The sequence below is a fragment of the Bufo gargarizans genome, chromosome 10 (assembly GCF_014858855.1).
Source record: "Bufo gargarizans isolate SCDJY-AF-19 chromosome 10, ASM1485885v1, whole genome shotgun sequence".
Classification (NCBI taxonomy): Eukaryota; Metazoa; Chordata; class Amphibia; order Anura; family Bufonidae; genus Bufo; species Bufo gargarizans.
The window spans coordinates 34,206,380-34,278,468 of NC_058089.1; the positions used below are offsets into that span (position 1 = coordinate 34,206,380).

Consider the following 72,089-nt stretch of genomic DNA (forward strand, 5'->3'; position numbering starts at 1 on the left):
CTCGCCAACTATGATTTCTCTGTAAAATATCGCGCTGGACGTACTAACGACAATGCTGATGCTTTATCCAGACTTCCCACAGAGACAGCTCCTGATGATGTGCGAGATGCTTGGGAAGATGTAGAAATGCCGGCCTTCTACCATAAATTTGCTCAACAGGATCAGGCTCGGGCTACCAGTAACAGAGCTGCAGTTCCTTCACCCTCCAGTAGGCCGGAACTCAAAGAAGAAAGGTGGGTGAAACTACAGTCTGAAAGTAGAGTGCTGGGTGAATTGTTGGACTTCATTACCAGTGGCAGAACCCCTGAGAGGATTCGGCGTAAGAGTACAGATCCTGAGCTCATCAAACTGTGGAGACAGCGCCATCAACTCTTCATACAAAAGGGCCTGTTGCTACGGAGAAGCCTAGACCCAGTGTCCAACGAAAGAGTGCATCAAATTCTCATACCCCGACGAGATGCAGGTATGGTGTTGGAGATGTACCACAATCAATCCGGTCACTTTGGGGTCCAAAAGACCGAGGCAAATATCCGCCAGCGGTTTTACTGGGTGGGCATGAGAGAAGACATGGAGAAGTGGTGTCGGGAGTGTGTAGCCTGTGCCTTGAAACGAGGTGAACACCATGATCAGAGGGCACCACTGAGACCCATTGTAAGTACTCGTCCTCTTGAACTTGTCGCCATTGACCATGTGAAACTGGAGCCTAGTCGCTCAGGGTATGTGTACGCTATGACTATTATTGACCATTTCACTAAGTTTGTTGTAGCGGTGCCTGTGAGAGACCAGACGGCCAAGACTACAGCCGAACTGTTCTGGAAACACTTCCTCCTGCCCTACGGTTGTCCAGAAAAGATCCTCACCGATCAAGGTCCTGCTTTTGAGTCCCACCTGTTCCATGAACTGTGCCGCCTGCACAACTGTAAGAAGATCCGGACGACGGCCTACCATCCGCAAGGTAATGGATTATGTGAAAAAATGAATCAGACCTTGATAGAGATGCTGAGGACCGTGCCTCCTGAAACCAGGGGAGATTGGCCTAATCTGTTGCCACAGCTCATGTTCACATACAATCATACCATACACTGTTCCACCGGGTATACCCCCTTTTATTTGATGTTTGGGCGCCAAGGGTTATTGCCTGCTGACCACTCCTTGGATGTACTCGTACCTGATTGCATCAACCCATTCCCTAATACCGACTGGGTTGCTGAACACCAAAGGCGATTGAATACGGCCCAAGCTATTGTTCAGGAACGTATGGACTATGCTAGAGACCGGCAGCAGAGAGACTATGACCAAGCAGCCCATGCAGAACCCTTGACAATAGGGGCTGTGGTATGGTTAAAAAATAACCGCCGTACCAGTAAACTGGACAGTAAATGGGAGCAAAGTCCTTATGTTGTCACTGCAATCCCAAATGTTGGAACTCACACTTATGAGATCACCCGGGAGGGCAGGGGATCCCAAATTGTACACCGAAACCGGTTAAAGCTCTGCCTGACACCAGGACCCAGTGCCGAGAGTTCTATATCTGAAACCCCTGTGTCAGAGTCATCGATACAGCCCGAGGATCCTATGCAGGCTGTCCGAAATCTAAGGTATGACGCTGATCCCATGCATTGGCTTCTGACACCATGGTTGAACTTGTTGGTGCCCGCTCCGGCACCTACTGTACCTTTACTTCCAGAAGAGCCGGTTCAAGATGCCCCGGATCCAGTTCCCCCTCTAGTGGATCCTGTTGTTCCTGACCAAGGTCTCACGGATGGAGATCCTCCTGTTGCTCCTCTCTCTTCTACCTCGGTGCTAAGGGAAGAGGAAACCCCTGTGTTGAGAAGGTCCACCCGGATGACCAGGGGACGTCCGCCAGTCCATTTAAGAGACTTTGACTATGCTGGTGGTGTCTCCTCCCGAACAGTTACTATCGGAAATAGCCTGCTTGATGTTTGTGCGCAAGAATGGACTCCTCCACGTGAGCCCTTGCCTGTTCTACACCCACGGGGAAACCCTGTGTAGTTCCCTATTATACTTCAGTCAAGAAAAATAGACTAACCTGGTTCACCTTAAGTCCGCTGTGCCAGGTCAGCGGCCGTGCCTAAGAAGAAAGAAGACGCCCCTTTTTCTTGCGTCATTTGTTGCAAATGTTATATTTTTTGTGTGAAATAGTTGTTTATCATATTTATAATGTCATGTTTAAATTACGCATCAGCTTATGTTGGTTCAGGCATGTGTGTGAGTACGAGGCCTTACTCACGTTAAAGTCTGGGGGTGTGCAGCATACGGGTAGGCTACCCGACACTGCTAAGATTTGAGTGCGTAGTTCCCTTTAAGCCAGTCAGGCCGGTTACCGGCAATCCTTATCACAGCCAGCAGAGGGAGCCCCCAGTTCAGTATAAATAGGCTAGGGCCTAGCTCAGGAAGGGAGAAGTTTCCAGACTCAGTGCAGAGAGGGTTCCCTCCTGAGTCCGTATGCATAGAAGTCAGAAGGGCATAGCTAATCAGCCTGAAGACACAGAATACCACAGAGGCCGATCAGACAAAGCAAGAGGTACTCAAGACAGCAGAGGAGGTACTAGATAAGGACAGCTTCAAGGGTACGCCAGATAAAGGGCATTAGACCTTGGAGAGAAAGTCACATGTAGCAGGACCGGTCAGGAATAGTGTGCAAGCCGCCTGTACTGCATCTCCTGTAATCAACACTCTGTATAATGCCTTGCTAAGACCGGCCATTCTGTACTCCCAAGAACCAGCTGTATTCACTGATATTCAGTAAAAGTTCCAGTTTTTGTTGGCTATCCTATGCTTGCTTCATTCTTCTACAATACCATACACGGCGTGTCACCGTTTAATTGACACTGGCGTCACGAACTGTTAAATACCTGCCTGTTCCAGTATTTGCCCCAATTGAAGACGACAGTGGATCCCAGGTTAGTGGTCAATCTGCACTACAAAGCCCAGCATACACTACTGACCCCCTGGGACACTGCACTAGCCCCACAGAAGTGGATGGAATTGTGGACTGACATGCATACTACCGCTCCATTCAGAGAGGGGACACCCCCCCCCCCCCTCGACCCTTTATTAATCACCTATGCTGTGAACACGCAATACATAATATTCATGGGATGACCCCTTTAAGAACAGATACGGGGTCTTCTCCATTTTTAATCCACTCACTGCACGTGACTGCACCTTCAGGGTTTGTTGGCTATAAGTGACTTCACATTCCTAGTAAGCCAAGCAAATCTATTCCAGCAATCATCATCATCTATCTGTTAGGATGAGATAACTCTACATGATAATTGGAGTGAAATATTAGTCAGCCATTTCCTGGATGTGTTATTCCAAGCACAGGGTGAGCTCATCGTTATGGGAAATATCATCCGTTATCTCCTTTGACTTTATAAGAATTGCTGACTGGTAAAGACGATTAGAAAAACATGGCTGCTTACGTCCGAAAACAGTGCCACACTTGTACACAGGTTTTGTGTGGTACTGCAGCGCAGCTCCATTCACGGTAATAGCAAACATAAGTCATAGGCAGGTATAACTTTTTTTTTTTTTTTTTTTTTTTAAAGCAGCCATTATTCCTAGTCTTGTACAACCCCTTTAATTACACTTTAGGGAGTGTTACCCCATATATTGTGAATCCTTCCTGACTTGCCTCAATACAATTATTTTACCGTTCTTTGAACATTGTAAAGTGAGTCAAGAAAATAAGAAGAAACGCAGCCGGCACTGCTACAGGTGTCTGTATGATCACTGAAATCACAGTATCGCACTGACTCCGTGGTCTCAAGGTGGTGCTCTGCTGGTTTTATAGTCCATATAATGAAGTATGAAAGTAGAAAAAAGTACCGCAGCACTCGCCATCAATCTGGAACTGCAGTTTTATTTCATTGTGACAAAAAGGTGGTGGACATCGCCAACAGCTGTTTCGCGCTAATCCGCGCTTTGTCAAGCCGGCTGTTGGCGATTTACACACTCGTGCATTGTTCTATGTCCACCACCTTTTTGTCACAATGAAATAAAACTGCAGTTCCAGATTGATGGCGAGCGCCGCGGTACTTTTTTTTTCTACTTTCATACTTCATTGTAAAGTGAGTGTATTCATGAAATGGCACTAGGAAACCAATTTTTCCCCATCATGACCAGCCAAGCAATCACCCTTACATTGTCCCTGTAGCATCCCTATTGTATTCTCTCCTTTTACAATGGGGGCTCAAAAGCTCATTTTTAATTTTATAAAGTGTGACCAATGTGCGGTATGCCAGAATAGGGTGCTTGCAAAATTGTTTGTTATATGTAATATTCTCTTGTATTGTGCCTGTATAGTTTTGTATGGATAAGTCAGGGGGCGAGGTGATGGACCCCTGTCTGCCCCTGGTACTGAGAGGAGCTACATGTGCTAACTCTTTGGTGAAAGTCTCAGGCTCGAGTCTCAGAGAATGGGCTCCTGCACACGATCGTTGGGTATCCTCACCGATCCCCTACAGCTCCCTGTAACTACACTCACTGGGTCCCTGCCTGGTCTATAAAAGGTTTTTCCAAGATTTTATAACTGATGACCTATCCTTTGAATAGGTCATCAGTATCTGATCAGTGGGGGTCCAACACCCAGGACCCCCAACAATCAGCTGTTTGATAAGGTACCCACGCTCCTGTGAGCACCTGCTACCTTCTCTCTGCTGCACCAAGCACAGCGCCGTACATTGTATAGTGCTTGGGGCTGAGCTGCGCCTAGGCCACGTGACCGATGAAGGTGATGTCACTCGGCCTAGGGAAAGCTGGAGAAGGCCACGGCGATACTGAGAGCACTGCAGTATTCTCGAAGAGCTGATCAGCGGGGGTCCCGAGTGTCTGACCCCCACCGGTCAGATAATGATGGCCTATCCTCTGGACACACAGGAAATGCACCCTCAGCCAGTCTCTGGATGAGGTGGGTCACTGCTGCGGCAGAAAACATGTCATGTGTGAGATGGGAGCGGGAAGTAGAGACCAGCAGCAATCTGGTAAGCATAGGAACGACGAGGGATTGGCGACGTATTTTAACCCACTCTGAGCCCTTCACAAAAAAGTTTAAAAAATTACCTTTTAAACATAATCGGAGTCACACAGTGAGGCAATAGTCAGTGGGTAGTCTGGTACCACTGTAGTCAGATCGACCTCATGCATATTAGAAAAGGAAAGGATCATTTTAGCACAGAAATGCCCCTAAACCCAATTGTGCAACACAGATTCTGGTATTCAGATGCAAGTTGGGCCAGAGTGACATGACAGCCCCTAGGAATTAAAGGGGTTATGCCATGAATGAGGTAAGAAATGAAAATCAGATGTCATATAGCACATGGCGATCTCTTTCTAAGAGCTCATACACACAGGCGGGCACCAGCCGTGTGCACTCCGTATCACAGATGCGGACCCATTGACTTGAATGGGTCCGCAATCCTCAAGATACAGAGCGGAGGCACGGATCAGAAGCCCATGGAAGCACTACAACGCGCTTCCGTGGGATTTCGATCCGTGTCTCTGCACCGCCCAAAAATTTAACATGTCCTATTTATTTGTGGTGCGGACTCTTCAAGTCAGTGGGTCCTCGCGCGCACACGGACGGTGCCCGTGCATTGCAGACCGCTATTTGTGGTCCGCAGCCCAGGCTCAGACACACACACACACACACACACACACACACACACTCGTGTACATGAGCCCTAACAAAGCTAGAAGCAGCCCTGTACCTCTTCATTGCTCTGCTAGATTGTCTTCAGGCTGGCAGCTCAAGGGGAGTATCCTTCCTCAGGGGGGCATGTCCTTTTTGCTGCATCCCCCTCTATCACAGCTAAAGAAGCTGCCGCTCTTTCTCTGTAACTTACAGCGTCTAACAGTGGATACGGCTGATGGATGAAACCGAGCATGTGCGACCAATGTGGTAGTTGAACGTGCACATTCGTATACAGATTAAGCACTAGGTGGCACCATCATAATGAAGTAAAGAGAGTATCTCACAACTGGAGCATTTTTGTAACAGAAAGTAAAATTACAAAAGTACGTTTTTCCTTGTGAATTATATTAAAAACATTTAACGGTGGCACAAGCCCTTTAACAACTTTCGTCGCAGTAACGCCATGCTTTTACCGGTAATCACAGCAGGTGCAGTGTTGCTTTGGAGCCCTAGTTTTCTGCATGACCACTCATGCATAGGATAGGTTAGTGTCCTTTAGGTATGTAAATCCGCATTTTATGGACTAAATATTCTATACACAGCAGGATTGTATTGTACTTTTTTTTTTATTACTGAAATAAAGATCCACAGATATATGAAAAGTGTTCTAACTGGAGGTGGCAAAGTTTTAGATTTTTTTTTTTTTTCACATTTTTAATATCCAAACGTGTTCCCCACCTTCTCTATTACATGTAGTACCGGTATATTTTCATATTAAAGCGCTGGGGATATTTCTTTATACACATCTGTATCAAAAGAAATGTATAATACATAAAAATATAAACAATTAGATATATACACATAATATATAGATAGATATATTTCTGACATAATGTAATTCCATATATAGATATAACTTTTTAACAAAGTGAGATAGATTCTGGTAGTAGTTTAGATGATATCCTTCAAGTCCATGAGGTATCCCGTGAGGGTAAAGCTGTAAGAGATGCAGAAACAGAAGATTAATGGGGAAAACATGATATGAGATTTCGCCGTGTAGCCATACCCTTTTGTGTCACATGACTTTTCTCACCAATTACAGTGCCGTACAATGTATAGCGGCTGTGCTTGGTAACGCGCTCAGCCCCATTAATGTGAATGGCGTTGAGCTGCCCCTAGGCCATGTGACCGATGAACGTAATGTCACTGGACTAGGAAAAGCAGAGAGAAGGCTGAGGTGCTACTGCCGATTGGTAGGGGTGCCAGGTGTCGGAACACCCAACGATCACATATTGATGACCTTGAAAAAATAAAAATATTGAGGATAGGTCATCAATATAAAATGTGGACAACCCCATTAAGAATGTAACGAGTCATTGAAGAAAAGAAAACTAGAAAGACTGAGGCTTGTGAAAAGAATTAGGATTTGGAAAAGTTTAAAGGGGTTCTCAGCCTTGCAGCTGAAACCCTGTGCCCTTCTAAACATATAAACCCCACTTGTCCGCGGTCCCACCTCGGCTCTGCTCCCCCAAGACGAGAAAGTGGCTTGATCCCATGAACACTGCAGCCAATCACTGTCCTCAGCGGTCACAATGGCTCGAATGGCACATCACTGCTATGACAAAGTCAAAGCCAGTGTTACCGCATAGACATGTGACTGGCTGCAGTCATGGGACCAAGCAGCTTCCCAGTCATTTCCGGTCCCCGCAGGACCAGGAACAGAGCAGCAGAGGGTCCGGAGACGAGTGGGTTTTTTTCTTTTATGTTCAGAGGAGAACTGCAGGGGCAACCCCTTTAAGTGAGTGACATCACACAGGAGATCCAGGAGGCTTCGATAGTAAAGGGATTGTCCCAAGATTTGAACTGATCTATATTAAACCTATCCACAAAAAGGTGCCAATTGTCTGACCACTGGGATTCCCACCGATCCCCAGAACAGGGGTTCTGTATCCCCCTGTATTACTGGAATGGTGGTCGATCACGTGCCCCTGTATGATTGGAGAGTGCTGTACTAAGCTATCTCCAGCAGTCTAATAGAAATGAATGGATCGGTGGTCACGTCTGCGCACTACTGGTTCATACTGATAGGGGACCCCGTTCTTGTGATCGGTGGGGGCCCCAGCAATCATACATTTTTCAGCTGTAATGTAGATAAGTGGCAAATGCTTCTCATGGGCCAATCACTTTATTAATTCTATGATGAAAGGTCAATTCCTCAGTTTTCAAAATGGACTGAATGTAACATTCCTACATTCAAAAGCTAAAGTCCTGCTCACAGTGCTGCATGGCTCGTTACAGGGTATCGGCACCGAGACCGATATTCAGCCACTGAATGCAAACAATGAATGTCTCTATTCACCGACAGCAAGCAGAGGCCTTAGCATATTGAGGAATTAACACGCCAAGTTTTTATTACACAATAAATAAGCTTTGATTACATAAAAATGGAAAACTCATTTAGCAAGCAACATACAATAACTCGGATTACATTATAAAAATTAAAAAGAATCATCACCAAACACAGCCCCAGGATGAGAGATGCCATCTATATTCTACCAGATTGACCTGATGTTGGCTAATATGTACACAAAGTGCAGAACTGCTTCTTAAAGCGAGTCTGTCAGCAGTTTAGACCATGCTAAACTGCTGACAACACAAGTTAGGCGTCGCTGAGAGCAGTACAAACATCTTTTGTGGAGTTTTTATTATCAATAGTGCGAATATGAAGTTTTATTCTGCCAGATTCTGCTCCTGCAAGTGTCCTGGAGGTGGAGCTTCACCATGAAGTGCTCTCTAAATTGAGCTGCTTTCCCCCCCCCCCCCCCCCCCACACTCTTACAAGTGTCCTGTAGGTGGAGCTTCAGTGTGAAGTGCCCTCTATATTGAGCTGCTTTACGGCCCCTCCCCCTTTGCTCTGACAGCTGCAGCATCCACCTAGGAGACCAGTACAGCTGTCACGCAGAGGGGAGGGGCCGTAAAGCAGCTCCTGGGGACTTGCAGGAGCAGAATCTAGCAGAATAAAACTTCCTATTCACATACATCCTGATAACAAAATCTCCACCAAATGTCTGTCATACTGCTCTTTCCTGTCCCTACCTAGTGCAGCCAACAGTTTAGAAAGGTCAAAACTGCTGACAGACTCCCTTTAAAAACACAGATGTACATATTTTTTTAAAGTTTTTGTAAAAACATGTTTCCTTCATGTGCATTTAGTTCTTTCTGAGGCTGTGCAAGAAAAAAAAAATATAATAATTAACATGCAGAAAGCACCCACCACCAAGAGAGGAAGAAGCATTGTGCAGAGAGCGAGGGGGGTCACACATACACACCCTCAGGGTTCCGGGTAGAGAGAAGAGCGTTCTGCAAGTTACGGGGATGACCTGTTAAATGATTGGGAGTGGTCCGCGCAAGAGACTCTGTGCGACCTAGAAAGAAACCAAGATGTGATCATTCTACCCTTAGAGGACACCAACATTTATTTCTTTTTTTTTGTATGTTTTTATTACAGTTTTACAGGTAAAAGTAGCATGAAGAAAAACACATTACAACTCTCTGATAATGGCAAAATTAAGAAACCGGTTTACTTGTCAAACGGAAACTAGCAAAAACAGAATGGCGCATGTGTGGGATCTCAGGCGCATTGCATTTGCATTTGCCACACAGGGAGAATTAAGTTTTTTTGGCAAATATTCTCATCGGATGAAATAGGCAAAGACATCATTGAGACATGATGACTAGAGCTGTTGGTTAGGGGTGGGGGCATTATCATACTTACCAACGTTTAGGTTGGAAAAATCGCGGCGTTCAAAACTCCGCCCCCTTATAAGCAGGGTTATCGTTAGCCCACCTATTTTTGCCAGGACTGTCTCTGAAAATTAGAGACAGAACCTGCAAATTTGGGACATTTGATATCTATGCATTATGGTGGTGGCCACCAGATGAGGACGGATGCAGGACAAGTCAGGTCCTCGGATTTGCGTCGCAGTATGTTGCATGTTGCAGTGCGACACCATAGACTGCCATTAGACGTAGCCTTAGAGACACTCTTTGTAACGGCTCTCCATTAGGAGGTGGAACAGGGGACCCCTTTCCGTGAACCCCCATATGGGGTGTATGGAAAGGAGATTTCTAAATTAGATAATCCTTAAAATCGTCACTTTAGAGTTGAAAAATATAATAAAAATTAACGATCGGGTTGCTATGGGTTACAGAACATTCCGCCAGTTCCGAGCGGCTCCTCTTTCATATTAGCCTATGTATTCTATGGGGCTCATTTATCAAAACTGCCTAATAGTAAAACTGTAGTTGCCCATAGCATAGCAACCAATCAGAGCTCAGCTTTCATTTTATCAGAGCCCTTTAGGAAATGTAAGCTAAGCTCCGATTGGTTGCTTTGGGCAACTAAGAGTTTTACTGTTAGATAGTCTTGATAAATGTGGCCCTATATGTACGCCTTTGGCTTTAACTAATGGACATTGATACATACCATGAATTTCCATTAATAAGCCGTGTACATGCAGACACAATGATTACTACCACAGGATCATGAACACACAGACTGCCTTTATACCTCTACTTCTGTGCTGTCCTTCCCATTGTGCGCTACTTTGATCAGAAATAGACTCTTCGTCCAGTCGTACTTGGCCGTTTGTGACTGTAGAACCGGTCTGTAGGATGAATTGCTGGAGGTTGCACTGTCTGAGGTCCTTATTGAGCTCCTCCACCTCCTGATTTCTTGCCTGGTGAGAGAATTAACATGAAATCCGGTTGTTTCGGTATAAATCGCTGTACCACTTAAAATTTCAACTAAATGGCAGTGAATGGCAATACCTGACACAACCAGCGAACAAGGGTGGCGCTGTTTTTTGCAAAAACAGTAATCAGTTTTTCGCGACTAAGGCTCTGTTTACAGCATATCTGAGCCTGCCGTCAGAGGTATACATACGGAGCGATTTACATAATATAACTTCAACGTAGTGCTGTATGGCCATATAGTGTCCTATGTCGCCCACTGTTGTTAAAATGACATATACTAATTACATGTTAGCTGTGCTGCCCTAGTAAAAGAGAAAAATAAAAAAAGGCATGCCAGCGCATACTAGCCCAAAAAACACTCTTGGCATATGATCCGGTGCACAAGTCGATGTTAACAAATGCGAACGGAGCCTAGCCAGGTGTAAACCCACGATATACGGTGGTTGCGCCTGCGCAGTCAGGCAGCCTCGGGAGCTGTGTCTCTGTGCCAGAGGCCGTCTGATTGCGCAGGTGCAACCTGCAAACATTGTGGGTTGAAACCAAGCTTAGGATCAAGTGCCCAGTGTACAGATCTCAGATGCACTTGCCCCAAAAAATAATAATTGCTATTCTTGTAAGACTTGTCACTGTGGGTGAGATGAGATAAAAACATTTTTTATTAAATAACCATATAACCCCTTCAATTCTCCCATGTAATTATCATAAGGGGGTTACCCAGGACTTAGAAACGGAAGGCACATGACCCAGCAGCGATGTACTGCTTGGAGACACATCACCACTGAGGCCAGTCTTTGGCTGCAGCAGCGCACCTGACTCCTCCCATGAAGGAAGTCTACAGGTGGAGATGGAAATTGGGAGAAGACAGCCCAGGAGCCTTACTTGAGCGGCGGAGGGTAGCAAAGTATAGCTTTTTCCATTCGTCCCACTGGGTGAAAAGGAGGGGGGGGGGGGGGTTATAAAAAAACAACCCTAGGTGCTCATCGGAGTGAAGCAGTCCCTTCAAAAAGCTCATTAGCAAGGGTGCCAAGAGTCGAAACTGGCTCCCAATGATTTGGAAATTTCTAATCATTCCAGGAAGATTAAAAAATATTATGGCCAGTAACTGGCTGAGCCACCTCTTTTGGCATTTCTGGTGTGTCAAGCTGGGAGCAGGAGGTAAAGAGTAGTGGAGACCGAAGTAGCATCAGAGCAACATAGGGTTATGGTAATGAGTAATTCTTTTTTTTTTTATACCAGTTCTGACCTGTATTCTTAAAAAAAAAAAAAAATTCCTTGGAAAACCCCTTTAAGGGTACCATGAAAGCCAACAATGTCATCTTATTGCAGCCATGGCATTGGATTCTAACATTGGGTGGGTGGTTCTCCTGTTGGCCCCTTCATTCAATGGATCACACATGCTAGCAACTGTCACACACATGCAAAAAAAGTTTTCCTGTACACACCACAAAGTGAACATTAAAATCACGCTAACGTCTATTTCATACTGAATGGCCAAAGGTATGTGGACATCCTTCCGATTGGTGGGCTTGACCATTTCAGATACATAAAACAGAGCATACAACCACGCAATTTCCAAAGACAGACCTCAGTAGACTGGGTTATCCTGAAATGCCCGTTCGGGTTCCGTCTCTTATCTCCTACCCACAAGCCTGAAATCGCCAATGGCTGGAGTGGTGTAATGCACACTTCCATGGGACTTTTCTTGGAGTGATGAACTATGTGTCACCATTTGGTTAAAGGACACAATTGGATGGGCAAACTGCGGCTCTCAAGCTGTTGTAAAACTACAAATTCCATCATGCCCTGCTGTAGGCCTACTGGGAGTTGTAGTTTTACAACAGCAGGAGAGCTGCAGTTTGCCCATCCCTGCTCTATGGCAATGTTGTCCCCCTTAGATACTTCACCATAGAATAAAGTACAGCAGCCTCTATCCATGTTTATCCTTGTCCGACCTGTTACCGGAAGCCAATGTCATTCGATCGTCTGTTGTGTCAAGAACTAGAGGCAAACACACTGTGCAAGTGCGACACTTTATACTGTGTCAATTTTAAAAGAGACCACAAGAGGGCGCTATTGGGTCAATAAAAACATAAGGTGCCCTTCATTTTTTTTTTTATTTCTCACCAGCCTATATTACCAAGAGCAAATAATACTGCGATTATATTGTAACATCAAAAGGCATATCTCTAACTAAACGTACCACTTCAATTGTGAAAGGCTAATAAGGAGAGAAAATCGTTACCCCAACAACACAATGAAAAAGTATCGTGAAATAATCTGATAAGCTTTAAAAATATTCTTTTATTCAGAGGGCAAACACTAAATAGTGAGTCATGCTGGTGAAACACTGACACGAATGTCAGGTTTTACGGTATTAGCCAGATTGAGTGTAAACTGCGCAGGAGCAGATACCAAATTTATGTCGAACAAAAATAAAATTTAAATAAAAAAAAAAATTAAAACAAAACACACGTTTTGCCTTATAACATTTAAAGTGGTTGCCAGCTTTTTGCATACATTTCAGAAGTGCCATATACTGACATACACTGGAATGAGGAACCAGGGCTTATCTTAGCTCCTCCTGGAGCCTATGGGTACGAACCTAAACAAGTTGCAGCGTCCATCGCTTCCCAAGATGGCAACTGTGTTCTCTACTGTGCAGGTGCTGAAAGTGTTTAGCGCAAGTGCAGATGCAAGGATGCCATATACGTCTTGTATGTGCACCTATGCTGAGGTTTTAGGGCTGTTGCAGAAATTACGCTCCGTGTGTTAGACCCGAGATCTGCAGCCCCGGCGGGGGAGCGATGGAGCTAGAACCCAGCGGCAGTTACAGTGATGGAGCGGGGGGTCTGCAGCAAAGGTACCCAGGGATGAACAACCTCATTAAGAGCCTGTGCATTAGAGGACACAGCTGCCATCTTGGAAAGCTATGGATGCCACAACAGTGCTACCCATGAGCAGTATGGGCTAAGCTAAGCCCTGAAACACTGTAGCGGCGTATGGCATTTCTGAAATGTATGTGGAAAGTTGACAACCACTTTAAGGAGTCTTAGCTTGAGATAATAAAATGACTCAGCTTCCATATTTGGAAAAGAAAAAGTACTACCAACTACCTAGCATATTCAAACATATTTACAATAGCGCTTTTATTACTGGAAATATTCATCTCATTCTCATGGCAAACACAGCGGTCCATCCTATACATTCTTCATACGCCCTTATGAAAATTGCTGTAGCATCGTTTGAGCAGTCATCCTTAGCCAAAATACAATATTGGTCCATATGCAGGGAATAGCCTTGAAGCAAGAACATGTCGCAATTTTACATGCATAAGCCAAGCCTAGTTTTGCTGCAGGTGAGCAGTAAGCCTACCTCTAGGTTTCTTCTGGCCTCCTCACAAGCTTTTTCCACATTAGACAGATTACTTTCCAGTTCGTGGGTGTGTACAATCTTTGCTTCCAATTCCTTTTTCATTTTTGTTACCATTTCCTCAATATCAGCTGGACTGGGCACCCCCGAAAGTCTTTTCGAGGTCTCCTTCTGGATTTCCTGTTCTAAAGCCTCAGTCCTTTCACTCAGTTCTTTAATTTTAAGGGTGTAATCCTCCATTGTAGCTCTTAATTGTCTCATTTTATCTTGTCTTTTTTGCTCATCTGTCCTTTCTCTTTCTAGTTCATCCAACCAAAACATCTCCTCTGTTAGCTCAGCATCATTTCGGCGAATAAGTCGTTCCAAATAAGCAACCTCATCATCCTCCTCGTGAGGTCCGCCAGCTCTGCCTCTTTCCCATGTCTGAAGGTCCTTTCCTATAGAACCATTTTGCATTCCTAGGGCTTTAAGCTGCTCTTGTTGTTGTAGCACCAGCTTGAAGATTTCCTCTTTGGTGGGTTGTCTATGGGAAGTGTCTTTACTAGCTGTGCAATTTTGGTATTTCTGTCTATGCTTAAGCAACATATCATTAGAACTCGTGGGTCCCAAATTAAAAGTCAAAGATTTTTTAGGCTCTTTTGACCTTGTAACTTCTGTACCAAGTGCCCGAGGATTAAGAGGCAAGCTAGACCTGACCACGGTTCTTTCTGGAGGAAGAGGAACACTGTCCGAAGAGGGGCGTTCAGCCAAGCTGGGTCCTGTGCGTTTTAATACAAAGTGGACATCATTGGCGTATTGTCCACTTTTGGCCAAGAATTCCAAAGGTCTCTCATGAGGCAAGAGCTGTCTTTCTTTGTCACGTAGAGTCTGGATAAGTACATATCGTCCTGTCTGACCTGTAAGATAATATGAGTAAAGTCTGAATATAGAACAAAAATGTTGACAGACTAAGACCTTCAGAGAAATGACTATAAAAAGTTTATCTTCTGTTTACCCTTAGGTTATGTTCACAAAAAAATTACTGGGGAAATAAGTGAGTTGTCACTTATTATGGATTGGAAACGCCTCAGATTAGCTTCATTGAATAATAACGTGGCTAATCCTCATGTGAATCCACCACACTCCAGCAGCAGAAATCTGACGATGCAGCCTTGGATTTCTGGTGCAGAAATAGAAGTTAAGTTTTAAACTGACCCAAGACAGAAGTGTAGGAAGCAGTTATCTCCAGCCACATTTATGAAACAACCGGTCAACTTTTCAAGAGTATTTAAAAGAGCATCTATCAGCAGATTTGTCCCTATGACACTGGCTGACCTGTTACATGTGCACTTGGCAGCTGAAGGCATCTGTGTTGGTCTCATGTTCATATGTGCCCGCATTGCTGCCAAGCGCACATGCAGCAGGTCAGCCAGTTTCATCGGTACAAATCTGCTGACAGATACCCTATCATATATAGCATAACTTCAATACCTTAAATCCGGTAGAAAATATTAATTGGATGGCTCATCTTGCACATTCATAGCACATCCAAAAAATATGCCATAACAACACGATGGGTGTGGTGCCCACCCCTGAGGATCTGCACCTATTGGGAGAACAGGGGTGATGCACCCCAATTCAGCTGCCCTCCATAAAATTCACTGCTCTTTCTGAAATTCAGAGATTTCAATGGAGAAGGCCATGTACAAACACCTTCATTGTGCAGAACCCTTGTTGTCTTAATAGGTGAGGGTCAGAGAGGTGGAACCATCAACCATGTATGGCATATGCCAAAAACGTGGAAATACTTCCAATCGTAATTGTAGCCTCTTTACTGTAAGTTCATTGGTTGTGGGATGATAGGTCTTATCATGAGGATAATGAGAGTGAGATTGCTCAATCACAACATACTAAACACTGACAGTGGTGAATCAATTTTAATTATAGGCTTTATGTCACAATGGTGAGTCTGCCGCTGAAGGATCTACAATTTTCTCCGAATATCAACTTACAATCTAGAGTGTACTCTGAATAAACACCATGTACACAACATGCATAATAGTCACCGAGCACATACTGTGCCGATAACCCTCCATCATGTGATCAGGTAAGGGCAAATATTCTGCTTGAGCACTGATCAAAAATACAGTGTGACAATCGCCGCCCATTTGGTACATTTCACTACGAGGATGAGCGATCATTAGTACAATCATTCGTTCACATACAGTTTCACTGCACCACATCCCTGTTTACAAGGTGTAATATGCTACCAACAAATGATGACAACTACGCCCGCGGGAAAAAATGCGATCAATGACAAATGATCTCATTAGCTGGCTGATCAGCAGAAATGATTGGGATGGCAGTTTTAGGCCCATGTATAAGAACATTAGGTTTGACTTTTACACCATTCCTGTTTAACTAGGTCCCATGATCTTTATGACCTGAGGGTCTACAATGGACTATGATCAATGAAGATTGTCAGACACTAGAACCCAGCGCTCACCTATGGCCTGGGCCAGGGCGATGACCACATCCTGGCAAGATGTCTGCTCTGTTACCCCGCAGACGACTCTTTGGACCCCATCTACCCAGACTTTCAATTCCATGCTGTAGACGAGCGATTTGGAGCAGGAAAGAAGAGTGGGCAAGATGGATGACGGTCAGTTTAGTATCTCATCACCGTTCACAAGAGGTATACCTGAGAAGAAGAAAAAGAAAAAAAAGTTACACCATGTAATACACATTCACTGACATATATAGCTGTAAGCACACCATCTGAAGGTAGGACAAGAGGCAGCTGAGAGAGATGCCTCCATAGGGGGCGTCATTTCTCTCAATAAGAGTCATAAAAACGTTCTGATTAAAGTCAATTAATTAGATGCTGCATATAACACAACATATTTTAAATTCTCATCAAGGGATGGTCATCTACTGACCAAAATACAATCAGGCAATTGTATTAAGAAATGTGCTCACTGGTGAGTGAAATGGGGGGGGGGGGGGGGGGAGAGAAGGTACAGAGAATAGGAAGTTAGGGATCCTCGGGAGTCTGCTTGTCCCACTCAACGGTCCTTTATGAATAACAGATCTACTGTAATGTTTATGTGCTTCCTTGCAGATGTAAGAAGCCCATCAAAACTTTGCCTAGAAAAACATCAACGATCATTTGCATTCTTATGAACAGATTCTTCAAATTCTCTCTGCTCCAGTAGGGAGAAAACTATCTCTTGTGCCACCTATAGGTAGCTACCTTGTAAGTCAATGTCCGACCCAGGTTTGTGGAAAAATAAAAAGGAGGACTTCTATGGAAGCAAGAGGCCATCGGTATTACATCCAACTCTTGTTCTTTTATTAGTACACACTTAGAAACAACGCGTTTTTGAGGCGAATTGCATCCTTCATCAGGTCAGTGATTGAAACATGACTAGGGATATTAGCCAATCGAGGCCTTCTTCTTGTTTTGGGGTTTGTGCTTCTCATCGTACAAAGTAGGGTGCTGGTTGGCAAGATCAGATCCTTTTGATGCAGCTCGGGGGGGTTACTGTGCAAATTAGCATCACCATAAAAGGAAGAAAACTGTGTCTCTAGGGCCAACTATAGGTAGCTCCCCTGTAAATCAACGTCCAACCCACAAGAGTCTTGAAACATCGAGACCCCTAGTGATAGTCAGTAACCCTATGAAAAGATTAGGCATTTTTGCCTTCACTATAGGAAGTTACTCTGTGCGATACAGAAGACCATGTACACACCCCGCTGGTGGATGTAGCTATAGGTGCACCGCAATGTGTTTATAATTAGAAAATCCTTGGAGAACACGGTGGAAAGAAAGATAGGAGCAACTCCTCAAAACAGGAGGAGACCGTGAGTCATCCTAGAAAAATCCTAAGACAACGACATGCAAATCAGGTGCAGGTATATTTATATCCACACATGTACAGAACACCGTGCCTCATTGTATCGAGTCATTAAAGGACAAAACAGAAGTCACTTAGTGACCACCATGGACTGCAGAACAGGTTCTATCACAGGGCAGAATATACATTACTATGTCCTAGGAAGAAGGCGTGTATGAAGTGGGGCCTGATTAATAAGCTCAATAATACATCAATGGATAATGCTGGTCTCATGGTGCAGCCACATATTAGTGTCTCAAGGGCTAGGGGATATGTTTCTGATCGGTGGGGATCTGACTGCTGGGACACCCACAATCCCCAAACTCATAGAATCGGCAGGATCTAAGATGCTGTGATCATCGGTCAGTTAAACCCACAAATGGGTCATGACACACGTGTGATTACAACGAATACTATGTCCTAGAATATATTTGTGCTCGCCATCATACAGTCAAACAAAAGGTTCATCAAGTGAAACCTACCCTACCTATCCTGATTCAGCAGCATCCCAGCAACCATGTCACTTTTCAAGAACCGTCACTAGGTGTCTGATGCATATCAATCAGTGAAATGCTTGTGTAACTGGCTCCTATTGTACCTGGTAACAATGGTTTGCCCACAGCCATGTTTTTCCATTAGTTTAATGGTGGCTTTACACTGCCCGATGATCAGGGACGATCGTTTCTACCAAAGCTCGTTCCTGATAATCTGCCAGTCTAAAGGGGACGCAAATCACCCGACCGATGAAGAGTGAAACGTTCATTCATTGGGTGAAAGTCGTTCATGTGGGCACCTAAACTGTCACTTCTGGCAGCAGATCGCGCGGTCTAAACAGCGATCTACTGCCCAGAAACAAAGTTGTATGAGGACGGGTGATAACTGCAGTCATCGCTTGTCCTCATACTGTGGAGTTGATCGTTGCGATCAAGCACACAATTGTCGGGAAAGAAACATACCTTCCCGATAATTGCCTGCTCACTAACATGCAGTGATCACCTCCATAGCTACTGCTATCGCTTGTCCTCATATAGTTTCATTGTTTCTGGGCAGCAGAGTGCGATCTGCTGCCTACAAACGATAATTTGTGCCCGCATGAACGATTGTTTTGCCCGATGAACCAGCGTTTCACTCATTCGACGGCACCTCTAGATGGCCAGATTATCGGGAACGATTGTTTGTAGGAATGTTCATCCTCGATAATCTGCCCAACAATCCGGCAGTGTAAACCGCCATATGTCTTCTTCGTATCTGATCCTAATATTTTGGAAAGGACACTATGAGCATAAATCATCCACAATACTGAATGGGTTAAAATGTTTAAAACAACATATAAACATATTAATGGAGCGATTTGCATTTGGACATGCAAAAACAATGTGAAGTATGCAGACACAACAGGTTGAGGTAATGGACTGCATGAGGTCATCACAGAAAAAAACTGCAATAGTAGCAACCAAACCCTTAGGAAACATAATTGATATGATGCAATTAGCATAATAATCTGCTCCAAATATAAATAAGAATATATTTATAGCGCGTGTTCTCCTTACAGCAGCACTTACAGTGCGTCGATGACTTTACACACTGATTCCAAGTTATGGCCTATAGTCCACAGATGCATTAAAGAGGACCATGCAGTGCAATCTGAAAGCAGGAGAAGTTGAGCAGATTGTGGGAAAAGATTGAGTAAGGGTACTTTCACACTTGCGGCAGAGGATTCCGGCAGGCAGTTCCGTCGCCGGGAACTGCCTGCTGAATCCGGCAATCCGGACGCAAACAGATGCACTTGGGAGACAAATCCAGATGCGGATCCGTCTGACAAATGCATTGCAATACCAGATCAGCGTTTCCGGTTGTCATCCGGAAAAACGGATCCGGTATTTTTTATTTTTAAAAGGTCTGCGCATGCGCAGATCGGGAAACCAGATCCGGTTTTCCGGAAAGCTTAGTACCGGATCCGGCATTAATACATTTCAATGGCAATTGTTCAGGATTTTTGGCCGGAGAGAAAACTGCAGCGTGCTGCGGTATTTTCTCCGGCCAAAAAACGTAAGAGGGACTGAACTGATGCACCCTGAACGGAATGCTCTCCATTCAGAATGTATTAGGATAAAACTGATCAGAGTTCCTGTAATACCGGAAAAGAAAAACGCTAGAGTGAAAGTACCCTAAAACTTGTAATTTATACATTTATATCTTTCTTTCTCTGCCTCCTGTGAAAAGCTATTGGTACAGGACGGGGGTCACCAGTGACTGATGGCTCTCTATACACACAATGCTGTCACCTCTTCCCTGTACCGATAGCTGCTCGCAGGAGGTGGAAAAAGCAAAAGATATAAATGTATAAATTATGGCTAGACTTTGTCAACTGCAAGTCTTTTTCTTGTATTTTTTTTACTGTGCTTCTTCCTACAGTGTCGTGAATTTACCACGTTGTCTTTTGGGCCACAAGCAGTCATTGTGTGACTCTAGTCTTATTGTATCAAATGGTAAAAAAAAAAATTTTTAGCTGTCACTGGAATTGCTGTCATTTTGTCTACTTAAAAATGGATCCTTTGAGTCTTGTTTTTTTTCCCATGATCAGAGATGTTGTCCAGGATTTTAATAATTTCCAAAAACAGCACCTCACCTGTCCTCCTCTGGAATTGCATCTTGACGTAAATAGGGCCAAGCTGCAATACTTCACACAACCTGTGGACAGGGGTGGCGCTGTTTTGTGGAAAGAAAGCAGCTACATTTTTCTAATCTTGAACAATCCCTTTAATAGACAAAACGATTGCGGAGCCAAGGCACAAAATGACAGTGCCGTCTAAAGACGTACAGAAAAGCCGGCACATGTTCTAATACAAGGGCTAATCTACCATTACTGATAATCCGCTGTGGATTATAGAATGAGACTTTGGTTAATAATTATACAGGAAACAATTACTTTAAAATTGGTTACTGAAAACTATTACACCAGCGTACTTTGTATATACATACCTCAATGAGCGCAGATTCCTCAGATATTTCTTATGGGTGAGTCACCTGTTTTACGAGAACTGTCCGGCTACACGTAGTTTCGTAGATTTCCACATTTACCATTCTTGATGTAAATTTTCTACAAGCAACTGCACACTAAAGCTGAATTCACCAAGAACATATCCATCGCCATTGACATGAAGTCCCCAGGAGCTACAGGTCAAGATGATGCCTGCTGCTGTCCTGCCTGTAAATGGATCTAAAGGTCCCGTTGAAAAGCCAGATTTTTATTAAGCCCCCACCCTCTGCTCTTCCCCCTCCCCAGTTTCAGAGTAAATGGGAGTGGCAGCTGGACCTGTAGAACCAGCCGGAGAGAATATAGTAAAGCTATTATTATCCATGTGCTACTAGTGGACAGCTCAAATTGGTTTTATGTCAGGGTGGATTTGCAGGTTCATGCACAATATGGCAGAAGCTTACTGACCACGTAATAACCACCATCTCAGGGAACACAGAAGTGCAAAATCAGTGAAAGGGAATTTTTTTGCATGGCAAAGACTGAAATCCGCAGAAAGAAGTCCGCGTGCATTCCGTTTTTTGTGAACGGAACAGCTGGCCCCTGATAGAACAGCACTATCCTTGTCCGTTATGCGGATAATAATAGGACATGTTTTATCTTTTAACGGAACAGAAATACGGAAACGGAAGGCATACGGAGTACCTTCTGTTTTTTTTTACAGATTCATTAAAATGAATGGTTACGTATACGGAACGCAAAAAACAGAACGTAAACGGAATTACCACACCAAATCTGCACGTTACTTGCGTATTTTGGCATGAATTTGCCAGTGCAAAATGGTGAAATCTGCAATGAAAAAATCAGCACAAATGATGTTGCGGTTCAATTTCCATACTCAAAAAAAAAAACTCACCCGTGTACACGATATTAGGAAATCTCATAACTTTGCTGGTATTGTATTAACCAGCAGATTGCGGAACATCCATCCGTAATGCACACCATGTGCATGTGTCCAATCTGAAGACTTGGATCCTCTCCTACATAACCCCCCTCCCTTTACTCTTCCCTCCTTGCTTTGGCTTCAAAAACTGCATCAAACTAGCTTTTGAGAAGACAACCTGAGTAAGAATACTTGTCAGAACTTCGTCTTAACTTTAGACTAATTGAGATTATCCAAAACAATGTCAGCCAAACACGCCAACTATCTAATGTGTATGGGTTGTCCCAACTGTCCCAGATAACCGATTTTGTGAGAAAGACGGATCAAACTCAAGTGCTTCATCAAGAGTTATTTAATGTGTATTGCCAACCTAAGGGCAAGACCACGCATGGCGCCCGCGACTGGGTGTCGCAGCAATCAAAACCCACACCAACATGCAGTTCTACCACAAATCGGAACAGTTTTCAGATGCTTGTTAAATGTTGGAACCAACTAAACTGCAGTTTGTAGATCTACTTTAATACTCCTAAATCACACCGACCTTCAAAACACTACCAGGTAGAACACTACATGAAAAGAACACATAAATACTATACATTAATCCCCCATGAAAGAAACCATCTCTAATGAATGGCCTCCTCCTTCATAGTTGTGTAAACAGGGTCCACCCGTAAACTTTATTATCCAGTAATAACTTGCTGGGGTGGACCGTTTCAATGCTCATCGAGGGTAGACGACACCTTGGAACAGCGACATACAGACGAAGGTAAGGCTTAAATTGTTGATCTGTTCCATAGTGTTGGGTACTTTGGACTTGTTCATTGGACCCACATGATGGTTGGCAGGGAACGTATCCCTATGGCCAGTTTGTGTCCCCATGACAGCTGCCAGGGAACGCATGCCTATGGCCAGCTTTAGACAATGGAAGAAGACACTGCTCGACTGTATACAAGCAGAACTGGTGTCTAACCAAGGTCGCCAACTTTCACCTCCTCCCATGTATTCACTCCCTTCTATACATAACAATAGAGGTTAAAGCCTCTCGAGTATCATTCTGCAGGTGCATCTCCAAAGACAGTATCTCTCAAAAGAATGGTTTCATGTAGAACAATAAGTGTATTATATCTTCATGTAAATTAATGTATCACCTGTTCTTCAGCTTTCTAGGTCTGGGTGTGATGGAGCATTGTTATCATTGAGAAACATGAATAATACTGTAGATTTACAGTAAGATAAAAAGAGACATATACAAAACATTATTACACCATCCATCTCTGCAACCATGGGAATGAATCTTATACATCTCGGGACGCGGGCTAATCAAAGAGAACCCAGAGATGCACATAAGAGCCTACCATACATGATCCAGCCAAGTTCTCCCGATTCTCTCTAGACTCCTTTTAGGCCATCTGCACACAGGATCCGGGTAGACTGGCAGAAATTCAGCACAAATTCTGTGCGTTTCCGCACCAAATCCACATCTCTTTCTTGAGCATTTTGTTGCAGATTGAACGTGATTTTGCCACAAATCTCACCGTATGTGTCAAAAATCGCAATTGACATTCTGCAGATTTCCAACTTTGCACGGAAGAAAGAATGCAGCGTGTATTTCAGATTTGTCCAATCTCATACACTTTGCTGGTACTGTATTTCACGCTGTGGTTTTTCCACACAAGAAACCACGTGGAATAACAGAGCATAATCCATAAGATGTGCAGGAAGCCCTTACAGGGGCAAAGTTCTGCCCACAACAAGCAGTCAATCAACAGTATAGCAGGTTGGTAGACACTTGTTTTAAGATCTTTTACATGGCCGAATGACTGCCCAAAGGAACGGCCACAAGAACGAATGCTCATGGCTTAGGATCCTTTGTGTGCTTGTTCTTTTGCATCATTCACAACTGTTATTTTCATGAGGCTGCCGACAAAGAACGAACTGGCCAATCTACGAGTGTGTGCTCATTTTTTAGATGACTGCTGGGCACTTTTACATGGGGCAATGGGGCTGAAAAAAGTCATCAATTATCTGTAAAAGGCCCTTTTGGTCAATTGCTAGCAGATCACAGGTGAACATGATGGGACCCAATCCCTTCTCCTCTGCTCTGAATGATTATTGTAGAGCCCAGTCAGGGGAATCCTAGCGCTGGGGGATGGGGGGATAGGATTTATCGGTCATGCAACCTGCATTACCACTTAAGAGGGCTCATGCACACAAACTTATTTTTTTCCATGTCTGTTCTGTTTTTTTTGTCGTGGCCTGTTTGCGGAACCAGTCAGTCACTTCAATGAGGCCACAAAAAAGGAAAAAAAAAAAAATGGAAATGTGTGCCCTTATGTTCACATGTCCGTTCCGCAAAAAAAAATAGAACAGGTCCTATTATTGTCCGCATTACGACTGCAAAACATCCAACGGTCATGTGCATGAGCTCTAACTCAGAGTTCCCTATTGGCATACTTGAACATTGATTTTCTAAACGAGACAACCCCTCTCCAAGGAAGATGTCATGTAAAGGCCCCACACACATTAGGCCACTGTCAAGCCAGTCATTTTCTGCAGGATTGGTGGACAGTCTAAGTGTCCATTCACACGTCCGCAAATGGGTCCGCATCCGTTCCGCAATTTTGCGGAACGAGTGCGGACCCATTTTCTATGGGGACGGAATGGATGCGGACAGCACACAGTGTGCTGTCCGCATCCGCATTTGCGGAGCGCGGCCCCGATCTTCGTGTTCGCAGCTCCGCAAAAGATAGAACATGTCCTATTGTCCGCAGCTGCGGACAAGAATAGGCATTTCTATAGGGGTGCCGGGCGGGTGTGTTGCGGATCTGCAATTTGCGGGGCCGCAACACACCACAGACGTGTGAATGGAGCCTAAGGCCTCTTTCACACGACCATATGGCTTCTTCTGTGTTTTGCGGTCCGTTTTTCACGGATCCGTTTTTCTGTACGGCATATACAGTAATTACATAGAAAAAAATTGGGCTGGGCATAACATTTTGAATAGATGGTTCTGCAAAAACGGAACGGATACGGAAGACATTCGGATGCATTTCTGTATGTGTTCCGTTTTTTTTTTTTTGTGGACCCGTTGACTTGAATGGAGCCACGGAACGGGATTTGCAGGCAATAATAGGACATGTTCTATCTTTCAACGGAAATACGGAAACGGAATGCATATGGAGTACATTCCGTTTTTTTGCAGAACCATTGAAATGAATGGTTCGGTATACGGAACGCAAAAAACCGCCCGTAAACGGAAGAAAAAAAAAACGGTCGTGTGAAAGAGGCCTAATAAGCATCGGGAGCTCCCAATAGTCTCGACAGAAGAATAGGGTTCGAATTTCAACACCCGATCATTTTTCTCATGGGAGATAAGCTGCTACCAGAGGCAGCGGTCTTCTCCTCTCTCCCTATTGAAAGCGCATAGCCAGATGTATTGGGGAGTCAGGAGACGGCTGGTACTGATGTATGGGTCTCTATAGATCAATTCGCTTGCAGAAAAGATGACTATTTCTATACATGTGAAATAATTATCCAACCCAATAAGCCATTAACGACTCCCCGATAGTTAACCCAACAGTAATACAATGGCTTGTGGTCCTTGGCTTAAAACAAATTGTATTTAAATGCAACTATCGATCAGATAAACTATTTAATGAGCAAATACGTACAAAAGCCTAAAGTTTATCATGTGGATACAAAGGTAATGTGGAGCTGTTTGCTAAAGCTTAGGGATGTATCCTATAAAGAGGTCACTTTCCTGGGAGATGCCATCTTCTACAACAATGCCGTGTACTAGATCTTTGTCTTCATATCCACCTTATCATCTCCCTAAATGAAAGTAAACACCAAAGGAAAAAATCCATTTCCCTTCTATTATTGGCCGTTAATTACAAGATTAATTAGGTCTAATTTGCCTCAATGCCACTAGCTCAGCACACAGCTTCTTTGTCTCTCATATTGAAAACAATTCCGCTAATGAGGTCGCATCTGTGAATTATTCCTCACTCAGCAAATACCATGTAGGAAAATCATGAGAACGATCTGGAGAACATTGGGCCTCGTGGAGAACTTGGCATGGACAAAAGGGAGGAGAAAAAAAAACTTTCCCCATGGTGACCACTGGTTTACAATTTTATATTTTCTAATTTGTGTGAGAAACGTTGAAGCCGCCATCTGACCTCGGTCTACGAACAACTTCTTCAAATACGTATTTTCACTGTTTTTCATACATATATGTCCTAAGTTACCTTTCCTCTGGACACCAGATATCCTGAGATGAGTGGAACTAGATGACCAGCTTTAAAAAAAAAAAAAAAGCTTGTGTTATAATGCTTCATTTTTTTTTTTTCCAATGAGAATCCAAACTATAATTCAAGGAAACTCTGTTCCTACTGTGGAAACCATGGGGGGTCTCCAAAAGCAGACTAGCCTCCTTGAATGGGGCTACATGCACGAGTGACTCTGCGGCAGCAAACCAAGGGTCAGCCTTGACTTTCTTGCAACGGATTTGGTGTCTGATTTTTTCTGGTAGAAAACTCTTCCAAGTGAACATACCCCAGCACAAAAGTTTGGATTATCTCAAGCCAAGAGGAAAGGTCACTATGTACATGAGCCACATAGGATATTATTTACAAAAACTAGGCCTATGGCCTCATGCACAGGACCACGTCCTTACTGCGAAGAGGATCAGTTGTATCATTTTTGGAATGGCCACATAAATCCATAAAAAATCCGAATGCGTGCGTGACTCCATAGATATGAATGGGTCAGTGTGCTATCCGCAAAAAAAACTTGGACAGCCCATGGATATAAAATACAGTCATAGAGGCCTAATCCTGAAAACTGAAACCCCTTCACATTGCGACTTATTGATTAACCTCTTCATGACCAGCGTCGTACATGTATGCCACTGGTTGGGTCTTTAAAGATGGTGTCAGCTACGCTCTCAGATATTAGCCCCAGGTGACTACTGTTTTAAACAGCACCTGGGGCTAACGTCTGCGATTGGCGATAATGCAGATCACAGACACTTAGGTCCCTTTCACACAGGCGAGATTTCCGCGCGGGTGCAATGCGTGATGTGAACACATTGCACCCGCACTGAATCTGGACCCATTCATTTCTATGGGGCTGTGCACACGAGCAGTGATTTTCACGCATCACTTGTGCGTTGCGTGAAAATCACAGCATGTTCAATATTGTGCGTCTTCCACGCAACGCAGGCCCCATAGAAGTGAATAGGGCTGCGTGAAAATCGCAAGCAAGTGCGGATGCGGTGCGATTTTCACACACGGTTGCTAGGAGACGATCGGGATGGAGACCCGATCATTTTATTATTTTCCCTTATAACATGGTTATAAGGGAAAATAGCATTCTGAATACAGAATGCATAGTACAATAGCGCTGGAGGGGTTAAAAATAAATAAATAATTTAACTCTCCTTAATCAACTTGCTCACGCAGCCGGCATCTTTTCTGTCTTTCTTTGCTGATTGCAGTCAAAGGACCTGTGGTGACGTCACTCCGGTCATCACATGATCCATCACCATGGTGACGGACCATGTGATGACCGGAGTGACTGCAGTCAAAGGACCTGTGGTGACGTCACTCCGGTCATCACATGGTCCGTCACCATGGTGATGGATCATGTGATGACCGGAGTGACGTCACCACAGGTCCTTTGACTGCAATCAGCAAAGAAAGACAGAAAAGATGCCGGCTGCGTGAGCAAGTTGATTAAGGCGAGTTAAATTATTATTATAATTTTTTTAACCCCTCCAGCGCTATTGTACTAAGCATTCTATATTTAGAATGCTATTTTCCTTTTTAACCATGTTATAAGAGAAAATAATACAATCTACAGAACCCCGATCTCAAACCTGAACTTCTGTGAAGAAGTTCGGGTTTGGGTACCAAACACGCGTGATTTTTCTTGCGCGCGTGCAAAACGCATTACAATGTTTTGCACTTGTGTGGAAAAATTGCGCATATTCCCGCAACGCCCGTGTGAAACCAGCCTTAAAACGGTTATCCGCTTTTGACTATATCAGGTCAGTGGAGGTCCGACTCCCGGCACCCCTGCCAATCAGCTGTTTGAAGAAAAGGCAGTGCTCATACAAGAGCTGCCTTCTCTACTCTGTTTACTTGCTCACCGCAGCAATTGCAACAGTGAACAGGTGTAATTACAAGTATGTCATCCCCATTCACTACTATAAGACGGCCCCATCCTATTCACTTGAACAGACAGAGCCGTCCCATAGAACCATAGAAGTGAATGGGGACACCACACTTGTAATTACACAGGCTCACCACTGCAACTGCTGCGGCGAGCAGGTAAACAGCAGAGAAGGTATGAGCACTGCCTTCTCCTCAAACAGCTGATCGGCAGGGGTGTCGGGAGTCAGACCCCCGCCGACATGATATTGATGACCTATCCTGAAGATAGGTCATCAATAGTCAGAAGCGGACAACCCCTTTAAAGGAAACCTGTCACCAGGATTTTGCGCATAGAGCTGGGGACATGGGCTGCTAGATGGCCACTAGCACATCTGCAGTACCCAGGTCCCATAGCTCTCTGCGCTTTTATTGTGTTAAAAAAACGTTTTGAGTGATATGCAAATTTCCTGATATGTGCCCTGTATCCGGAGAGGAGTCAAGCGGAAAGGAGCCCAGCACCGCCTCGCGTCCTTCGAATCTCCTCCTTGCCGGATGACGTCACAGAGCTGGAGCGCCGAAATCTTGCAATGCGCGAGCTAGCGCATGCGCAGTGTCGGCATCATGTTCATTCCCTGTACTGGCATCAGCACAGGGAACGAACTACGCATGCGCTAGCTCACGCATCACGAGATTTCGGCGCTCCAGCTCTGTGACGTCAGCCAGCAAGGAGGAGATTCGGAGCAAGGAGCTTGACTCATCTCCGGCTACAGGACTCATATCAGGTCATTTGCATATCAATCAAAACGTTTTTTTAACACAATAAAAGCACACAGAGCTATGGGGACTGGGGACTGCAGATGTGCTAGTGGCCATCTAGCAGCCCATGTCCCCAGCTCTATGCGCAAAATCCTGGTGACAGGTTTCCTTTAAGTGTCTGTGATCAGACCTTTTGGCTTCTCTTTGTCCAGTATGAAATGGGGTTTACATGTTAGAATGGTCCCCAGACAATAAGCAATTTATTGGGTGCCCCACCACTGGGATCACCAACGATCAGTTGTAATCTAGTAAACTTGGCAATAAGTGCTCAATTTCCCTGCTGTGCCCCCTCAGGGCAAAGTAAACATTATCTACTACCCATTCAAATCAAAGACCTGCCTGTGTACTGCAGCATAGGACAAAACCTCCAGAGCGAGAGGCTTTGGAAACTGTTTGTATATACCAGGGATCAGCAACCTCTGGCACTCCAGCTGTTGTGAAACTACAATTCCCAGCATGCTCCATTCATTTTGATTAGAGTTCTTAGAAAAGCAGTATATAAGGGCTTCATTCACCGGACCTATGCCAAAAGTAGTCCCATAGTATACATTGGCATCCTTTTTTTTTTTTTGCAGTATGGAGCAGTGTAGCATTCTATCCCATGCACTGGCATACAGTAAAAAGTCTATATTATGGGTATTTACTTATTAGCGACATAGACATAGAATGGGATATATACATCCCCATGTATTTCTCCGATATAGGCTCCGGGCATAATGTGAATAGAGCCTATTATTCAGCTCTCTGATCAAGATTTATTTTCTCTCAAAACGTGTGCAGAACACTACAACTGGCCTTGTATTATAGGACGTACACTGTAGGGTTAATGAAGGCCGTGGACTAATTTACTGGACCTGGTCATACTGGTTTGACCACGGACAACCCGAGTTGTGACTGACAGCACTGGACAGCATGTTGTGGGACCGGGACCACTGGAAATACCACGGCTTTCAGCCATTAGACTGTAATTTATCTTGGGAAAATGCTAACACTCACTTTGAGAGTTCACCTGAGGTAATCCTCATACTTGAGTCTTACAAGTTTGGACGTTCTCCATGATCTATACAGAGGAATGCTGGCACTTACCAACTATCTTCAATCAAATGCGTCTCAGTCCACAGCCGACATCGAGAGAAAACTTCATGCAGTGATGGACTGGACATAGGCCGATGATCAGGAAGATTATCGGGAATGAAGTGGACATTCCCAATAACTGCATGATCGTCAACGAAGGTGAGGACTGCATCCACATGCAGTCATCTCCACTGTATGGGGACAAGCGAACAACACAGAGATCACTTGTCCCCATAGAGAACCATTATGCCTACACAGCAGATCTCCTGCACAGGAGCGATAATGAATGAGCGTACGATTCTTCATCGGGTGATTGCCGGCACTTTTTACCGAGGCCAGTTATCGGGAACGAGTGTTTATACAAATGGTCATCCCCAATTATCTGCCATGTGAAAGGACCCCTACTTTAGCCAAGAAATGCCAAAATTCCTGTAAAACCTCCTTTAGTTTGTATTACAATAGTAATAATATTCAAGAGTGATGGCGAATATGGAAAATTGCTCTAAATAACCGGTACAGCAGGGGGCGTAAATAGAAAAGGCTGGGCTCCATAACACATTTTGAAACAAACTTTTTTTTAAATTGCCTATATGGATGAGGAGTGTGTACACTAGGCCCTTCTTCTATGAAATAAAGGGTGACGTTTTACTGCTCCCGGTGAACCCCATTTAACATTAAACATTGAATATTAGAGATAGTGGGGGTCGTTTACAAAGACCAACTAATTCCTAATGAGGCACAGGCGTAGATTTGCCGGATCTGAAGACCTGACATCGCTACTCAAGAGTAAAAAAAAAAAAAAAGCCATGTGTGACAAAATATTGTTGCACAATCGTTTAAAAAGTCGCCTTGTGACTTTGTTATGCCCAAAAAATGCCATAAAAATGTTTGTAAATGACCCCCAACGTCTGCTAATTTGGGACTGCTGTCAACTATGTTATCCAACCTGCATCACCGGTTGCAGTATGGTAACCTGCGCGGTGCCTCGGGACCATGCTGCTCCCCAAAAACATCACTATCATTTACAATGTGACTTCTAATACAGCCAAACCTTGTACCATCTGTAACCGCTCAGGTACGCAGTGTTTTTCAATTGCTGCTGGACTGATAACATCTGTAACTGCTGGAAACTCTCCAGGTTGTCGAAACTTCCTGTTGGTCATGTGACCGCGGCGACATTATGATTCCTATAATTATTTGTATAGCCAGAACACAGTAAGAGGAAAACTATCCAGACACGCTGGTCACAGTGCATGGCACCGAGCGTGTACTCACTGTGAGGTCACCTGTAGGGGGCGTGTTCTCCTGTGCTTTATGGTTAGTTGTAATCGACTGCATCCATTTTACACATAAAATGGTCATGTGTATTGGGTTACATTCAGATGGCTGTAATCTGCACATTTACTGGGGTTTTATAATGCTGTCCCTAGATTACAAATTGCAGCAAGCGCCAAATTTTATCAAGGTATGGATAGGGCCCTTTTTCCAAAGTCACACCCCTATCTTGGAAGACCCTTCCCCGATTTGTGATGCGTCACATATCTTTAGAGCACATATGGGGGCCGGGACTGTGCCTAATGATGCCGCATCCTGAAGGCACATACAGTTAGAGGTCATAGAGGGCCACTTTCCAGGAGAAAGCAGCCCTCCATGAGCTGGGCAGGAGCTTTACCAGCTCCTCCGGGAATCGGGGAGGTCATGCCTTTTTCTGGACATTCTGGGAGGGTTGGCATGTACGGTATATGGTAATTTATAATAATTCACATTCACTTAATGTTCTTAGAACAAAAAATAAATAATCTAAAAGCTATGCTGATGTCAGCCACTTCATGCAGGACAGAAGCTGACTATAATGTTCTTTAAGAGGATCAGAGATAGTCCAGAACAGTTTCTCCTGCCATGACACTTGCATTATCTCCAGTTCTGTAGGCCACACATCTAGGTATGGACACGTATTCATACTTTAGTTTGTAATGTGCTAGATAATCTATTAGGGTATTAAAGAGATCAACCTTCGTCCCTTACCCATCTAGAAGCTCAAACAATTGTCATAACTGCCTTGCCCCTTGGTCAAGACCTTATCTGATGGACTCCGCTAACTGTACAAACAGTGGTGGTGGGTTGAGACCTAGAAGTACTTACGAAACATTCGTGTTTGTGTGCCAAGTTCAGGTGCAGCAGCGTGTACAAAGAGGAAAGCTAACATGTCCACCAATCTGAGTAAATATACGCAACACTTGGTGACAGCCGAGGGCACTTCGGCAGTTACTCGAGTGTCCCATCTACACTCAGCGCTAGGTGACAAATGAACACACAAGACCCACATCTTCTACTCCAAGACTCTAGGTCACAATCTTGCATCAGGAGAGCCTGAAAGCAGCTGATCTGAGGTTACAATGAGAGTTCACTTCTGTAATCACAGCCCTCAGTCACCGCGCCGCTAAGCCTGTCAAACAGGTTGTGCAGAGTGCGCTGTGCTAGACCGCCGTTATCTGTACTCTTCCTCCTTGTGCACACACTTTGAAAATCACCTCCACCCAAAAATTCTTTGAAATTTGAAAAATCACATGTTCCAGGTCAGCGAAAACCTGTGAATTAGTTTCCACATACACAAAAATAAATCGACTTTTGTTGGATTAGACTTTACAGCACAGGCTGCCAAGAAGTGAAGGAAGCAGTTTTCGCACGATGACAGGTTAAGTCAAATAAACCTATATACGTGTATGTTTACATGTGGAGTTAAAAGGACACATCCACCTTTGAACACCTTGTAAAATATATATATATATATATATATATATATATATATATATATATATATATATATATATATATATATAATGAACTTAAATCTCAAGTCAAAGCCTGTATTGTACTCCAGAGCTGCATTCATAGTTCTTCCGATTGTTACTGGAAAGAGTCGACCCCTCTACAAGCAGAGTTATGGTCTCATTACATGGGACGACGATCTAGCAGATTGTTGGGAAGGAAGCGTTCCTTCCCGACAATCTGCCGATCGCTAGCAGAAGAGACCGGTTGCATTTACATGCAGCGAGCTCCTCCACAGTATGGGGAGGAGCAATACCTAATGCCATAACTCTTCCCCATACTGTCTCGTTTCCTGGGAGCAGATCCAGTTTACACAGAACGATCTGCTACTGGGAATCGATGATCTTTTGTGCTGCACACAAGATACAATTACCCAAAGAATGAGCGTTTTGCTAGTTCATTGGGTAAGCGGCAGTGCATTTACACCGCCAGATCATCGCTAACCAGAGTTAAGCTTCATTCACACATCCGTGCTCAAATCTGTGAGCAGGGGGTCAGTGATGCATCTGTGAAGGATCTGCGTTGGGTCCGTGTGTCCATTTTTTGCCGTCCGTGTTGCATCTGTGTTTCACCGACACTGAACAGCTGAAAAATAATTTCCAAAGCATCTCTTCCTAATGATCCGTGAAACATGGATGCAACAAGGATGGCATCTGTGGTTTTCACGGACCCATAGACTATAATGGACGTGATGGATCCGTGAACATGGACAAAATAGGGCATGCATCCGTGCTAAAAAAGCAAATCCACGGACCGTGCTAAAACACTGATGTCTGAATACACACATTAAAATGAATGGGGACGCGTGCTGTCCGTGGAGAACACGTACAGCACACGTCCGTACAACACCGACGTGTGAATGAGGCTTTACTAGTTAGCGATGGTCCGTTCAATTGTCGGCCCGTGTAAAGGGCCCATTGGTCTATAATACACTTCCTTTATTCCCTTATCCGATTAGGCTACAAAGATGGTGGAAAATGTGAGAAAGTCTGTAAATGTTAAACTGGCCTCACACATTCTAGAAGTGCTGGCCGAACGATGGTTTGGCTGACAGCTCTCGCTTCCGACTTCCCCATACACGTACAGGGTCACTTCGGCCGCGCGTGTATGTGCATTCAGTGGTGACAGAGCAGAAAGCCGCTGGCAGACACTTCTGTCAGCAGTTTATCCCCTCAGAACAAAAAGATTAAGCAAAAAATAATAATTTCGTGCTCGATCCTTCCAGATGGTGCGGGGCCTTTACATGGTCCTGCATTGCCATCAAACTGGTGCATCTTACGCCTCATTTCTAATCCTCTTATGGGCAGAAAGGTCTCAAATTGTTGCAGACAATTAAGCCGGCTTACGTGGTGGCGTGTTGTGTAAAAAGTAGCATTTATGAAAAGTGAAACCAACTCGTTGTGGGAACAAGTGTTAGGTAAGTGTACTTTCACACTTGCGGCAGAGGATTCCGGCAGGCAGTTCCGTCGCCAGAAACTGCCTGCCGTATCCGTCAAAATGTATGCAAACTGATGGCATTTGTCAGACGGATCAGGATCCTGATCCGTATGACAAATGCGTTAAAATGCCGGATCCGTCTCTCCGGTGTCATCTGCAAAAACGGATCCGGCATCTTTTTTTTCACTTTTTTTGCGGTCTGAGCATGCGCAGACCGCAATGCCAGATCTGTTTTGCTGGAACACTCGGGGACGGATATGGCATTTCAATGGGAAAAAAATGCTGGATCCGGCATTCCAGCAAGGGTTCTTGAATTTTGGCCGGAGATAAAACCGTAGCATGCTGCGGTATTATCTCCGTCCTGAAAAGGCAAAAAGACTGAACGGAAGACATCCTGATGCATCCTGAACGGATTGCTCTCCATTCAGAATGCATTAGGCTAAAACTTCAGTTCTTTTCCAGTATTGAGCCCCTAGGACGGAACTCAGTGCCGGAAAAAAATAACGCTACTGTGAAAGTGCAGGATGCAATTATTTTTTCTAATATGAGCTAAACAGCAGGATTTTGTCAGTAAAGTGACATCCAACAAAAACAAAATAATAACAAAAAACGTCCCAAGTGTGAAACAAAAGTTGCAATTTACTAGTGGAAGTGTCACAAATATGCTTCAAAAGTCGCAATTATGTTTCAAAAGTCTCAAGTGTAGTCTAGCAGGGGTGGTGGCTGAAATGGCGCATTTTGGTTTTAAAAAAAAAGTCACATTTTAGTGCTGTTGGTGTAAAACGTTGCAAATCAAGAGAAGTAGGCAGATAAATCAAGCTGATATTTTGAAAAACAAGTCACATTTTACAAGTGCTGCACGCCTTTTGATATATGAGGTGAAACAAAACACCAGTTTTGATTTGTAACTTTAGTATTTTTTTGGTGCAAATTACGCCATTATTGATAAATGTCCCCCGTTCTGTTGCACTGTACTCTACTCCTAAAATCTACCATGTCGTGATGTAACATTACAGTAAAACACCTGGCGTAAAGCCCAGGGGCGGAATGCAAACTTAAAGTGGCCCTGGAAAAAATAAAAAAAATAAAAGTGGCCCCATGTTGTAGACGGGTTAATCTTGGCAGAAGGCAGAGCCAGCAATACCATGGTACAGCACAAAATACACAGTGTAAAACATAATACTGCCACAGTATTCAACTGTATCTCTGTCCTGAGGATGGCGATACAGTTGAATTCAGGAGGGCACCTGCAGCTGCCGGCCAAATGCTGCTGGCATTAATATCAATATGTACCCGGTCAGTGACTTGAGGAGGGCTCGGTCGGCCCCAAGGGACATTGGCCCACCGGAAAAGTTTCCTGAAGGGTCTATGGCCAATCCGCCCCTGGTAAAGCCTACATTTTCCAGAATCCAGATCAACGATAGAACAAGCTCAGAGCAGACATTCGGCCAGGAAGGAATGCTGGAAGATTTAATCTCTGAAGACTAGACAATTGTGAATACAGTTCTGGACTACATGCATTATGAGTACAATGTAAGTAACGCAATGCATTTACAAAGTGTTTCATGGCCGTGGCCCATTGTAACTGGGATTATTTCTCAAGAGCCATAAGATATTTCCTGGTGTTTGTGCCTCGTTTTTAGCAATTTGTAAAAAAAATAAAATTAATAAAAATGTGATTTACCTTTACATGTAAATTCTAATTATATGTGAATAGCTATGACCCTAGGGAAAATAATCGGCACTGTGAGGCCCATTCTGGTCATTCGCTTCATGTACTAAGCAGGATCTATTACTGACCTTCATAATGACCAGGAACGACCTCTCCCCATCCATCCCTCTGGTGTTGATTTCCATTGGGATTTCTGTTGCCTATTATTATTATGTTTTGAGCTTCTGTTACCTGTACCAAAGAACTGACACTCTGATAGATACATCAAATTCCTGCTCACGTTTGCCAGAATACAGGTTCCACCCTCTGGCACCATCATAAAGGAGTCATTGTCTTAAGACGGAAGGGCTGGGTTATTTTGCCTGCAGCCTCATGGAGATACCTCCGCTCAGTCTACCTGCAGAGCCTGTAACTGTAATGTTATTTTACAGGAGTCAGAGGTCTTCTTCCTGGAGATGTGATGGAAGACGCACAAATTTTTTGGACCTAGATATCACTGCTTAGAGGCTTTTGGTGCCCAGCAACCTAAAATATACACTTATGTATATATAATCACATAATAATCAATGCTCTTGCCTGTTAATTACACAAGACTGAAGTGCCGGTGGTGGGTATTCTCGCCAACCAGGCCTGGTACAGTATAGGGACACTGAACTGTGGAGATCAGCAACATTACTAGCCTGCTGGATCTTTCTGCATTCTGGCATTGCCAGAAGTTTGAAAGCCTCATTAACTATAATGGGGACAGGCGGAGATCTGGCCAGAGTGCAGCGGTTTTCTTCCGGCCGATTCTCTGTATATTCCATTATAGTTAGAGGCCAGACGGAAGACTTTCAAAATTCTGTCAATTCCGTCAGATAGATACAACTGTATTGCTGTCCTCAGGACAGCAATACAATTGAATCTAATGCCTTGCAAGAGCTGAAGGACTTGTGATGACATCACAGTCCATGTGATCAGTTCTAAATGCAGTAGCTGAAAAAGGACCTGCAATGATGTCACCATGTGACCAGTCCTGGGAAGAAGCTGTGGTGAGGTCTGCTACATGAGGATAGGTAAGTGAAGGGGTAGATTACTCAGTGTAAGAGGCAGAGCAATCTTGGGAGTTGTAGTTATTTAACTGGGACTGTATGTTAGGGATGAAGTTATTTACGTGGGACAGTGGGGTGGAGTGATGTTATTTACATGGGACTGTATGTTGAAGATAGCTGGGGAGGGGGTGATGTTATGTACATGGGACTGTATATTCGAGGGGGCCGGAGAGATGGTATTTACATGGGACTCTATGGCGGAGGAGGGAAATAATATTATTTACATGGGACTGTATGGTGGAGGGGCTGAGGAATTATAATTTCTGAGGACAGTAAACATAGGAATATAACTACAGGGGACACTGCAGGCTGCATTATAAATACTGGGGGAGCTTCAAGGCGAGCATTATAACAGTAGGGGGTATTATAAATATTGGGGGCACTGTGGGGACATTTTAAATCCATGGGACATTAAGAGTTCTTATTACTACTGGGGGATCTATAGGAGGGACTTACAGATCCACATTATTTCTACTAAGAGCATTATGGGGGCCTTATTACTACTGAGGGGTCAGTAGATAGCTTTATTACCACTGGGGGAACAATAGCGGAGCTTTATTTCTACTAGGGGCTCTGTAAGGACATCATTAATACTGGAGGGCTCTTCTACTAATGGAGGCACTCTTGTGGAGCACTATTACTATTGGGGGCAGCATTACTCATGAGGGCATTCTAGAAGGGAATTACTATTGGTGGGACTATAAGGAGTACTATTACTATGGGGGGGGCACTCATTTTTCTTCAGGATAGTATTTGGGGGTAGAGAAAAGTGAGGAAGCTAAGATGTCTGTGTTTCACAGTCTGCAGAGACGAGGCGCGACTGAAAGAAAGTGTCCGGACGGAATGGAGAAGATGATGACAGAGAAGATCTACATCACCTGGGAGGCCCTGGATGTGAAAGGTGCGTGCTGCTGTATAGCAAGTACAGTAAAATGTCTTCAGAGCTAATGTTTGCAGGGGGAGGGCGATTGCTTGACATTCGAGAATTGGGCAATATTCATTGGGGCTTGGTCCCCGAATCTTTTGAGACCCTAGCAACGCCCCTGAGCACAGGTATAAACCCTTACCAATCCATTATATTAATTTAAAAAATTTAGGGATTCCATCAAATGGGCTACTAGGTTTTTCCCCCCCACTGGAATTTCTCTTAAAAGACAGTCAGCAAGCTCAACCCTATCCAAACCCGCCGAAATTACGGCGGAACCTGCTCACCACTTAATGTGTAAGGGGGTGTCCCAACATCAGATGTCAAAGGAAACAAGCATTGACATGACTTCAACATGCTTGATCCTTTGTTGTTACGCAAGATAAGCCACCACTATCTATGAATGTTCTGTACGGGGTACTCTTTAAATCATTTACATGCAATATTCATATTCTGAAATATGGGGTCTTGAGGGTTGAGGTTGATACATTTCAGAAATAGAAGAACATTTTTGCCTGGATTTCAGTAACACTAGTAAGCTAGAGGCCCCCTGTAAATGAATGAATACCACAAGAAAAAGGCATTGAAGTTGCCGAGGTCATGGCCCCCTCTCATGTACCGCTATCTACATAGTGGCTGGAGTGAACCTTAGCACCTGGATAAATTCAGTGCTTAATGGATAAACATGCGGGCATACTACATGGAGATGTAAGAGGCTGGACGCACAAGTGGAACCATCATGACGGTCTGATCGTCCGGTATCTAGTCAGTCATTATTATAAAAACCTTTTGGAAGAAGAAGAAATAATGAGTCCATCCGTAATAAAATGATATGATCGTTTGTCATCGCATTTAACATGGTTATCAGTATTGGTCATATAATTGTATGTAAACATGAAGCCACATTGATGCCACCATAGCTCTGTAGGGTTCACTAGATATGTCTCTTCTCTCTTATCCACCATCTTTGCATTCTAGATTGGCCAGTATTATAGAGATGTACATGAAACTTTGGCTTGTATTGCAGCCTATCCTAAGAATTGATGATCAATGTTTAAAAGGTGGTCATACATATTCAATAGCTGTTGGACAACAGCCATCCCCCCCATACACAGACGTTTGGCTTGGCCAATTGTGGTATGTGTATTCTATGTCTATGTGTATTCTATGGGGAGAGTGGAGAAAGATGCTGCCAGACACTTCTGTCGGCGACTTATCTCCCAGGATATCAAAAGGATTGGGTGAAAGTATTCATTTTGCCTGACTCCTATCTTCCCCAACATCATCTGTCAGGAAGAGTCAGGAGCCCCCAACCCACAGACTGATAACAGCCAATACACTAATGTATAATGGGGCCTTAAGTCCCATACACCCCTTTAAAGACATAAAGCTGACCATAGACTAGTGGTTAGACAACAGACACCCCTTTAAAGACATAACGCTGACCATAGACTAGTGGTTAGACAGCAGTAATGGTGGCTTTAAATAGACTTCAGACGAACACTTGTTCTGCTGACAGTTTGTTCCACCAAATGGATTGGGCAAAGTGAATATTTGTGCCAAATCCCTTTGCTCTCTCGGGAGATAGCCACTGCCGGACCCTTCTGGCGGTGACTTTTCTCCTCTCCCTCCATGAATACACATACATATTCCGCTGAGCTGAACATGTATGGAGGAGCCAGGAGGAAGTGGGGGAGATAGCTGTCCAACATCTATTGAAATCGAATGGCTGCTTTAAATGCACCTTAATGGACAAGTAAGACCAGGGATGCGCAACCTGCGGCCCTTCAGCTGTTGCAAAACTACAACTCCCAGCATGCCCTAATAGTTGTAGGTTTGGCATCCCTGACTTGGACCATTTGCTGCCAATAGCCAGTGCTTCCATCCAGATAGCAAGTAATGATCCGCACATCACCAGTGACTTTTCAATGGCACATATGGAGTTGTGACAAACTGCAAGCTTTTCATAAAAACTATTAATAAATGAATCTCCAATACACAAATCTTTACTTTTCCCACAAACCACCCAGATTGATGCAAGAAAATTCTCCAATTTATTCTATTGTGTCCCAGTTCCCAACACAAAGGAACATTCAAAATGTGTGAGTAAGAGCGATAGCCGTGTGCCACCCCAGGGTGACAATGCTGGGAATATATCAGTCATGCTCACCAACGTGACCATCTCAGGTCACATCACAATAAAGGGCCACCCCCCCCCCCCCCAAAGTAAGAGTGAGAGTAACTATGGGAATGTTATTGTTATTGTAATGAGGCCGATACTGAGGATTACGATTTCACCCTTTTGTGATATGTCTTGACATTTCTGATCTCAAATGACAAGCTTCCTGAATTAAAGGGACAGTGACAAAAAACACAGCGAAAGCACCATAAAGGAATGTGGTTATCGGCGGCCGGCATGAGAGCCGCCTGGAGCTGCTGATGAAGGAATCTTTCTATTGTAATATATAGTAAAATAAACAAAGTTGGAGACTGGTTTTCTTTCATCGTCTGGTCAGCGAACCTGGGTGGATGGTTTCACTCAAAAGGAGACTTCTTCTAAAAGCTTCTCCAGCAGATAAGATAAAGCCCACCTAGTCTCCCATATCTATCTGCTAAAAACTCCAGTCTTCTGTTCCGCTTTTTACCTACTTTCAATTTGACACCAAAATGCATCCCCAGCCCCCCTTTACCCAAACATCTAATCTCACCCTCCTTCTCTTATCTTGTATCAGACACTAAAAGGGTCTTTTGTGTGGGAAGGGGGAGCAAAGCAGTTCCAAGATCCGGTCTGGAAAGCCTTTGAATGGTACTATTGTATTGTATTCATGATACGTGCTCCAAAAATCAAACACAATTATCTTATATTTATGATATTTATTGTTTCCAAACCAATTTAAAAGCGGAGATCTGAAAATGTAGTTGTTTTCTGGTTTATATAAGGCTAGTTTCACAACAGCCTGCCGTTCTTAGAGTGGTTATCCAATACTATAAACTGCCCCCCAGACCTCCCCCCCACTGAATATACTTACCTGCCACGCAGCTCCCTGAGCTGCTCCTGGTCCCTGCACCACCGCTGCTGCTTCTCCCCGTGTGTCGGGTGGGGGGGAGGGGGACAGCCAATGGCAGACGGGGAAGAGCCTCCCTAGCATCGTAGGTGACCAGGAGCGGCGCAAGAAGCCAGGTAACTATATTCACTGTGAGGAACCTGGCATATGGGGGGGGGGGGGGGGGGCGCAGTTTATAATAGTACTGGATACCCCCTTCAATCATATCCAAAATAGCCAAAGCCCATTGACTATAATGAGACCCAGCTTGTTTCCGGCATTAATGTCATGATTCAGCCGAATAAGGTGCATTCCCACTCAGACAGAATAAAAAAATAAAATAAAAAATTCAGGAAATCACATTGTATGATTTTTAAAGAATGTATCTGTCTTGCACTGCTGAACATAAGTATTTGAACACCTGAGAAAATCAGTGTTAATATTTGGTACAGAAGCCTTTGTTTGCAATTACAGAGGTCAAATGTTTCCTGTAGTTCTTGACCAGGTTTGCACACACTGCAGCAGGGATTTTGGCCCACTCCTCCACACAGATCTCCTCTAGATCTATCAGGTTTCGGGGCTGTCGCTGAGCAACACAGAGTTTCAACTCCCTTTAAAGATGTTCTATTGGATTTAGGTCTGGAGACTGGCTAGGCCACTCCAGAACCTTGATATGCTTCTTATGGAGCCACTCCTTGGTTATCCTGGCTGTGTGCTTCGGGTCGTTGTCATGTTGGAAGACCCAGCCACGACCCATCTTCAATGCTCTGAGGGAAGGAGGTTGTTGCTCAAAATGTCACAATAAATGGCCCCATTCATCCTCTCCTTAATACAGTGTAGTCGTCCTGTCCCCTTCGCAGAAAAGCACCCCCAAAGCATGATGTTACCACCCCCATGCTTCACAGTAGGGATGGTGTTCTTGGGATACAACTCATCCTTCTTTTTCCTCCAAACACGACGAGTAAAGTTTTACTTTGGTCTCATCTGATCACATGACTTTCTCCCATGCATCCTCTGGATCATCCAGATGGTCATTGGCAAACTTGCAGACGGGCCTGGACATGTGATGACTTGAGCAGAGGAACCTTCCTGTGCAATGCATGATTTGAAACCATGACGGCGTAGTGTTCTACCGACAGTGACCTTTGAAACGGTGGTCCCAGCTCTCTTTATGTCATTGACCAGCTCCTCCCTTGTAGTTCTGGGCTGATTCCTCACCTTTCTGATCATCAGTGATACACCACGAGGTGAGATCTTGGATGGAGCCCCAGTCCGAGGGAGACTGACAGTCGTCTTTAGCCTCTTCCATTTTCTAACAATTGCTCCAGCAGTTGATCTGTTTTTACCGAGCTGCTTGGCAATTGCCCCGTAGCCCTTTCCAGCCTTGTGGAGGTCCACAATTTTGTCTCTGGTGTCTTTGACAGCTCTTTGTTCTTGTCCATGGTAGTAGTTGGCGTCTGACTGACTGTGTGGTGGACAGGGGTCTTTAAAGAGCTCAGACAGGTGGTACTAAGTTAGTTTAATGAGTCGAGTAGAGGTGGACTTTTTAAAAGGCACAGTAAGGCCTCATGCACCCGGCCGTATTGCGGCCTGCAAATGGCGGGTCGGCAATCCACGGCCACCGGCCGCGTGCATCCCGCATCACGGATGCAGACCCAATCACTTGAACGGGTCCGCAATTCCGGAGATACAGAACGGAACAGCGGAAGCACTACGGAGTGCTCTTTCCGTGGTTCCAACATGTCATATTTTTTTGCGGTGCGGACATACTACAGACCGGGCCGCTGCATGGATGTTGCCCGTGCAATGCATGATCAATGTGATTTCATGAATTTTTTTATTTTATTCTGTCTCTCAGAGAGGGAATGCACCTACAATGTGAATTTCAGACCCCTCCATGATTTCTAAGTGGGAGAACTTGCAAAATCGCAGGGTGTTCAAATACTTCTGTTCCTCACTGTATAAGGGACAGAGTTGTAGTACTGGCACCAGAACTACTGCAGGACAGATGATCGGAGGGGTTTCAGACCACCGCCAAAATGGCTTATGATGAGGATAGGTCATCAATATAAAAAGACTGGACAGCCCCTTTAATCAGTGTGTGCATAGAAAATTTGTCAATACTAATATTCCTCGTGTTTCATTTGCAAGATATTTAGTTTGTTGTCAGTGAATGAAAACTCCCCTACTTACATTCACAGACTGCAAACCTAGTCCTGCGCTCGGCTGAGAAGTGGATACAACTGAATCCAACCCAGACAATGCTGTGTGCTCAATAGCCTGGACTGATACACAGTAGCAAACCACCAGATTGGTGCAACAGCTGCTAATGTAGTAAGTATGGAATTTCTTGCTGTACACGTCCCCATCCTCCGCAGTCTACTCTACGCGTTATCGTGTTTGCACGCCTGGGGAGAATCACTCCACCTCTTGTTTCACCATATATGAGAAGTACAAAGTATAAAACATAGTCCAGCGCTTCATATGCCGCGTAAGCAGAGTTCAAATCCACCAGTGTTTGTGCAGCTTCCTGAGGTCAAAAACATTTTTAATACCATTTTTTTCTCATTACAGTTCTCCTGGTATTTTTTTCCAGCATTTTTTTTAATACATATCAAATGTTTGCTGAAAGCAAAATGAAAAAAATAAAATAAATATATATAAATCTATTATATATAAATATTAAACTTGACAAGCAAAAACAAAACAAAACAACTGCGTGTGAAAGAAGCCGAATAGTGATCAGAAAGGTTGTGTAGAAAATACAATGAGGGTCATTTATTAAGGGACTTGCGACTATTATAGACGTAAAAATCCACCTCTGGGACCCGCACCTACAAGGAGAACGGAGCAGGGAAAGCTGTGGCTGGAGGACCCTGGATTTACCGGCGTCCATCCACCGACAAGCTCTGCTCCCCGCTGTCCCCATACAAGTCCACCGCGCGGCCCCTGCTCCCATTCATTTCTATAGGGCAGACAGAAATAGCCGAGCCAGCACTCGGCTATTTTCGGCAGCTCCACTGAAATAAATTCAGGGCAGCTGCGCATGCGCAGTGCGCCCTCCGTTCATTTTCCCGCTCAGTTCTTGTTGTAGGGACCCGCACCTATCAGACAATGGGGGCATAGCCTAGCGATATGCCCCCGTTGTATGTGATGGGAATAGCCCTTTAATGGGGGGGTGGAGAAATCTATGTGCTTGCTGCACCAGTCAAATGAATGGACCTGATTTTCAGTCGCAGAATTTTCTGCCACAAAATCTGCCATGTGTGAAGGCGCCCTAATACTCCGGCAGCACAATGGGAAACAAAGACTGCCCCATTATCTGAGAACCTTTTGTGGCAAAAAACTCTGCGACTGAAAATCGGTTCCATTCATTTGACTGGTGCAGCAAGCACATGGATTTCTGCAAGCCCCATTACGGTAAATGGAACTGATTTTCAGTCGGTGAAATTTCTGCCACAAAATCTGCCGCGTGTGAAGGCGCCCTTACCAGAGTATGGGAAATAAAGTATGCTACGAAAATATGAAGAAAAAAAAAAAAAAAAAGATTTAACGGTATAACAACTGAATATTTTTCTGGTCAAATGAAGTATACCACTGCATACAGGTAGTTTTCGTTTCACTGACAAAACATAAAATAAAAATGGTCTAAAAGAACAAAACAGTCAATACTTACCCATTTGCTCCCCTGCTTCTTCCAGCGCTATGCTCCAGTCATTGAGGTCATCTTCCTGGCTGCAGCGGTTACATTCTTTGCAGTCATGTCACTGCTGCAGCCAGTCAGTGACCTCATCAGTGATGTTCCCTATATCGCTGAGGCCTAGGTGCATTCTGGGATAGTCAGGTCCTGCCCACTACAGTGCAGAGTGAGTATTCCTGCACATTCAGGTGGTTGAGTTGAGTACCTTTGTTTTTTTGTACCCAGCATAACAGAGGGCACTATTTGGGGCAACATTTACCCTGGAAGCCACTAGTGGGGGCAACATTTACACTGGAGGGCACTACTGGGGGCAATATTTATCCTGAAGAGCACTGTGGAGGCAATATTTATCCTGAAGGGCACTAGTGGGGGTAATATTTATACTGGAGGGCACTAGTGGGGGCAACATTTACACTGGAGGGCACTATCTCTTTAATATTTATACTGGAGGCCACTGCTGGGGGCAATATTTATACTGGAAGCCACTTGTGGGGGTTATACTGGAGGGCACTAGTGGGGGCAATATTTATACTGGAGGGCCCTAGTGAGGGCACTGTATATACTGGGGCAATATTGCAACTATGGTGGCTATTATTTATACTGGGGGCACTGTGAGGGTGTATAATTCATCCGAATAGTCATCTGTTTTTCAAGCCCATGAAAAACGGATGCAAAACGGCCATAAAAAAAAATGACAAATGGCCAGAAAGTGGATGCACAAATGGATGAGGAATGGCCACGAAAAAAACGTAGTGTCTTTGTTTTTAATGGCTGTGTGAATGTGGCCTAACAAATATAAACTACCAGAAGACTAATTCTGTTCTTCATCAAATTCAGGGTCTGATCCTAAAGGCAGGGGGTTTACATGCAGATATATTTACCCTCTCTAAGGTATAATCCAGATATTGGGGAAAAAATAAAAAATAAAATAAAAAAGGCAACCAGACCTACTGGAAATCTTTATCTCACCTTGGGGCTCAGCTACTAACTGACCTCATCCTAGCAGAGCACATACCAGACTGATAAGAAGGGTCCTACTAGGAAGGTCACCCCTCCCCCATCCATCATGAAAAAGAACATATTATTAACCATTAAACCAATGTATCTAAATTAAGGTCGAGCACTTGGCAATGAACCATGGGAACACGACTCCCGGGAAGATTTACTTTTATGATCACGGCCACTATTGTAATAATTGTAAACCATAAAGGTGACATAGGACATGGGCTATGCTTATCACACTATATTTCATCTAAAACTGCTGCTGTCCGTAGTGATGGATTTATCTCAGGAGCAAAGTGCACGATATTCCTTTTGCTTATGCTGAAAGCAAATATTGGAAGACTGTACAGAAAAATGAAATGTTGCTTAGCCGCGCGGTTTCATCTGGAAAGGAGTTTTGTACAATTTGTACCGGTTGCGGTAACATTGAAATGAATGGGTCTGCATCCTTACTGTCAGGTGCATGAGGCCTAATGTGTATAGCCACCATACAGTGCTACAGGGGAGCGGGGCCCCAGTAAACCTCTTGCCCAGGAGCCACATCTGTAATAGGACCTGTTATTTGTACGTGCAAACGAAAGATTGGGTTAGAGTTGGGCCAAGGCTAGGATCTGCATTTGGCCACATACCAACCACACATAGGCTAAATGCCACTCACTTGGCATTGGCTTGGCCAATTGTTACCTGGCATCTATGCGGAGCACTGTACCCCACCTGTATAAATGTCCAACGGCCAGACTGAAATCCACGAGAGTCAGTTTACCAGTGTATTGCTAAGCAAGTGCAAACACAGGTCTGATGGAAGAAGATCCTCATCTACAAATGTTACACTCACAAAAGCCAAGTTCCTAATGAGCTTCAACACAATTCCAAACCTGGCTCCCCAAGACCCTAACGTAGGATGGGAACCTTTCCTTCCATCTATACAAATGAATGTGTTAACCAATTAGATTTATACCTCCATCAAAGCCATTTTATTACCTGCTATAAATCTTAGCCTTTCATTCTAAATGACGCCTCCTGTTATCTCCCAGGCCCAGACTTCCAGCTGGACGCTCTGCGACTGACTCATATAGAGCGCCATTGTACAATACAAACATTTTACCCAAACCTTCCGTTTTTTATAGCATCGTTTTCCCAAAAGCTGGAGGTAATATACGGCTGCTTGCAAAAAGGCCTTTGTTTTTTGATCAAAACATTTCTTTTTGTCCAGCCGCAAAAGGACTAGTATCTAAGTGCGTACTGTCGGTAAGACGTAAAGAGCTCCTGCTAAAGCCAGCTGGTGCCCATAGAGCCATAGCACCAGCTCTGAACGTCAGCACTGACCGTATACACCAAAGAAATGGATAGAAAATTAATTGAAAAAACAACAAAAAAGGCAAATACAAATGTGAGGTGTTTAGCTTTGAATGCACCTGTAGGTAGAGAGACTCAGTCAGTGCATCAGAGCAGATCATGATGAAAGGCTGGGAGGGCGGCTGTGCACTCGGTCTATAAAAGGGCTTCTGACTTTGATCTGCAGGTGTGACGACTAGGGTGAAGAGGACTCATTATAGAAAACATGGGAGTGAAGAGATTAGCCTTTTTTGCTTCAAATCTACTGCATCCAGATACCTCGATCAGTTACATGAACCTCACATATATTGCGCAGAGAGCTCCATCTCTACAAGCGTTGGCTAGAAAACCATGAATGTTGGACGTCCTTTCACTTATACATCATCTCGCTGCTGGCGTTCCAGGGTTCTCTAATCCTTTTCCACCCCACTCTGTGCAATGTGAATATTTGCTTTCTTTTTTAGGGGTTATCTGCAAATGTTATCTAAAGATATACTCCAGGATGGTGTAGACAAGGCTTGCCTCCAGAGAAGCCCCCGCCAGCTACTAGGGTCAGAGCCTCAGCATTCCATGATCTGCAGCCCCACACCCACCACCGGTGAATTGTCTTGCTGAGATCAACTACTTTGAATGGAATGGTGCAAAAAAACTAAAGAGGGTTTTAAATTTTGAAAAGCTGGGAAATATAAAAAAAAAAAAATCATCATTTTGAGAGAGATATTTTATTAGTGCTGCAAGAGGAGGCAACACTGCTGTAAATAGGCATTGGGGGTAATTTATTATGAGAAATAACGTTCTGTAGCTGACTGATATTAGTGATGGGCTGATGTCAGCAGTACATAACAGTATGTGTTAACTCCCTCACTGCCGCCGTTATCTTAAAATAAAGACTTGTAAAATATGCTAATGAGCCTCTAGGTCAGGCATGGCCAACCTGTGGCTCTCCAGCTGTTGTAAAACTACAACTCCCACCATGCCCTGCTGTAGGCTGATAACTGTAGACTGTCCGGGCATGATGGGAGTTATAGTTTTGCAACAGCTGGAGAGCCTCAGGTTGGCCATCCCTGCTCTAGGTGCTATTAGGGCGTTGCTTCAGCACCTAGAGGCTCGGTCTACACACCCTTTGGCACGCCCAGGTCCAGTTGATAGACTTTCGAGTTCTCCTCAGTGTCCCGTAAATCCCGCGCCGTCAGGTTTAGTATTCGGCGCAGGCGCAGTGAGTGAAGGACGCGCTCCTGCTGCCAGATTCCTGCCTGCGCCAAAGGAAGCCGGCAGCAGGAGCGCGTCCTTCACTCACTGCGCCAAATACTAAAAGGGACGGGGCAGGCGTGCGATTTACGGGACACTGAGGAGAACTCGAAAGTCCAATCAACTGGACCTGGGCGTGCCAAAGGGTGCGTAGACTGAGCCTCTAGGAGCTGAAGCAACACCCTAATAGCACATAGAGGCTCATTAGCATATTTTAAAAGTTTTTATTTTAAGAGAACAGCGGCAGGGAGTTATAAAGCATACTGTTATGTACTGCTGACATTAGTACATAGCTAACGTCAGTCACCTACATAACGTTATTTCTCATGACAGAAACCCTTTTGACAGAAGTCCGTTTTTTGACCAACCGTGCCACAATATTTAGTGGCGCAGTGTTTAACACCATGTTCGGCAGTTGAGTGGGACCAGGGGCAGAGCAGGGGCGTGACAGGGGCGTGACAGGGGCCTGGAAATAGATGTAAATGTTGGCAAGAGACTACTCCCACCAGGAGCTGGAGTAGTTTTTACACCAGGCACATGGACTGCCGTAGGTTTGCCCAATTTATTACAAGGTGCACACCTCTTCATAAATTAGCAGAATATAAGGCTGCGTTCACATCTCCATTATGGAGAACTGGCTGTCGCCCGCACAAAAAAGAAGAAAAAAAACGAACAAACAGCGTTTATGCCGGAAATTGGCTCGATCACCGCCGGACCTCAATGCAGTCAATGGGGATCCAGCAGTGAAGTAGAGCATCCAGCAACGCCGGCTTCTGTGCCAGAACAGCCTGACGGGTCTCCTAACAAAGATGTGGACAAAGCCTTACAGCGGCGTAGGGGGAAATCTAAGACCGGTGTAAAAAGCTGGTCTTGGTAAGTGACCTGACCTGTCATCAAGAGGACATTTGTATCTGCTTCCAGCTTATTTCCCTTTCCCTACTGAAATAAACATGCATGCTTGGCCAACTCAGTTGAAGATTAAGCCACTGCCAGACAGCTCTGGAGGCAGATAGGACTGGCACTGCCAGCATCTTGATACCATCTGCGGGAAGGGAAAGGGTATAGTCACACTTGGCAGGTCTGCTATGGATTTTCAGCTGTGGAAAATTGTGTGGATTTGGTGATGATCCAGATGACCCCACCGTCTGCCAATTTAGACCCACCTACATGAGGCCATTTTACAATTTTTTTCCCACGGCCACTTTAACGTCCCAATCTGCCCCTGCCCGCACTGTTGCAACTACACACCAATGATGCCTACTGCACTACAAGGAACCATTGTTCCACATCAACCTGCACAAACAACCTTGGAACTTCACGATGCAACCACCACATTTGTAATTTTTATTTCTAAAAACCACAGGGCACATCAGCGATATGAGGAAAACCAGCTTCCTTGGCTTTGAAGTTGAGGGAGTTGACTCATGAAGGAATGCTAGGAATGCACCCTGTGCCTCGCTCTGCCACCCTTACTCCTGTGAGTCAGGAGAGGGTGATGAATAGGGAGCTGGTAATGGAGAAGGATGAGATGCATGGCAGGATTCGGGTGTATATACAATACTGGGGAGCACTTCTACTCCATCATCGACAGATTATGAAACAGTGCAGAAGACAAAATCATTCTGTGTGCATCACATGCCACCTATGGTCCTATACCTATCAAGTACTATTGAACAGGAGCACTTCTATCTCTACGTTGCTCTGTGCTGCCCAAAGTTCCCAACTATTCTTTCACGCTTCCGCATTATTGGCATCAGTCACTAGGCACGAGCCGAGGTGTTGTGACCTGTGCAGCTGGCAAATTGATCACGTGGCCACATGCCTCTATGGCAGGTAACCAGGTTGAAACATGTGCAGGTGAGCCTAGTCAGCAGGTGAGAACCTCTACCTGTCAGCAGGCAAGAAGTCATATTGTTGAGATGTGTTTTCATGGACGATAGAGCTGCTGTCATTCATACATCTGTGACTACATGTTCCTCAGAGCTGGAGACCTCATAGATGGAACACAGATCATATCTAATATTACTGTCATGGACGTATCATCTCTCATCTCACCTATCTGTCCCAGTCGCGTGACACCTGTCTCTTGTAAAGAAGCTGAGGGCACCAGCAGCTCACTACAGATATCCAAACCCCTAGTGTCTACATATCGCGTTTCACTACCAGCACAATACAACCTGATGGTATATGTTCAAGCCTACGGCCACCAGCTGCCACTAGAATCCGACCAGCAGCAGAAATCGACGGGGGGGGGGAGAGTACATAAAATAATCTGCAGGAGTGACATTAAATTAGCAAAGACCACGTCTGGAAACCAGCAAAATATAAGTTAGGGGCAAGTAATTCCTGGGCTATAAATAATGGAGCAGAGTATTGTGCTGCAGATACATGAATGTGAAATATAATTGTCTGCACCAACTATGATTATACACCAGTGGAGGCAACTTGTGGCTCCTCAACCCTTGTTATGACACTACAGATCCCAGCACCCCATAGGCTTGTTTTATAACAGCTTAAAGTGGTTATCCACCTATCTGTAACCTCTGGAAAGGTCATCAGCATCTGATCGTGAAGGTCTGACACCCAGAAACCCTTCCGATAAGCTATTTGAGAAGGCCCAGTGATCATGTCAGCGCCGTGGCCTTCTCGCTGTTTACCCTAGGCCAGTGACGCCATGACTATTGGTCACATGGGCCAAGGCGCAGCTCAGCTCCATTCACTAGCTTGGGTATGCACCGAGAAGGCCATGGCATTCACAGGAGTGCCGGCGATCCTGGGCGTCAGACCCTCACAGATCAGATGCTGATCATCTATCCAGAGTATAGGTCAGTTACAAATAGTCAGATAACCCCTTTAAGGGCTCATGCACACGAGCGTACTTGCTCAGTGACCATATTGTGGACCATAAACGGCCGATCTGCAATATACAGGCACCGGTCGTGTGCACTTAATATCACGGATGCAGACCCATTGACTCGAAGTGGTCCACATCCGCCAGATACAACCAAAGATAGGTGAAGTCCTATCTTTTTGTGGTGCGGAGGCACGGATCGGAGGTCCACAAAAGCACTACAAATCGCTTCCATGGGATTCTGATCCATACATCCCCACAACAAAAAGATAGAACATGTTCTATCTTGGGCCGTATCTTGCAGATTGTAGACCCAGTCAAGTCTGCATCTGCAAGCGGGGTGCACACGGCCAGTACCCATATCTTGCGGACTGAGGGGCACATTAAGACCGGCGTTTTAGGCGCCGGTCTTAATAAAGCCCCATAGCTGGCGCCGGCCTCTCCATAAATTCTAAAATAAGTCTAATCTAAAGTACTCATGTTATAGGTCAGGGAACCAGCGGTCAGACAGCTAGTGACCACTGGTTCCCTGACCGAGTGACATTATCAAAGCCAAGTTCCTCACAACCTCTCAGGGACTTTTAGGGCTATTAAACTAATGCAGAACAAAACTATGTCAATTTTTTTTTAAGATCAGAGTTGGGATGTGCTGGCTCTTTGCCTCATAAATAATAAATCAGAAATCCCACCGCACCTAAATACACAATCGGTAAACACTCACAAAGGAGGAAGCTTAACCTCCAAAACACATCAGAAGAAGCACATCCCAGCTTCTGTCTCTGGAGTGACGTCACTGCAAGTAGACCCACTTGCTGGATTATTCTGAGCAGGAGTTGAGCCACCGGCCGGGTCGCTCCCGACGCCAGATACAGCAGCAGCACACATCAGAAGGAGTCCCCAGCCACCCGGCCACCTTCTGCCTGTTGCCCCTTGCTGTTGGCGCCCCTAAGACTTGATAAAGGAGTTATAAACTCCGAAACGCGTTGTCAACTGAACAATAAAATAGTATTTATACCAAAAAACCTTGAAACTGTGGTCGTCCCTGTGCGCCAAAGAGGTACCCTATCGTGTGTTTTCGGACACAAATCACTCTTCTCGCCCTCAACAATCCCTAGGAGTTTTTGGCAACTCCACCCAAAGGGACTGAACGGGTACTGGCAGCACGGACCTCCCTCACCCTCCCAACCTATTGTGTGTCTAACCTGTTGTGCGCTTACACCTGCACAACACTCAAAGGTGAGCACATTCAATCCATCACGTTTATCTGCGTATCATCGCTTACTACCCTATGAGCGCCTCTCCCTTTGCTCTCTTGCCATAATTGCTGTTTAATAAAAAGAGAATTTTATATTAGGAAATTTGAATCATTTTTCTTTTGGGAAATAGTTGTAAATGTTGGTAAAATTGCCTGAGCCAATGTCGCGATCCCCGCCGCGCTCCAGCCATTCCCACGTGGTAAGGAGAGCTGAGAACGCCCATTGACAAAATATTGTCGCATGGGTGTTTAAAAATGTGCAAAAAGGAGTCTTGTGACTTTTTTTTTTTTAAGCCAAAAACTGGCATAGCGATAGGGTGCGTTAGTGGCCAGCAGAACGCGATATCAACCTGCCAGAAGTACCCATCACACACAGACGTGCTACAACCCAGAGCGGGGCATCTATCGAAGAATTTCTGCAACAACTTACGCTGGGTTCACACCTGAGCGTTTTACAGCGCGTTCCTACGCGCTGTAAAACGCACAACAGGTAAGAACCAATGATTCCCTATGGGAAGGGTTCACACCTGGGCGTTTTACAGCGCGTACGATCGCGCTGTAAAACGCCCGACGCTCAAACAAGTACAGGAGCTTTTTTTGGCGCGTTTGGGCCATAGACTCTTTGGACAACACTGCTGTCAATCACCCAAACGCGCGTCAAACGCGCGTTCACTATTAAAAAAAACGCGCATAAAACGCGCGACAAAAACGCGCATAGAAACGCCTAGGTGTGAACCCAGCGTTAGAGCTCTGGAGTTAGGCTAGGACTACACAGTGGGTCGTGGCCAGGATCGCTGGGCAGAGGTGATCCCATAGAAATGAATGGGATTGCCGCGGCAGTCACAAGAAATCCAGCCGTGTTGAACCCCATTCATTCCTATGGCTGCACTGTGTCGCACCCAAAATCGCAGTGTGGCCATACCCTTACACTTCTCAGAAGAACCTACAGGTACATTCCTTCTATACAGGTGTGAGGTCTATTACACCTTGAGGGCCTTTTCATTTTATAAGCGCAGTGTGGAAACGTAGTGGGGATCATTTTTAAAAGGGACCTGGGACTATTTTAGTCCCATTTTTAACCGGCTGTGCAACAATATTTAGTCACATGGCTGGTATTACGTGGTCAGGAGTTGGGCAGGACTGGGCATGTTGGCCTCTGGCCCCGGCAAATTTACTAATATTTACGCCTGGAAACAGGCGTAAATGTTGGCGAAAAATGACTCCAGTAGTTCTTCTCTCTCCAGGCACACGGACTGCCTTAGATTTGCCTAATTTATGACGAGGCACACGTCTCATCATAAATTAGCCGAATCTTACGGCAGCTCAAGGAGAAATGCAAGACCGGCGTAAAAAGCTGAATGTTTACAAACAACATCTCATTAACAACCATCCATGAAAATCGCATCGCATCCGCACTTGCTTGCAGATGCGATTTTCACGCAGCCCCATTCACTTCTAAGGGGCCAGCGTTGCGTGAAAAAAAATAAGTAAATAAAAATAAAGATAAATCGCTGAATATAGAACATGCTGCGATTTTCACGCAACGCAAAAGTGATGCGTGAAAACTCATGTACACTGACCCATTTAAATGAATGGGTCCGGATTCCGTGCAGGCTCAATGCATTCGGATCACGCATTGCACCCGCGCGGAATTCTCGCTTGTGTGAAAGGGGCCCTAGGCTAGGGCTACACGGCGACATGTGTTGCACAAAATTTTTTGTAACAATGTCAATGGTGTCGCACTGCAACATGCTGCGACGCGACAGTCGCACAGAAATCCAACTTGGCAGTCACAGCTTGTCGCAGTGTGAAACCGTTGACTATCATTTTAAAATATGTTGCTAGACTTTTCTGCGACATGAAATCGCGTGAGACATGTCGCTGTGTAGCCCTAGCTTTAGGCCTCGTTCACATTTATCATCCATCTGCGTTTCATCCATGGAGATGTCTGGGAAGAATCCGTGTTTGGTCCTGGTGTCTGTTTTGGACACTGCTGTATCTCCAGAGCCGCACCCATTGACCACAATGCGCACGTCTGGTACCAAAGTAATGCACGCTCCCTTTAGGATCAATGGATACACATGTTGCCTGTGGAGAACACGGACAGCACACGTCCATGATTCACTGAAATGTGAACGAGACCCTAGAACTCAATAGTTCGGTGCAGAGCCAGGACACAGCACCAGTAGAAGTCTATGGTGAAATCCTGCATCTCCCTATACATTTCATGTGGACCAATGCAGAGTTTTCTTGTCAGAAAAAAAACAAAAAACAGTGCAGTGTTTGGACGGACGCCCCTGTACGGCACCGTGCCTAGTGCGTATGGCGCCACAGTACAGGTTCTGCACATGACTCTAATGCACCAGCCCTTAGGCTCTTTACATAAGTACATACATGGCGCCGCCAGAGGAACACAACCCAGTAAAGGGGGGAAGAAAAATGTTCTCCTCCTTCCCTTCTGGGATCAGTTCCTATTCTTGACAAAACACAAGCAGAAATAAGGGCCGTAAATATGTTCCTGTGAGTGAGTGGCAGATAGACGGCCTAGGGGCGCATGCACAGGGATCCACAGAGGCTCCATCGGGTGCCGAATACATAGGGCTGTCCTCCCTGCCTTCTTACAATTCCATTCTTTCTCACGCACACAAACTAATTTTTTTCTGTGTCCGTTCCAATTTTTTTTTGCGGCCCGTATGTATGTGGAACCGTTCACTTCAATGTGGCCGCAAAAACAACGGAAATGATTCCGTGTCCGTATGTCCGCATAGCCGTGCCGCAAAAAACAGAACCTGTCCTATTATTGTCCGTGTTACAGACAAGGATAGATAGGAATGTTCCGTTAGGCGCCGGACGTTCCGTTCTGCAAAATGCTTTATGCACACAGCCGGTATCTCCGTTTTGCGGATCCGCAATTCGCAGACCGCAAAACAGGCAACAGTCATGTGTATGAGCCCTTGGGTTCACATGGGCGCGTACCTCTGGAGGAAATAAGAAGCATACATCAGTACAGGGCTTATGTATCTCTATGGGGGGGGGGGGGGGGCTAAGACCTGTAATATGTGAGGGTATTAATATGGAAGGACCCAGCGGGTCACTAGTACTACTGCCTCAAGAAGACGCGTCAAACGCACCAACCAGGCATTGCACTGCTCCACTCCGGTCATAAACTCGTCTAAGCAGGTGGTGATCCAGAAGAAGACAGCTGTGGCTATTATGGCTGAACTATCCAGGCAGATCAGGTAGAGGGGAGAATCACGTCGCCTACAGCCACCCAGGAATGCAAAACGTCACGGGGGCCGTTTACGTACTGCACTAGGCTTTTTTTTTTTGTCGTAACAAAATGTCACAAGTCCCCGTTTTGCAACCTTTTGAACGTCCTGCGCTCGATACTTGGCAGTGTAGAGAGTGGCGGGGGCTGGGACCCCAACAAATTTACCAGGGACTGGAGTGGTTTTCACTCCAGACGCATGGTCTGTCAGAAATGCGCACACCTAGTCATAAATTATCGGAGTCCGCCAGCAGTGCAGGGCAGGGGGTAACAAAGACCGAAGCTGAAATGCCGGTCTATGGAGATAACGCCTATATTTTTTAATTCTTCATAAAAAAAGAATTTTACAGAGGACCTCTCCCCTGACATGTCTATTTTTACTAAATAATGGTATTCTACATGAAATGGCCATTCTGGCACACTTATTCTTATGACAATGTGGCACCGTTCCTCTATTATTCCTACCTGAAATGTATAAAAGAACTGCCAATTGGGTGTTATTAGGGAGTGTAGGTTGTAGTTGCCCCTGTGCAGCCTGGTGATCTCCAATCAGTGGCAGACTGTGCAGGGACACGCCCAACTGTTAACATCCAGTAGTATCTTTATTAATAAACTTCTAGCAGGGATAATAGAGGTACAGGACAGCATAGAATTCTAAGAATAGATGCTCCAGTATTGTTATTACATGGGGATCCCAAGTAGTTACTGAACCAGCCATGTCAGGAGAGGTGACGGGTATGGAAGTGGGGAGATTTATGGTCTCTGTGGCCACAGTAATATACAGACCCAGCTTCTCTCACTGCGTCGGTAAGGCTGGGTTCACACCTGAGCGTTTTACAGCGCGTTCCTATGCGCTGTAAAACGCTCAACAAGGAGAAACCAATGCTTCCCTATCGGCATGGTTCTTACCTGGGCGTTTTACAGCGCGTACGATCGCACTGTAAAACGCCTGACGCCCCAAGAAGTACATGAGCTTCTTTGGGGAGTCTTGTCGCGCGTTCCTATACATAGACTTCCGGGAACGCGCGACAATGGGCGTTCGCTTGTCTCTGTATGCGCGATTGCAAACGCCGGTACAAGTCGCGCATACAGAGCGCTCCATCGCGAACGCTCAGGTCTGAACCCAGTGTAAGAAAGCGAGTCCTTTTCTGCAGTTTCACAACATTACGGTCAACCCATGGATTTAAACACTAGTTATATAACGCCGGCTTGGGCAACCTCTGCCTGGCATGTTAGGGCTTGGAGCTTGCAACAGCTGGTGTGGCGGTACACGTCTGCTAAACTGTGCAGAGAGGACCCATCTGCCAACCAACCTCAAGTATCGGAGCCAACATTGCGCCAGAACCCAATGTGGGGGAATCCATTACTAGCAACTGCCTCAGAACCCAACGTGGGGGAAGGCATTACTAGCAACTACCTCAGAACCCAACGTGGGGGAAGGCATTACTAGCAACTACCTCAGAACCCAACGTGGGGGAAGGCATTACTAGCAACTACCTCAGAACCCAACGTGGGGGAAGGCATTACTAGCAACTACCTCAGAACCCAACGTGGGGGAAGGCATTACTAGCAACTACCTCAGAACCCAACGTGGGGGAAGGCATTACTAGCAACTACCTCAGAACCCAACGTGGGGGAAGGCATTACTAGCAACTACCTCAGAACCCAACGTGGGGGAAGGCATTACTAGCAACTACCTCAGAACCCAACGTGGGGGAAGGCATTACTAGCAACTACCTCAGAACCCAACGTGGGGGAAGGCATTACTAGCAACTACCTCAGAACCCAACGTGGGGGAAGGCATTACTAGCAACTACCTCAGAACCCAACGTGGGGGAAGGCATTACTAGCAACTACCTCAGAACCCAACGTGGGGGAAGGCATTACTAGCAACTGCCTCAGAACCCAACGTGGGGGAAGGCATTACTAGCAACTGCCTCAGAACCCAACGTGGGGGAAGGCATTACTAGCAACTGCCTCAGAACCCAACGTGGGGGAAGGCATTACTAGCAACTGCCTCAGAACCCAACGTGGGGGAAGGCATTACTAGCAACTGCCTCAGAACCCAACGTGGGGGAAGGCATTACTAGCAACTGCCTCAGAACCCAACGTGGGGGAAGGCATTACTAGCAACTGCCTCAGAACCCAACGTGGGGGAAGGCATTACTAGCAACTGCCTCAGAACCCAACGTGGGGGAAGGCATTACTAGCAACTGCCTCAGAACCCAACGTGGGGGAAGGCATTACTAGCAACTGCCTCAGAACCCAACGTGGGGGAAGGCATTACTAGCAACTGCCTCAGAACCCAACGTGGGGGAAGGCATTACTAGCAACTGCCTCAGAACCCAACGTGGGGGAAGGCATTACTAGCAACTGCCTCAGAACCCAACGTGGGGGAAGGCATTACTAGCAACTGCCTCAGAACCCAACGTGGGGGAAGGCATTACTAGCAACTGCCTCAGAACCCAACGTGGGGGAAGGCATTACTAGCAACTGCCTCAGAACCCAACGTGGGGGAAGGCATTACTAGCAACTGCCTCAGAACCCAACGTGGGGGAAGGCATTACTAGCAACTGCCTCAGAACCCAACGTGGGGGAAGGCATTACTAGCAACTGCCTCAGAACCCAATGTGGGGGAAGGCATTACTAGCAACTGCCTCAGAACCCAATGTGGGGGAAGGCATTACTAGCAACTGCCTCAGAACCCAATGTGGGGAAAGGCATTACTAGCAACTACCTTAGAACCCAATGTGGGGGAAGGAATTACTAGCAACTGCCTCAGAACCCAATGTAGGGGAACGCATTACTAGCAACTACCTCAGAACCCAACGTGGGGGAAGGCATTACTAGCAACTGCCTCAGAACCCAACGTGGGGGAAGGCATTACTAGCAACTGCCTCAGAACCCAACGTGGGGGAAGGCATTACTAGCAACTGCCTCAGAACCCAATGTGGGGGAAGGCATTACTAGCAACTGCCTCAGAACCCAATGTGGGGGAAGGCATTACTAGCAACTGCCTCAGAACCCAATGTGGGGGAAGGCATTACTAGCAACTGCCTCAGAACCCAATGTGGGGGAAGGCATTACTAGCAACTGCCTCAGAACCCAATGTGGGGGAAGGCATTACTAGCAACTGCCTCAGAACCCAATGTGGGGAAAGGCATTACTAGCAACTACCTTAGAACCCAATGTGGGGGAAGGAATTACTAGCAACTGCCTCAGAACCCAATGTAGGGGAACGCATTACTAGCAACTGCCTCAGAACCCAATGTGGGGGAACGCATTACTAGCAACTGCCTCAGAACCCAATGTGGGGGAACGCATTACTAGCATTTGCCTCAGAACCCAATGTGGGGGAATCCATTACTAGCAACTACCTCAGAACCCAATGTAGGGGATCGCATTACTAGCAACTGTCTAATGTGTAAGTCTACATGAAACGTTTCCTTTACCAGTGGGAATAATAAGAGGGCCAGGACTATCAGCTCCCTGCTGGCCTTCTCCGTGCCCTCAGCCCATCACGATGGCTCCAATGTGTTTTTTCCCAGGCACCAGGACAACCGCTGCCGGGAATTTAAATTCCCCGCTGCAGTCCTCCTCTGTTACCCAGTGGTAAGGTGCTCTGCCATATTAGCAACCGGCTACCATGGAGAGCACACAGCAAAGTGGTAAAATAATAGTGCCACATACCTTATCTGCTCCATCATACCCCAGGGCTCACCTCACTATACTGACACCCTGATACAGGTCATGAAACCGCCTCACACATACATGGACTACACAGGTCTGGACTGTAGATTATGCATCCAACTGGTTTTAGTAAAGGTGTATCCCTTTAACTATTTACAGTACCCCACATCTCATTCCAATGCCAAAAATGGAAAAAAAACACAGTTGCCGCCATAGGTGTCCCAGAAAACATTCATACATTTGGTGCATGTAGTAAACAGCGTGTGACATTGACACTAAATGACATGGAACAGGCTGACAACCTGCTACTATATAAGCACTAAAAGCCAAAGTAGTCAACACCACAGGTAAGTAATGGCAGGAGCAGAAGTTCTCCAGACTTAAAGGGAGTGTCATCTGCTGAGAGTAACTCACCTGTCCGCAGCACAGTCCCCAAATCCAAGAAGACCCGAGCGGCAGTCCCCCTGTCACTCCTGCGGCAGCGCCGATCAGCTGATGCTTCCCCCACCCTGCACTCTCCTGGAATGAGAGGCAGGAAGCAACCTGCGGCGACTCACGCACGTCTGATTGGCCAGCCCCGGCCTCCTGGCCACGCCCACAGGTGATCAAACCTATCGGACCGCTAAAAGTCTCTCAGTCATGGCCGGAGCGCACAGGTGTGGGCGTGGCCAGGTGTCATCTGGTTAGGTGATGTCATTCTGCAAAGAGCAAAGGTGTGCTTAACTCCTTCATGCCCATGTAAAACTGATCTCACCCACTTCCCAGTGCATCCCTGACACCTGTGACGTTCACTTAGCAACCAAAGTATAAAGGAGGCAATTGGGCTGTATGTTATCAGTGAGGTGAAATGTATTGATGTGTAATGTATATAAATGTGTGTGTGTATATACACATAGATCTGCCATAACATACAAGGCGCGCACCTCGAGTAAGTTTCCGGAGGTCGATGTCCCGGACACTCCTAAACAGAGACCCCTACAACAAGAGTTTGTTGCGCGGGTGTTTGAAAAATCGCAAAAAAGGGGTCTTGCGCCTTTTTTTTAACGCCAAAAACTTGAATAAAAATGTTCCAAACTGACCCCCAATGGGTCCTGTGTGGTGTTCCCAGTATGCAGAAGTTAGTACTTACCAAATGTGGTCCAATGAAAGACAACCGGTGATCCAGAAAGAAGGTCATGGGCGCCCGAGCCTCATTGATGGGGTGGGGAGCGAAGGCTAGAAAATGCACGGTAGCACAATCTGCTGACAAAGACGAGCGCGTCCTGTGCAGAGGTCAGGCTCCATGCGGTAGCGTGATTCCCCGTTATGGACATTGCTTGTTTCACAGGATCACACAGCATCCAGGGGCGGACTGGAAACTTAAAGTGGCCCTGGAAAAAATACTAAAAGTGGCCCCGTTTTGTTGTTGGGTCCAAACTGATGGAAGGCAGGGTCTGCAATACCGTATTGTGGCACATTATACCACCCCAACAGGGCCAAATACCACAGTGCATCACAAAATACTACCCCAAAAACTCCCACTGGCCGGCCCCCTGGGCATCGACCCACCAGGAAATTTCCCTGTAAGGTATATGGCCAATCCGCCCCTGACAGCATTATGTCAGTATAATTCTGTAGCAGTAAGGTCATGCAGAGACACACAGCATTATAAATCAGTATAAGGCCTCATGCACACGGCCCTTGTTTTGGTCCGCATCCGAGATGCCGTTTTGGCGGGTCGGATGCGGACCCATTCACTTCAATGGGGCCGCAAAAGATGCGGACAGCACTCCGTGTGCTGTCCGCATCCGTTGCTCCGTTCCGTGGCCCCGCTAAAAAAATATAACATGTCCTATTCTTGTCCGCGCTTTGCGGACAAGAATAGGCATTTATATTGAAGGCTGTCCGTGACATTCCGCAAATAGCGGAACGCGCACGGACGCCATCCGTGTTTTGCGGATCCGCGATTTGCGGACCGCAAAACACACCACGGTCGTGTGCATGCGACCTAATGCTGTGTGATATTGTAAAAGAAGCAGTGTCCATAGCGGTAAATCTTGCTTACACATAGAGGAAGGCTAATGGGGTTTTCCCATCTCTCAAGATGGTTCTCTCAGACCAGCCCAGGCAGCCGCTCCATCTGTTTCCTGCACGTATATACTGTATCTTATGTCACTGTATATAATGTCATTGTAGACTAATGTTCAGGGGGCCCTGACAATACATATTATAGTCCTCCTCCTGGGTGGGCCCCTTCTGAGTTTGGGCTGCTTCCACTATAGCTGCGCCCCTGGATCCACACCTGTCCATGGGTTGTGTCTGGGGTTGCTGCTCTGCTCCATTGAAGTGAATGGGGCTGAACTGTAACACCTCACTTAACCTGTAGACAGGGGAGGTGCTGAAAGCAGACACTTTTTTTTGTCCTGGAGAAACCCTTTTAATACTGACTACTACAGAGTACAGGACATCTGACTGTACAGTGTGGGGCTGCATAGTGGCAGATCAGACGCTGACCACTGTCCACTGCTGAAAGCACCTACAGTGGACATGTGAGCATCTGAACTGGACCATGGAGCAATTGAAGAAGGAGGCCTTCTCAGATGAATCACATATTCTTGTACAACATGTGGATGGCCATATTTGTTTGTGAGTCACCTACCTGGGGATTCAATATGGAAATAAGGCAGCCTGGTGCTTGGGCAATGTTCTGTTGGAGAATCTTGGGTCCAGGCATTCACCAGAACACTATGTTGACATGTACCACCTACCTAACCATTGATGGCGAACCCTTCAAGGTGACGGTATTCCCTAATGGCTCAAGCACACGACCGTTGCCTGTTTTGCAGTCAAAAAACGATACTGGTCGCGTGCTTTCTGAATTTTGCTGAACAGGAACGTCAGGCCCATTATAGAATAGTCCTATCCTTGTTGGTATATATTTGCGGATGCCACAGAATGGACCTACTGATGCGGACACCATCCGACCCCCAAAAAATGCTAATTGAATGCAGATAAAAAATATTTTCATGTGCATGAGCCCTAATGGAGGTGATGTCTTTCATCAGGATAATGCATCCTGCCACCCTGCAAACATTGTTTAGGAATGGTTTGAGGAACATGGCCAAGAGTTTTAGGGTGATCACTTGGTCTCCAAAATCATAAGATCTCAGTCTGATAGAACATCTCTGAGATATGTTGGATTCACAACTCACAAAGTGGAGACAGAGCGGCAGTTGCAGAGAGAGCAGAGCCTCTAGGTGTAATGCCAACGCCCCTGTTGCTCCTAGAGGCTCATTTGCATATATTAAAACATCCCTTTTCTCAGCAATGCGGGCACATATGAACATGGGACCAACACAGATGCCTTCAGCTGCCAAGTGCACATGTAACAGGTCAACCAGTGTCAAAGGTACAGATCTGCTGACAGATGCCCTTTAATGTTATGGCTGATCGGTGTGCGTATGTGTGTGTAGTACTTGTATGTGTAGTACTGGTGTATAGTACTGGTGTGTGGTACTGGTGTATAGTACTGGGGTGGGTATAGTACCAGTTTATAACACTGGTGTATAGTACTGGTGTGTGTAGTACTGATGTATAGTATTGGTGTGTGGTACTGGGATATAGTATGGGGTGGGTATAGTACTGGTTTATAGCACTGGTGTTTAGCACTGGGCTATAGTACTGATGTATAGCACTAGTGTATAACACTGGTGAATAGTACTGGTGTGTAATACTGGTGTATAGTACTGGTGTATAGCACTGGGGTATAGCACTGGTGTATAGTACTGGGGTATAGTACTGGTGTATAGCACTGGTGTATAGTATTGGTGTTTAGCACTGGGGTATAGTACTTGTGTATAGCACTGGTGTTTAGCACTGGGCTATAGTACTGATGTATAGCACTAGTGTATAACACTGGTGAATAGTACTGGTGTGTAATACTGGTGTATAGTACTGGTGTATAGCATTGGTGTATAGCACTGGTGTTTAGTATGGGTGTGTACAGTACTGGTGTATAGTACTGGTGTATGGTACCGGTGTATAGTACCGGTGTATAGTACTGGTGTATAGTACTGGTGTATAGTACCGGTGTATAGTACTGGTGTGTAGTATTGGGGTATAGTACCGGTGTATAGTACTGTTATATAGTACTGGGGTATAGTACTGGGGTATAGTACCGGTGTATAGTACTGGAGTGTAGTACTGGAGTGTAGTACCGGTGTATATTACTGGTATATAGTACTGGTGTATATTACTGGTATATAGTACTGGTGTATATTACTGGTATATAGTACTGGTGTATAGTAACCACTATATAGTACTGGTGTGAAGTACTGGTGTATAATACTGGGGTATAGTACCGGTGTATACTACCGGTATATAGTACTGGGGTATAGTACCGGTGTATAGTACTGGGGTATAGTACTGGGGTATAGTACCACTATATAGTACTGGTGTGTAGTACTGGTGAATAGTAATGGTGTGTAGTACTGGCGTATAGTACTGGTATATACTGTAGTACTGGTGTATAGTACTGGGGTATAGTACTGTACCTTTAAGAATTTGTATAAAAACAAACAAAACATTCCACTACAGGTTTGTAAAGGTCAAAGTGGTAACAGAGATAACACTGCGCAGCGCACTCTGGATCCTCCTGTTCACGTTCACACAGACAGCAGGTGACCTGTTCTTTACCTGCACTAGTTTAGTGCTCTTATTAAGATAATCAAAATAAGAGTATTGTAGGTTTGATACCTTTTAATGGCTAACCAAATTGAAGTAATGATGTTACATAGCGAGCTTTCGAGACATCACCAGTCTCTTCCTCAGGCGTACTACAGAAACATTCAACATCAGCATGCAGGAAAGGAGGGCGATTCAAACCTTAAAAAACAACAAAGGAATCACCATAAAACCTGCAGATAAAGGTGGCGCTATAGTCCTTTTGAACACTTTGGACTATGTAGAAGAAGCACACCGACAACTCACAGACACACGATACTATATCAAAATGGAGGGAGCCCCAACTCAAAAATATTTGAGAAAGTTAAAAAAGGTCATCAGGGGTCTTCTTGCAGGATCCATGCAACTTTTAGACTTGGTATCTGAGAATCCCAGGATCTGAGTATTCTACATGCTTCCCAAAATACATAAAGCAGAGAATCCAGGAAGGCCGATCATTTCAGGTGTGGGAACCCTCATTGAAAAAATCTCAGGTTGGATAGAGGGCATCTTCAAAACATTAGTGAGGAACACAAGTTATCTTCTGGACACCACTGACTTATTGAACAAACTGTCAACCATAGGTCCCCTCCCTAAAGGCACAATCTTGGCCACCATGGATGTAGAATCCTTGTATTCGAATATCCCACACGATGATGGATTAACTGCTTGCCGAGTATACCTGGAGGCGAATGGGATCGTCTCACAGTCTGTACTACAACTGACCAAATTCATCCTCACCCATAACTATTTCTCTTTTGACAAGGAGATATATTTACAGGGCACTGGGACCGCCATGGGCAGTAAAATGGCACCGCAATATGCAAATCTGTTCATGGCAAAACTGCAAAATTACTTTTTGGTATCCTGCCCCAAAAAACCCTTGGCCTACTTCCGTTTCATTGATGACATTCTAATAATCTTGAAAATTTCATGAACAATTTAACAAATTCCATCCCACCATAAACCTGACCCTCAGCTATTCACACACAGAAGTCAGCTTTCTGGACTCCACCATAAAACTTTAGGACGGCTCAATACAGACATCCCTGTATCGAAAACCTATTGATCCACCTACATACCTCAAATGGGACAGCTTCCACCCCAAACCTTTTAAAAAGTCCATCCTCTATAGTCAAGCCACCCAATATAACCAAATCTGCTCCATCCCATCAGACAGGGATGAGCATTTACAATATCTGAAAAGGATACTTTTACACCAGGGCGATCATCCTGCTTCAATTGAAGATCAGATCACAAGAGCCACCAAGATCCCCAGAAGTCAACTTCTCCAATACAATGAAAAGAAACAGAACCAGCGCATACCTCTGGTTGTGACCTACAACTAGAGGTACTGAGGAAAACTGCCCAAAAAATTACATCATGTCCTATGTAAGGATGATCGACTAAAAACAATCTTCCCAGATCCCCCCTTACTAGCTTACCGACAACCTCCTAATCTAAGGAATATTCTGATATGATCAAGTTCAAGGCCATGTACCACAGAAAAAGGAACCCATCCCTGTAATATAAGAAGATGCAAAACCTGTTCCCATATAATGACAGCAGAGAAGATCCGGATCCCCAACACACAGCAGGACTATAGGATCCCTGGGACATTCTACATCTAATGTTGTTTATCTGATTCTCTGCACTAAATGTCCTGTTGGAGAAACAGGACAGAGACTCAATGCAAGGATGAGGTCCTACCGCCACACGATTAAAGAGAAGAAGCTACACTTTACTGTGGCTGAGCATTTCTGTAGCCCAGGACACAATGAAGAACACATGAAAGTTCTCATATTAAAAGGTAACTTCAAATCCCAAAAAGCTAGAAGAATTTGGGAATACAAATGTATAACACTGCTTGACACTTTGAATACTGGACTGAATTTGTCCCTGGGATTTATGACACACTACAAGATCTAAAGAGTCTTCTATAGACATAGTCGGGGCATTAGGTCTCTGAGATAGCATCAATTTAGAGACCATAAAACTTTCACACCCCTTATCTGTAAGATAATTAAGGACTCATTCTCAAGATCTTTGATATGTTCTGTTATTTTTCAAATGTCCATTCATTCCCCCCCATGCCTCTGTTCTTATTATATATATATTGCTGTTTCTTCATATATTCTTGTAGTACGCCTGATGAAGAGACTGGTGATGTCTCGAAAGCTCGCTATGTGACATAATAAATTAGGCGCATCTTACTGTGGTGCACAGGGATCAAGAATGGTGTATGGGAATGCCAGACTAGATAAATGTCCCTCACTGGGGGAGCTGGATAAAAACTGATGAAAAAAGAATGTGGAACCATTCATTTCAATGGGTCCGCAAAAAAAACCTGAAATGACTCCGTGTGCATTCCGTTTCTGTATCTCTGCATGTCCGTTCCACAAAAAATTAGAACATGTCCTATTCTTGTCTGTTTTGCGGACAAGGACAGGCATTGTTACAATGGATCCGCCAAAAAAAGATGAAATACGGATGTCACACAGATGTCATCAGTTTTTTTTTTGCGGATCAATGTTTTTAGGATCGCAAAATACATACGGTCGTGTGCATGAGCCCTTAGGCTACTTTCACATCTGTATTTTTGCTGGATCAGGCAGAGATCAGCAAAAACGCTTCCGTTAGGATAATACAAACGGAAGAAACCGTTATGAACAGATCGGTTGTATTATCTCAAAAATTAATGCCTCTAAAACCTTTGTAAGCCAATGAGCGCCGGATCCGTTTTTTTTTCCATTTGATCTGTATCCCGTGACACACACAAAAACGCTGCTTGCATGGGAATGCAACCAAATGGAATGCATTCTGGCGCACTTTGTTCCGGTTTTGTTCAGTTTTGTCTCCATTGACAATGAATGGGGAAAAAACTGAAGCGTTTTTCTCCGGTATTGAGATCCTCTGCCGGATCTCAATACTGGAAATGAAAACGCTGATGTGAAAGTAGCCATAGTTGCCTACAGCAACCAATCAGATTCCACCTTGTATTTTTCCTTTAGAAAATGAAAGGTGGAATCTAATTGGTTGCTAAGTCAGTTCTCCTTTGCACCAAATTTTAATAAATTTCCCCAAGTGTGTAAAAACCACCACAAAACTGCCCCAAAAATCATCGCAAAAACTGTGTGTGTGAGACAAACACCACATTCATGTGTGTAGGGACCCTCGTGTGGTTATTAGGCTTTGGGGGTTTGCTTGTATAATTATTTGTCTGGGAAAGATGGGTGACAATTCCATATGGGGGGGTAGTAAATGATATAACTAAAGCTTAAGACAGACATGAGGCCATACTTGGTCTCAGAAGGCTAGAGTGAAATGTTCGGCGGGCTTTCCAAAACATTGGACAATGGGTGGTGTAAAATTAGACCAGTGGGTAAAGATGCTCCAAATTTATCATCCACGATGAGCCATTTTAATAAATTTGGCGCATCTTTAGACGGTCTCGGTTACAAGTTTAGCCAGGATTAGTAAATCTGCCCCATTATTTCAAGGGAGGGAGATAAGTATCTACCTGACATGTCACGCTGCTTATCAAGGGTAAAGGAAAGGTAAATTTCCATGTTTTGTACAAGCCTATATATAGGGGACAGTTGGGCTCGGCCTCTAGACAGATGGTGTAGAGTTCAGCTCGATCAGATAAGGCTACTTGCACATATGCAGTACAGCCTTCCGGCAGGCTGTTCCAGCATACAATGCTGGGAATCATCTGGATAAAGACCTCGGCGGGCAGCGGTTAATTTTCTGTCCGAATCCTGGCATACTTTCCAGGTAGCGGCCGGATATCCAATGGACACCATTACAGTTAATGGGGCTGGTGGGCATTCTCGTACTCTCCAGCAGTGGCGGATCCAGAGAGTTCCCGCCAGAGGTGTAGCTAAAGGCTTGTGGGCCCTGCTTCAAGAGTTCAGCTTGGGCAGGGAGCACATAGCCCTCCTTAAACTGAGGCAAAACTTGAAAGGACCCCCTCACCATGCCAAATTCTTGACCTTACCCATTCCCTCCAGCCAGAGGTGTAACCTGAAGACTCTAGGCCCCAGTGCAAAATCTATAACAGAGCCCTCCTAGCACACACTTTCTATACCTGCGCCTTCTCATGTGGCACAAGGGTCTTTGGGCCCCCTCAGACTCCAGGGCCCGGTAGTGACTGCTACCTCTGCACCCCCTATAGCTACGCGCCTGGTTCCGTCAGGCTGTTCTCTGCAGGAATAGCCTGCTGGATCTCTTACTGCTTGTGTGAAACTAGCCTAACTAAAATCTCAGGTCTATGACCATCTATAGAAATGGCTGACCAGAAGGATGACCTAAAGATTTATATTTCTGGCTGATGGCTTCATAACAAAGGTCTTAAAATGGCAGAAAAAGAACAGAACAAAATGATCAGACATGTTGAAACACAACAGCCCAAACCTTCTCTACTCAGATGTCTGCCATGGGTGGAGACTATGGAGGCCCCATACACATTAGCCCAGATTTACTAATGTGCCTGTGTCTTAAATCTGTATAAAAAGTGGTGAGGCTTTTCAATGGGGGGTGGGGTCTAAGATGCACCAGTTGGCATCAAAATTGTGCCACAATTCTGGCATAAAATTATTTCTCAAAGTAAACCAACCAATAGTTGGTCTAGAGTCAGAGAAAAGTGTGAATCCCTGCACCACATTTATCATTCGGCCTGAGCCCCTGTGATAGATCTGGTGCAGGTCTAGACAGTTGGTCTAATCTTACTTCATCTTTAGGATTAGTAAATCTGGACCATGATCTTGGTGATATCGACGGGTTTGGCTGACATTAATCTGCGGTGTACATGATGTACAGTGTGATGCATTATGTAAAGGTTTAGATGGTAAATTAGATTAGGTTATTGTTAACTAATGGTCTCAGACTCTCAAAGATAAATATTTTTGGCCTGCAAGAGAAAGAAGGAAACCTCTCAGGGCAGGTCTAACCAGTCCGCCACACACTTACTGTACGCTCCCTCTGTACAGGAAGGTTATTATTATAAGAGATCATTAGTCAACCTCTGGAACAGTGATGTTCAAAACAGAAATATGGAGGTGCCTCACGTGTCATCCCTCTTATCAACTAAGGCACTGTAGGAATCTACTCTTGGATCTGTGTGTCATACTCCATAGCTAATCCGACAAACCTGCATGAAATCATATAACTTTTGCAGTGAGTTTCATTCTTGCATAAAAAAGTTGCACCTACCAATCCCCTGGTGCTTTGTAGTCACATTTCCATGGTCCACCGGTCTCTGTTTCCTGGCCTTCTTTGGTGGTGTGTTAATTTTATTGGGGGGGGGGGGATAAATGTAGTGTAGGGTTCATTCACACACCTGTCGCAAAATACAGATTAAATTCGGATGCGCAATGGGGACCTTTGTTTTTTTTACAATTTCTTCCGCTATTAGACCCATATTGAATCCGTTTTTTGGTCTGTATTTCTCTATGAGTTGTCTGTTTTTCATTGGTATTTGTTCCATTTGTATTTTTGCTGAATAATTAACTATTTATTTTTTGCTGTTCTAGTGATTTTCCTGAATTACAGATGTAACGCCCCCACTCTCTGCATGCAGGACTTTTTTGTCTGGTAAAAAACGGAAACTGAATGGACCCAGTTGTAGTCTATGGAGTCTGGTTTAGTGATATGCAGAATCCGGCACTTCTGTTCAGAATGTGATAACGCTCTTATGGACCCGGCCTAGCACTAAAACCTGTATTTAGGGGGGGAATAAAAAATGCTGCATACTTTGTAGTGCACTGTATTTCTCTCCCCTCCTATCAGTGCATAGGAAGTGTGCTGTCCATGCATATGACCACTAGTGTTGGGCACAAATATTCAAATCGCGAATTTTAATCGCGAATATTGCCACTTTGAGAATTTGCGAATATTTTGAATATAGTGCTAAATATTCGTATTCGCGAATACTCTAAATTACTTTTCCTTTTCAATATTTCTTTATTGGTATTTTGTCAAAACTGAAATGTAACATATCCTGCTGGTTAACGCAGGCAAAGAAGAATAAAGAAAAATTGTTTTTGCACATTTGACACTTGAAAAAGAAGAGAAAAGAAGTAATGATTGGACATAAGTTAAATGACCATAATTATTAGTGAACCACCTTACAGGCAGTTTTACATATGTGTAAAATAACATATCCATATACAGAGTTGTATAAACTTGAGTCTCATGGATAAAAGAGAAAATAATATAAAGAAATTGGAACTAGGAACTGAAATTCCACTAGGTCATTAATAGGAAAGCAATTATGGGGAACTAGGTATCTAATAGTGCCCCATAAGGAGAAGACCACCATAGCGCCCCAGTTTTGGGGTATTTGGAAGATCTATTGTTGCTATGTGCGATCATCTTTTCAAATCTTCAGTTTATGTTTACTTTTCCGATTATCTGAGATATAGGAGGGATTGATGCCGTTTTCCAATTTTGTGCAATACCTTGAAGGGTGGCTGTATGTGGCCTATTATGGTTTTTGGGGATATTGGGAGAGAGTCTATATTTAACCTTAAAAGGAATATTTCTGGTCTGAAGGGGAGTTTCTCCGCTGTTACCGAATGGATTAAGTTTTTAATTCTTTCCCATAAGTCATTGACAAACAGGCATTCCCAAAATATATGAGTAAGAGTGCCTACTTGGCCACAGCCTCTCCAACACATATTGGACGAGTTTTCATATATCTTGGACAATCTGTAAGGTGTCTAATACCATCTATATATTAATTTAGAGTACGCCTTGTGATGTTCAGTACATGACGAACTGCGTATTGATGTTATGTATGCTTTTTTCCATTGAAAGACCGAGATGTCTAAATTCAAGTCTTTTTCCCATTTTTTTATATGGGAAAAATGGTAGTCCATATATGGTTCTGAGAATTGGAGGTAAAACATCTTAATCCCTTTCCAGGTAGCACCAATTTGGTTTGTCAAGAATGTATATGTTTGAGGTGGGATTGTGAGCGAAGTGAGGGAATTATTATACAGAAAAGTACGGATTTGTAGATATTTATATAAGTCTGCTTTGTCCAGCTGATATTTGTTCTGTAGGAAAAGGAAGTTGTGTAATGTTTTCCCATTGTATAGGTTTCGAATATGGCATAGTCCTGCTTGGACCCAGGTCAGTAATGTTAGATCTGGAATATATAGTTCTAGAACCTGGAGTGGGATATCTAGTGTTTTTTTAGTTGGAAGGTAAGAACAAGTTGTGATGTAGGACTTCCATGCTTGGATGGATAGTAGCTTTCATTGTAGGGAGAATTTTTGGGAAGTTTTTTATTTTGCCTATTAACGAGGCCAGTAGTGTAGAACGTAGGTCTTTATGTTTAATTATATTGTTTTCTATGTCTACCTACAGCTTATCTTTTGTGGGATACCACCAAGCTCTGGATTGGTTTTAATATAGTCGCCATGTGATATAATATTATATCAGGCATTCCCAAACCCCCATGCCTAGCTAGGATACCGGTTGCTATTCTTGGGTGTTTATTAGCCCATATAAATCTACTAAGTTGGCATTGGAGTTTTTGTATTAGATATCTTGGGATATGTGAAGGGATGGTACGAAAAAGATATAAGATTTTGGGTAATATTATCATTTTATATAATACGAGTGTACCCCACCATGAAACCTCATAAGAGCTCAAATGATTGAGATCTTTTTGTAGTTTGAGTATTAAAGAATTGAAGTAATTTTTTTTTTTCATATTCTCCATAGGGTAGCAAAGATTTATGCCCAGATATGGGATGCTATTATCTTGCCATCCATATGGGAAAGTAGATTGTATTATGATTTTTTTTATTGTAGGGTATGTTCATGCCTAACATTAAAGATTTTGTGTTGTTTACTTTATAATATGATAATGAGTTAAATTTATGTATCAAAGAGTGTATTTTTCCATGGATCTGATAGGGTCTGCTATACAGATTACTGTATATTGTCTGCGAAGAGACCTATTTTAAGGGCTATATTACCTATTTTTATGCCGGTTATCTCTAATGTGGACCTAATGTAGTCAGCAAAGGGTTCCAAGGCTAAGATAAATGATATAGGGGAGAGAGGGCAACCTTGGCGGGTGCCATTTGTCATAGAGAAAGGGGAGGAAAGCATACCATTTGTCAGTACTCTGTCTGTAGGGTTTTAATATAGGGCCTGAATTCCTCTCAGGATGGGGCCACTAAGACCAAATTGCTCAAGAGTAGAGAACATATACCCCCAGTGTATTGTATCAAATGACTTCTCTTCGTCCAAAGATAGAAGCAGAGAAGGCATTTTTTCCTGTTTCAATGTGTTACTAAAGCATGGTTAAGGCTACTTTCACACTGGCGTTTCAGGGTCCGCCTGTGAGATCCGTTTCAAGGCTCTTACAAGCGGCCCTAAATGGATCAGTTCAGCCCC

At 44.7% G+C, this 72,089-nt stretch overlaps 1 protein-coding gene across 3 annotated transcripts; it reads right to left on the reverse strand.

The window, feature by feature from the left end:
- Positions 1-6,266: 6,266 nt before the first annotated feature.
- On the reverse strand, positions 6,267-59,492 carry RASSF7 (Ras association domain family member 7). Of its 3 annotated transcripts, none has more exons than XM_044270934.1 (6): positions 59,388-59,492; positions 16,269-16,463; positions 13,787-14,679; positions 10,230-10,398; positions 8,989-9,084; positions 6,267-6,656 (listed from the first exon to the last, which is right to left on the reverse strand). In XM_044270934.1, exons 2-6 carry the CDS (start codon positions 16,369-16,371, stop codon positions 6,625-6,627), a joined length of 1,293 nt encoding a protein of 430 aa, XP_044126869.1. In that variant the 5' UTR covers positions 16,372-16,463; positions 59,388-59,492; the 3' UTR covers positions 6,267-6,624. The 3 variants fall into 3 exon arrangements, with proteins under 3 accessions (XP_044126869.1, XP_044126871.1, XP_044126870.1); XM_044270936.1 differs by having other exon boundaries at positions 8,934-9,084; XM_044270935.1 differs by lacking the exon at positions 59,388-59,492 and adding an exon at positions 20,641-20,848.
- Positions 59,493-72,089: the final 12,597 nt, after the last annotated feature.

Coding starts and splice junctions, on each gene's coding strand:
- RASSF7 (XM_044270934.1), bottom strand. CDS start 16,371: ATGGAATTGAAAGTCTGGGTAGATGGGGTCCAAAGAGTCGTCTGCGGG. Junction 14,680..16,268: donor CGCCCTGGCCCAGGCCATAG/GTGAGCGCTGGG, acceptor ATTATCTTACAG/GTCAGACAGGACGATATGTA. Junction 10,399..13,786: donor AGGCCAGAAGAAACCTAGAG/GTAGGCTTACTG, acceptor TTCTCTCACCAG/GCAAGAAATCAGGAGGTGGA.